Below are 59,677 nucleotides of genomic sequence, written 5' to 3'. Positions count from 1 at the left end.
TTTCAGGATCATGTTCACTTATGGCTGCTTCTTTGCATGATAGAGCTTTAATCTGCATTAGTGGATGGCACAATGAACCGTGTTCACAGACAGTGAATTCTGGAGGTGTTCCTGAGCCCACGCAGTGATTTCAATGACAGAATCATGCCCATTTTTAATGCAGTGCCTCCTGAGGGCTGGAAGATCACAAGCTTCCGGTACTGATTTTCAGCCTTGTCCCTTTGCACAGAGATTCTCCAGATCCCTGGAATGTTTTGATATTATGTACTGCCGATGATGAGCTATTCAAAAATCTTTGCAGTTTTACATTGAGGACCATTATTCTGAAATGGTTCCACAGTTTCTGGATGGTGAACTTCTGCCTCTCTAAGATGCTCTTTTTATACCCAGCCCTGTTACTGATCTGCTGCCAATTAACCTGATAAGTTGCTAAATGCTCGTTCAGCTGTTTCTTTTGAGTACCATCTATTTTTCCAGCCTTTTGTTATCCCCGGCCCAGCTTTTGAGACATATTGCTGCCATCAAATTCAAAATGAGACAGTATTTTTTCCTAAAATGGTACATTTTCTCAGTTTAAACAAATGTTTTCCATGTTATGTTGTGAATAAATTGTGGCTTTATGAGACTTGCAAATCACTGCAATGTTTTTAATTTACATTTTACACAGCATCCCAACTTTTCAGGGATTGGCGCTGCCGTTTGATTAAACATTTCTTCTGTTTTCTTTCTCTGTCGTATTTAAAACATGCGCCATCAGGCACATTTCATGTCAAACTGCCGTTCTTCATCGTGCTGTTCCTCTTTTGCCTCCGAGATTGTTTCCATCCATTGTTGGCATTAACCTTCAGCTCACCCTGGTGATGAAAGTAGTACTCGGGATGCTTTTCCTTGGCGCAGCGATGCCACAATTAGAAGTATTCTCAACAAAATACATTTCAAAAGTATTTGCTATACAGCAGAATGTCCTGTTATGCAGAATATTTTAGTTGATTATAATAACAGAAAAAAAAAAAAAATCATTCTCCTCCTGCACAACAACTGCAAGATTAGGAACAACGCAGTGCATTGGTAGAGCTTTATTCTGAAACAGGCACAATTACATTTCATTGAATGAATAAGAGCAAATAATGAAGAGAGCAGGGTTCCATCCCCCTTTTCAATGTGGGCACATCTGATTAAAAAGAATCTACATAAGAAGGAAAATCAATCAGCTTTTAGCTTTGCTGCTTCAACAGCCACTTACTGTAAATACCATAATGTGGCAGTGACATCTAGTGGACCCACAAGTTCCTGTAATACTGCACATACCCAAGCTGAATGATCCGTCTTAGGGTCTGCACGTCAGCTCCAGTAGAATGCAGATTGACAACACATGAAATATAAATAAGGATGTAGGGCTTTGTATTTTCAATAAGACATTAGAAAAATTCTCAGTGTTTAATATCTAGAATTCCAAATCCCATCTTGTATCTTACAGATTATCAGGCTGTGTTTTTTAACGTAACAATAAATGTGTTTTCTACAAGATAAAGAAAAAAAATGAGAGATTTAAAAAAAAGTGATCATTTCCAGTGATTCCACATTTCTTCCGCTGATGAATATCAGAGCCAGAAGCAGAAATGCACTGCAGATCAATTCCAAAAAGCACGAGGGCTGCAGTCACAGCCAGCTCAGTCCAGTTAAACAAACTGACCTGTCAGTAAAGACAGGAAAGGCTACAGAGCCGGGTTAGTGCCAGTGCAGGCAGGATTTGAGAGGGGTTATCTGTCATACTCCTGCAACAAATTGCTATCCTTACAGCTCAATATGAGCATGGCACTTTGATTTTGTCAAATACCATGTCCGATGTCACTTTGTCTCATAGATATTAAAATGAGACGATGGTGTGGGTCAAGTTTGAGAGAGCGAAAGAGAGCGAGAAAGACCAGAGAGGTCCAAAGCTAATGTGCGACCAGCTCCAGTATTTTCAAAATAAAATACATGATTGAAAATAAGGAGCGCATCTTCCCACCCCTGCAAAATCTTTCAGTTTTTCTCTTCAATTTTTCTCACTGCACGGCATCCTCTGACCACACAGAGTGCCCCAGACCCAACTGGACCTGCAAAATGTTGTGTCATGTACTACAACCCTGCTAAAGAGTACGCTAACACTTTGACGGAGAAGATGTTTATCAGGCTAACTAACAGCTGATAAAGACATAAAGCTCAGTCTCTTTACATAAAACATACTTTTCTTTTACAATAAATCAAAGCCCATGCACAGCATATTCAGAATATTTAAAGCCACAAAAAAAAAACAAAAAAAATTACAAATCTTAAACTCAGACTGAGCTGCAATTACAGATAAGATACTAAGAAAATGTGCATAGCAGAGGTTTCCACTAAGAATAAAGCACATATGGTGATCCATGTAATACAAAACAATGCATAAATTTGTGTAGGCACATTGGAGAAGTGCTGGAGGAAATGTGTCGGTATGACTGCATGGGTTAGGGCTTTAAAGCAACCCTCAGCATGGGTTTTGTGGTTTAAATTCAGTGTCTGTAGCCCTTTTTCCCCCTTTTTTTTTTCTCCTTTTCTATTTCCCATAAAATTTCTTGTTGAGAAGGAAAATGAGCAGGTTGACGTTGATGGTGGCCCGGTCAAAGAGCTTCATCACCGCCACGCCTTCATACTGCAGCTGGAGCAGATCCTGAAAGAAACAGAAGGAGGAAAAAAAAAAAAGCGCTCAACCAAAACACTCAGTACGCTTCACCGTTCACGCTGCTGCAAGAAAAGCTGAATAAACTGAAAAAGAAACAATACCTGATATTCTAACTGTACTGTCTCCAAGTGCACACCCATGAACTTGGCCTTCACTTCAAACACTCCAACAGTCTCTGATGGAGAAATCTCAAAAATAGCATTCTTGAACCTGCGATGGGAAAAGAGAAAGAAGAGTGGTAAAACAAATACCTTTATTAGTCCCACAATGGGGAAATTACAGTTAACAGAAAGGAGACAGAAAGGAGTGCAACGGCAAATAAGAACATTTGCAGATGCAGACTTAGAACCTCGGGTGTGCATTAAGCTAAATGTATTTATGATCAGCTGCACAACTCACTGGTTGGGCTGCAGGTCCTCTATGGAGATCAGCACACCCTTTTCGTGCAGCCGGGCGGCTGTGTATTTCTGAGAAACCTGTTTACTCTTTTTAGCCTTGTTGTCGCCTGGTTTCTTTGACAACCTGAGGAGAGAGGGGGGAAGACAAAGTGTATAACAGCAGAATGAAAGCAGTTCTCAGCACAGACTTCAAGGCTCACTGTTATATTCTGGGCTGTGCCATTCTGAATTTGATTCTTTGAAAGACTCAAAAACACTCAAGTGAATGATGCAGAGTCACCGGTGACATAAACCACCTGCATACATTTTACATGGCAGAAATGAACCCTTTATTATAACCTTAACTTTGCTTTGGTTTTATACCAGGAAATATATAATATATCTTTTTGACTGCCATTTCATCTAGCTTTGTGACTGACCATAAGACACATTTAAAAAAAAAAATAACGCGAACTTGATTTAAATTTGCCCGAGCAGCCACACACTCTTTCCAGTGTTTCTACTGTGGGTAGAAACCTTAGGTTTTTTCTTAAGGTTTTAGTAGATGCCAGGGTAGGCCAAGAACTGACTGAAGAGTTTATATTTCACCAGGCCTGGGAGTGTCTCGGGATGCCCCAGGAAATTCTGGAGAATCCTGCAGGAGAAAAGGATGCCGAGAATACCCAGCTTAGACATTCTTGATCCCTCGCTGGCAACAGAGATTTAAAACTAAAACCAGAAGGAGTCTGAGGACCAACGGATCCAAGTTTGGGTTTTGACACAAATCAGACATGAAATCATCAGTGGAAGAAAAGGATGTATGACGTGCAAAGGTGGGACTTAAGTAGATTAAGTAGTACTGTACTTAAGTAGATTTTTTTAGGTATCTGTACTTTACTTGAGTATTTGAGAGGAAGAAGAGAAGTTAGATTTAAAGGTAAGGACTGCAAAACAAACTGAGGTATGCTAACTTTGTATTGTTCAAAATACTGCAGTTTAGTGCATGATAAACAGATCAGTTTGCTGTCCTGTATTTACAGTAAAGCTCTGTGTTGGACTGGTGCACAGAGGCTGTGTTCATGGTCAGAGTTACAGGTTACATGAAGTGTAGCAGAGATGAGATGTGTTTAAATGCCCTGTTACAGTTTGTGTCCTACATAACAGCTGAGTGCATTCATTAGAATTAAAATTTAGATTGGAATAACATTTGCATTCTCATTATTTTATATTATTACAATATATAATGAGGTTTAGTTAGCTTTACACAAAAATAGCAGGTAGAAACGTCCTCCAAAGAACTACTTTTACTTTCTTATTTTGAGTACATTTCAGAGCCTGTACTTTATTACTTTTACTTAAGTAAAGAAGTTGAACCAGTACTTTGACTTTTACCAGAGTAATTTTTAACACAAGTACTTGTACTTCTACTTAAGTACAGAATGTCAGTACTTTTGCAACCTCCGATGACGTGACATTTTCAGTTCACTTTTGGAGCATATTTATACTTGAACTGACAGGATGTGCTGGTTTCAATCATACATCATACTGTGACAAACTGACAAACCAACAGCTTTTCCAAATTTAAGGTGGCAGCCAAAATCTGACACTGGTGACAAATTTTTATCCGCAGCAGCATGACTGTGATGCCTGTTACACAGGAGTGAACTACAGGTGTGAAATGGGAGATGTTTCAACAGTAAAGGTCACTCACTTGCCCTTGCTGGCTAGGTTGTCCATGCAGGTCTTGATATACTGATTGTAAGAATCAATCTGCACATTGTAAAACTTGGTCTTTGAATTCAGGGCGGCGTTGGTCTGCTGAAGCTTCACCAGCTCGGCTTTCCTACGCTGCCGATACCGTCTCTGATTTCTGATGTCCTGCAGACATATCGCATTGAAATGAAACCGTGAGGCAGCCTGTCTTTTATTCGTCCACTTCGAGAGATACTGTGTTTATTTTACCTTGGCTATGTCGTTGATGAGGTCCTGATAACGGTTCTCCGGGTGAACCTTGCCCAGCTCTGCCAGCCTCTGCAGATTACTCTTGATCTTGTCCTTCTTGCCTTGCAGGGTCAGGCTGTCGTCCACCACAGGTTTGACCTGCTTCATCTTTTCTGGCGTCTTAGCATCTCTGATTGCTCTCCTCTGCATGGCTCGCTGGTACTCTGCCTCCTGCAGATTATGTTCAGAATCTTTAAAACTATCATTCATTTGGTGTTCATCTGTTGCACACACTGTAGTAAACATAACTGTGATTAATCAAAATGCCAGCAGTGGGGTTTTTTTCTCCCTACAAACTCCTCTTGTTGGAAAGAGGATGTTACCAAACAGATGGATAGTCCAGTTGTGTTAATAATTCATCACTAACAGGATAAAGAGTCACGGTTAAAAAGTCAGTTCCTGTTTTGTGCCATAAGGCAGCTCAGTAGTTTTCCACTCAGATAAAGCATGCAGTCTAGCTAAGTCTCAAGGCCAGCTGTCTTCTGGTGAGATAGTGAGCCTTGGTTACAGTAATTACTGATTCAGATTACTGATAGTCAGTGCATAAACATGGTCCTCTTAGTCCACAACGTCATGCATGTCCCTCCTGACCTGCTCTGGGGTGGCTGTTGAGTCCAGGATCTCGGTCAGAGTGTCCCCGGGCTGGAATCGAATCACATCCACAATGAGCCTCTTGGTGCTGGAGGGAGAAACACAAACACGGAGATGTGAGAAAAGAAAGAAATCTGTCAAACTTGTTGAATCTACAGCACAAACTCACTTTAGCAGGAGCGTCTTTGCGTCCATCTCAGCATTGGCCTCGCCGGGGACGTCAAATTTATTGGTGAGAGTGAGCGAAACTTCAGTCTTGCCCATCAGTTCTTTGTTGGGGTCATCAGCGGGAAGAGGATTTTCACCTGAGCGTAACAGAGAGAAATAACAGGCAGCTCAAAGAATCGTAGCATCTTGGAGTTTCTAATTGTGCTCATGTCAGTTTGTGTTTTCACAAGTTTCCTGCCAGCATACTTTGGGCCAGAACTAGTCAAAAAGTTTGGATACCTCAACAAGTTTGTGGAAAATGCTCTGTGACTACATTTGAAGGACACTGAACACTGTGTTCAGCAGTTTATGCATAGAGTCCACACTACCCCAACATTTTAGCACCCTTAAACTGAAGCATTTTGGAATTTTGGTGATAGCCCAAGTTCACTTTGAAAACTTGATGCAGAGACACATGGCTGCTTCCTGATAGGGACATAGGGAAAAATCATAAAAAACTAAGTATTTTTGATAGTTTTATTTTGGTTTTATCTTGTTTTTAAATAAATCCCTTTCTTTCTTTCGTCACCTGCCTTATTTATTTATATGTTTTTTTAACTGTTTCTTGAATTTTTAATATTTCTATAGCTCTCTTTCTGTGAAGCACCTTCTAATCTTGTTAAGAAAAGTATTTATTAAAAATTACAGCTGGTCATAGACTTCTTGTTGTGATTTCACCCTCCTTTCTGCCACCATGACCACACTGTATTTCTGTGGTACTTTCACCAACAGCTCAGCTTCATCTCTGCTCTTACTTCTCGTCACTGCCCAAATTCTTCTGTAGTATTTTTAATAAGGACACAGCCCTCTGATTCCTGTTTACGCTGGCACAAGCGTGCACACGGTATGTGCACTGTCAATGTGACATAAGATAAATAAGATAAAAATGAGAAATACTTTCTTTATCCCAAAAGTTTGGAAACAACTGTGTTGTAGCAGACAAGAATGAAAACATTTTAGCTCAGTAAAACAATATCATGGAACAAAGTAACACAGAGTGGCTTAAAAAAAAAAAGTTTGAGGATATTATATTATATATATATATATATAATTAATATGGGGACGTGGATCTGACAGAACGTCTTTCTCTTAGAAAGTGTAAAACAGGTGTTTTTTTTTTGGTACCATGACCATTTTTTATGTTGGTGGATAACAACCTTTTTTTGTACTATTTTTGTGAGAATGTGTTTTTTTTTTTATATTTAATGTATGGGTTGCTGTTTGGTTTATTTTTGTTCTGGTGGTTTGATTCTTTTTTATTATTTTCCCATTATTGTTAAAAATGAATAAATATCCATCCAGCTCACCAATGAGGGACTCCACAGTGGGAACCTCGCCTAGGTCCTCGAGGAGCTCATGGATGGGGTCATTGTGCTCCGGGGCGATGGCATCCTGATGGTCCAGCAGCAGCTAAACAACAACAGCAAAAAGAAGTAACAACACACTCAATCAGTATTTTTGGTGCCAGCTGATCAAACACATTTGGTAAGTCAGCACAGACTTGAAGTTTAAAAAAAAAAAGAAAAAAGAAAAAAAAGAGGTGGTTCAAACTCACTGTGTGAGTGTTAATAATTTCTCCGATGGAGATGTAGATGACGGGTTTGGTGACTGTGACCAAGTCTGAGTACTGATCCACGTTAAACTTGTCTTCAAGCGAGGGGACCTCACATGCTGTCAGGAAGAAGCGCCTGTGACAGAAGACAGAGGGATGATGTCATGAGACAAGTTTAAGTTATTATTCAGCTGTTCCACGTGTACATATGCAGTATCATATCAGACCTGAATTTCTGGTAGGAGGCACTGAGGTATTCATTGATGGGATTGAGGTGGGCGTTATCGCCCAGAAACATCTTATTGGAGGCGGCGTGCTGCAGCATCTTAGCCACGGAGCCCAGGTTCCGTCGCTGCTCAGTGGTTAGCTGACCACCAGCAGACACCTCGATTATGTCAAAGGCATCAGGAGCCACGATGGCCGGGTTCATGTAGCGGTAATACAAGAGGTTACCCACAATCTGAAAGTTTAAAATAAAACAAGTCACTCACCTAAAATAATCACAAGCAGAAAATGCAGCATCGTAGCTGCATTTCAATACTCTGAGTCTTAATTATGAGGAAAACTATTAGAAGAAGCATTAGTGTATAAAACCTTAAAACTGGAAGACACTAACTAATCAACATGTATCGACAGGTATGGCTTAACTGATCAAATGCTGCTTCTATAGAAATCAGGCATTAATCCAAGCCATTTTTTCTTTTTTAAAGCCTGGCTGCTGTTGTCTTTGGAATCTCTTTATTTTAGGACCATTAGTCATGAGGGTAATGAGGAGATTCACAGGTTTGGTAAGTGCTAGTGCAACATATGGAAAAGCTCTTGAAAGTAAGGAAAAAGCTCGAGCAGCAAGAGGAGAGCCAGAAGAGTGGCATAGCTCACCTTCATGTCAGCAGACAGAGAGGAGGAGGAGGAGGACACCCATAACTTGGAAAGAAAGGATGGGTCTGGTTGGTGAGGTGGAAGAATAAGAGCAACAGCAGAGTAAGAAAAAGAAAGGAAAGAGTGTGAAACAGGGAAAGTAGAGTAACAAAGATGGCTGATGAAGAGGGCTGGAGAAGAGAAGTAATGCTTTTGAGACATCAAGGTCAAAGGCCAGTTCAGAATGCAAATGTAAATCATCAGCCTAAATGTAGAAGGGTGCAACATCTTTCTATGGGCTCAGTCTAATATGGGCGTAAAACTAATGCTCTTAGTACCACACATCACTGCGGTTGTGGTTTAAGTGCAAATGTCATTTTTACACTGACATCATATGAAACAGTGATAACTGGATACCTAGATACCACTATGTTGGGGGAGGGGGACTTGAAAACTATGTTTATTCTTTGTGATTTGGGTGAACTGAAATATCAAAATCTCCGGTTTTTATTCGAGTCACAGTTCAAAATAACATGTTTTATACTGGGTGCTGGTAACAGCTCCTCAGTTCATCCTGCCTGAAACAAAGCATTTCAAAGTTAGGATAACTTTCTTCTGATTGGCTGGCCCTCATAAACAAAAGGTTTGAACAACAGTAGGGAGGGGCTGTTCTACTCATAGCCAAAGTTGTACGCAGAGATGACCATATTAGGGATATCACTACTCAGTGGCATCATGAAAAGCCTGCTTATTTCAAATTGTTGGCCATGTTTTTATACCTATACTCTATCCCTCTCTCTCCTCTATATATAAAAGAGATACATTCCAGGTTTCCTTGAAAAACTGAGGAGTCCAGCGTGCCCAGGATTAAGCTTACAAATGAAAGATCCAAACCTTGAGCAGCTCATCCTCTGTAGCATCTGGAAACTTTTCATGCAGAGTATCCTTCAGCACCTTGGAGATGAACCGCATCCCATATCTGAGAGACAAAAAACACACTGACGCTGTGATACAAACCAGGGTTGGGCTTTGAAAAAGAAGAAAGAGAAGTTCCAGCTGAATCAAGTGTGTAAAAATGTGATCTTGTGATCCACACAGACAGTGATAGTGGAAGTGAGTAACGTACGGAATCTTTTCCACAGAGACGATTATAGCAGACAGGAATTTGTCAGTGATTGTCTTCATGTTCTTGATGGAGGCTTCCAGTCTCGTCCTCACCTCCTCGTGAGCCATGGCCTGCTCTGGAGTGACGTCATAAGGCAGCTTACTGTTAACAAGAGGGAAGGGGGGGGAAGATAGATAAAACAAGTTTAATCATCTAAAGATGATGATGCTTTATAGGGGTGTTGTCTAAAGTCTTTTTTCATACAGTCATGCCAATATTTGCATTTTTCAATTCAACACACTCTTCAAAAATATCGCGCATCACCTAAAAATAGTGAGATATTATTTATGGTCCATATTATTCAGCCCTACTTGACGACGAAGATTCAAACATCCTAAGTAAGGTATTATTATTATTACTTTCTTAAATTGCCGTTACTCTGGTCACTCAGAGTTTTCAGGGAACGCTGTCACGACATAAGTTCAGGAAGACAACCTCATCTCCACCTCACCTGGCCTCTCCAGTCTGAGTCTCCATCTGGTTCACCCAGCCCTTGTAGATGTCTACTGGGTCAGTCTTGATGTTTAGCGTTTTGTCATCCATGATCTCCTTGACAACCGGTGCTAGGATCTGCCGCAGGGCATTCTGCCCCCGTGCACCTCTGTGGAAGCTCACTACCATCTTGATTACTGTAGGGTTTCCTGTAACAATCTCCTTCATCTGGTCCACTTTTGACCTGCAGACATTTGTTAAAGACAAGTCTGTTGGGTCTTTGTTGAATTTCAGACATTTCTTTGTGAATTATTAGGCTGACTGGGTTTCTCACTTGATTTCCTCCTGCAGGGCAGTTTTGAAGAGCTTGAGCAGCAGGTACTCCTCTCTCTGGTTTGATGCATAGTTATACAGAGTGAAGATTACAGAGTCCATGAACTTTGTGGATTTATTCTGTGGCATCTGGAAGATCAGCTTGGCAAGATATGTGGGGTTGGTCTAAAAGAAGCAGAAACATGTATAATTAGATAGTAGGGGGTGAGAATCAAAGAATAACTGACAATGTGTCCATGTAACATAATGTGAGATGATCACAAGGTATCGAGTACTGCAATGCCATGTTACACTCATTCATTTAAAGTAGTGACTCTGGGAAGTTAAACCGGTAAGGAATTCTGTTTGGAGCGCTTAAATGTTTGGATAAAAATCACTGACACCTGGCACTGGTGTTGGTGTATCACAAAATGAATCAATATTACTCTGGGGAAAAAAAAAAAAAACTATATTTTTTTTAGGCTGATTTGCCCTTCATCCTTAGGCAAAGTGCTCTTTAGCAACATGGTGTGAAATAAAGTACAAATTACCTTGCAACAAGGCAATCAAAGAACAGATGTCATGGATTCTTACTTGTAACAGGTAAAACAGATACTGGTAGGCTTCCAGTTTAACCCTCTTTTCCTTGCTCAGAGCTTTCAGGCCTCCTTTCTGCTTGGTCATCATCATCATGTCTGACAGCTGGCTCTTGTTCTTCTTGGTCAGTTTTTTACTGTGGGACACCACTTCCTGCAAAGTGATCTTGTTCTTCACCAACAGGCCGATTTTGATGTCCATCAGGTTCAGGTCGTTCTCCAGCTGCTGGTTGGAGCGAATGTTGGTGACCACCTCCTCACGGAGCCGCATCAGTTCCAACTCCTCCTGGAAGTCCTGGTCGCTGTGGTCCAACAGGTGGACGAACTTCCTCACCACCCCCATCGGAGGATTGTCTGCGCTGGCTGTAGAAAAATACGTAAAATATCACGCCACCCCTAAATTCTGAGACTGAAATGTTTGTTTGGTATTCCAGATTCTACTTACTCAGTGTCTTGTAGTCGTCCCTGGCCTTGTTGGCTCTAATGAAAGCCTGAATCTTCACCACATCATTGATCTGTAGTAGAAAACAGCAATCACTTGGTTGATCAATGGTCCTCATTACAAAAAGCACTGAAGGAACCCGCAGAGTGTCACATATATCAAAGTGCTGAATGAGCCATCACCTCAAACCCCACAGGGCCCAGAGGAAATGTCAGAGGACGTGTCAGAGGAGATTTATGTCCAGGTAACATGACTTAAAGCTTTCATTAAATAATGAGCTATTTGTTTACTTTAAATGTAAATTGTGGCAGAGATGTACAATGTCTCCTCTTGACTGTCCCTCTGCAGCTAATTTGACCTGTCAGGGTCTAAGGCAAATAATACTCACGTGATCTTGGAAGTACTTCAGACGATCCCTGTACTTCTTACGAGCTTGATGCATCCGAACCATCGACTGGATCTGAGAAAGCCAAAATGAATCTGTTAGTTTATTTATGCTATTAACTGTACACAGATTAGTGGAACTGTATAATGAGTTTACCTTGACAGCCTCAGCAGTGTGGTCTTCCAGATACTCCTTACGGTTTTTGAACGCCTTCCTCTGCTTGTAGCCTTTCCAGTGAGCCTGAGAAAAGAGGAGACTCAAAATTATAATAATGACATCTTCTATCAGACTGATGTTTCCATCCATGTATAAACTTGACGGGAGTAAACATGACTGTATCACCTGTATGCATGTAACAGCAGGGTCTTGGGATTTCAGGAACTCCATCCGCTCCTTTAGGTTTTTCCTCACCAGATAGCCACGGCAGCGAGCTTGTAACTTGGTTATTAGATTTTCATTGGCCAGCCACAGCTGCTCTCGATTGTAGGCTGTGGTTACCCCCGAAACCACTCCCTAAGCAGGAAGAAGAAAGCACCTAGTTAAAAGTTATGTTATGTTAAAGAGCATTGAAAGTGCAGCGGTGCACTGGGAGAGATACCGACCTGGATGTCCTCTTTGTTGAGCTGGGTGTTGTTCTGAATGAAGTTCTCTGGTTCCACCCAGGTGCCCTCCTCGGTTTTCAGGTTGTAGTAGTAGTTGTGTCCTCCCTTCACCCAGTGTTTCACCCAGTCACTGCCATTATCACCTGGACACAGAATGCACGGAAGCAGGATGAAAGTGCAGCTTGATCCAGTAAAGCGCAACATTTCCCATTAAATTCTGCTATGAAGTGTACTGTAGTAATAATTAAATGCAATTAATAATGGAATATATTCCTTTCTTTTTTTTTGCGCTTTATGTATTAACCCTTATTCAGTTCTTATTGCAAAGTCCCTGCTTCCTTTAATTGTAGCTTCTATTGCATTTACACGAAACCATTGAAATATTTTTTCCCTTTGGGATTGATAAAGTATCTTTCTATCCAATTATCTGTCTTCCTTCTAGCAGTAATTCCATTTCTATTTTTGCATCTTTCATCAGCAGGTATCTAAGTCTGTGCTCCTGCATAGTCTACGGGTGCAGCTCATTTTTAATCATTTAGCTGATAACGCTGTGCTGCACCCTCTTAACAATAAAGCTTCAATATGCAAAATCCAGAAAGTAATCTCCATCTTTTACATACTTGTAACTTATTTGAAGTGCTGCAAGTTTCATCAAAACTGGGCATCGTTAATCCGTTTCATGTTCTGACTTCAATTGTTTTTCCTCCCTCACCTTCTTCCTTTTTCTTCTCTTTAATCTTGGCCAGGTCATCCTGATAGGTCTGGGCACACTCAGAGGTGACACCATACAGTCCTGCTCCAGAATTACGCAAAGCAGCCAGTGTCTGAGCTGCATCTCCACTGTCCACTGCCCGATTAACAGCCTGGATGGCCTGAGAGACTGCAGACACAAAAGCAAATGTCGGGCTTAAGTCCACTTTAGACAACTGAAGACAAGTGTGGCATAAAGGTCTGTGTTCTTACACTGTAAAGCTTCTTTTGTGTCCTGGTTTGCCTTCAAAATGGCATCTTGGATCTCATCCAGCCACAGTACAGCAGAGGGATCCTGTGTCTCCTGGATGAAAACAGGAAAATATTTTCAGAAAAGCACAGCAATCACATGCACAGACATCTGTAGCATAAACTGCAGAATAATGCAAACTGGGCTGCCGCTCAGTTTGCATTTTTCAAACCTCAACATAATATTTATTTATCTTGAGGACCCTTAGTTTATCCACTGTGTGAAACAATTCATTTTTAGCTCCATTCTCCCTTTGAGCCAGTAAATGGAGGCTTCTGTGCTTACAGCAAGAGCTGCACACCTAACATGATCATGTTAGAGCTAAGAGCTAAGAGAACTGAGGAGAGCAGTCTGGTACATATGCTGACCTCACTATATGAAACTTTGGTTGTCTTTATAATATGAGCATCGACCATCAGAACAGTATACATGTGACAAAAATAAAGTACACTGAGGCTCCATCCATCCATCCACTTCTGCTCATCCTGTTCAGGGTTGCGGGGGGGCTGAAGTCTATCCCAGCTGACATAGGGCAAGAGGCAGGGTACACCCTGTACAGGTCGCCAGCCTGTCACAGAGCCAACACAGAGAGACAGACAACATCCACACTCACATTCATGCTCACATTCACACCTATGGGCAATTTAGAGTTTCCAATTAACCTAACACCAGTAAGTGCATGTCTTTGGATTGTGGGCGGAAACCGGAGTACCCGGAGGAAACCCACGCAGGCACGGGGAGAATATGCAAACTCCACAGAGAGAGAGAAGGAGGGGCCTGGACCAAGGCGGAATCGAACCCAGGCCTTCCAGACGGTATTCTAACTGTGAGGCAGCAGTGCTAACCACTGATTAAATCCAGGTTTTGCTCAAAGATAAAATTGGCTTTGTAGGTCAGCATGTTCACAGTAAAATGAAACACAAAAACAGAATTGCATTGACATCCTAAAAAAGAAGGCCGCTAATGAAAGCATAGAAAGATGTTTTTCACACACTTCATAACAGCTGGGCAGTGACCAGTTATGTATTAGGAAAAAAGGATTTTGCAGAAATGCTTTCTTAATTCCAGAGCCTGCTGTTATTTATGGATGATTTTTTTATGTTATATAACTCCAGTCATGCTCTTTTTTTTTTTTTTAACACAACACAACAGACTTTGTTAGAAATGGAACATTTACATAGTGAACTCATTCATAACTCTATCCCAAAATCACCCAGTATTCAAATTACATCATTTCTAACAGCCGCATAGTGATGTACCTTTTATGTGATGTCGCCTTTAACATTTGAGACTGAGAAGCTCTTTCATTAGAGACTAGGCAATTGCTGCTACACTTTAAAATTGTTGAACTGGTTTGTAGCTGCCAATAATATAAGGACAGGATTCAGCCCACTTACCCCCAAGGAAGGGAAAATGCACCATACTGCAAATTTGTAAGAGATGTCACCAAAAGCACATCCAGAAATGTAAAGTGTTTAATGTTGGATTCTTCTTCTACTTTTTTATATTCTGCATGCCATGGAATTCCACTTTTTTCCCCACCATACAAACCACTTCTATGATTAGACCTCAATGCAGATAACAGTGTTATAAGATGCAGTGGTGCAAAGCTGCATCCAGATGGCGTACTCTGCCACTGTGTAAGGAGTGTTGCAGCTGGTTGCTACTCGTTACTGCTGCTTTTCAGAGCCTGGTAAAGCAGGCCGCTCATTTGGCAACAACACCCCCACCTCCTTCATGTGTCCCGCCTCTTCATGTTTAGTGTCACGGAGTAAAGGAGGTGTGGGTGTGTGTGTGTGAGAGTGTGAGTGAGAGAGAGAAAGAGGAGCATGGATAAAATTTGATATCCCATCTTGTGCAGCATGGATACATGGGGATTCAAAGAGAGCCCTGTCGTTACAGTAAATAAAGCCGTACCTGGGCTGGTGCTGATTAGTGTTTGTTTGCATTTTCGTGCTGTAATTGGTATTTGCGGGCGATGAGTCACTGCAGTTGGCAGGCGGTGCTAGACAGGGTGTGGTGTCAGAATGGGCAGTGGACTGGATGGAGGAGGAGGAGGACTTGGGTGAAGCTTTATGCAGTTTGTCACACACTACAAGCACATTATGGAAAGGGAGGAAGTGAAAGCTGAGGGGGGCCGGTTAGTAAATTCATATCTATAATTCATCTATCTAGACTTTTCTCTGTACTTCCCTAGAAATCATGAGTTCGTTCATGTGTCTCTTAGCGTGAGAAACTTGAAAACGTGTACGGAGATCAGCATGTGCCTGCACAGACATTCATACAGTCTGTGTGTTGTGATTTTTGCAGCTACAAAGTGAAGCCACAATCATCTGAAGAGACACAGCAGAGAATATTCAGCTTGTTAAGTCAGTAGAGTCTGGGCAGGACTTCCTGCTGTTTATCTAGGCACAGCCTCAGCCCACAGTCAAAACCAGCTTCTGCCTGACTGTCTGCGACTAACTGTTCTAATATTGCAGAGTTTATGAAGCAACACTAAGAAGCCAGTCACAAATTGAACAGCAGGCAAAACAGCTTTGTTCATTTTTTCCTCCAAGCTTCCCTTGACTTCAGATTGCCTGGAAACAGCCACTTTACAATCCCACTATTCCCAACTCTTCTAAGATATCAACGACAGGGAAATATCTCATTGGCATCAACCCCCTGAAACCCAACAGGAAGCTTTAACCACTTCCTCTGTCTTCAGGTCATCACTTCAACCAGCCACACTCACCAGCTGACAACAAGAGGATCGCGAGTGTGCCCAGGGGTCTAAGCCCATTTAATACAGTGGTCAAACTTCTGCCCATTTATGGAAGCAAATGACTGAGACCCAGCTTGTTATTTCCTATGCCTGTGAAATCAGCAGGAAAATAGCTGGCTGTTTTTCCTATCCATGTTTTTCCCCTCTTTCTTTTTTTCGGTGACTATATTGAAAGTGAGTTCCCACATGATGTTTTTAAAGATTTTAGATTAACCTGATGATGTTGACTTTGAAAACATTGTGGGCAGTGGCATGATAAGAAACTTCCCGCATCAGTACTTATACTGGACAAAAACAGACTCAGTGCTAAAAGGAATACACCGAGTACACTCTTGAGAAATTAGGAGGAAACCTTTGAGTGCTGCGAGCGTCCCTTTGTGCACTGCAGTAAAGCTATAACCAGATCCTGCACTCTGACCTGAAGCTCGACTTCACCTTCAACAGGAAAACAGCACAAGTAAGGCACTTGTGACATCCTATGCAAAATGTGCTACACACACAGACAAACCTCCACAGACTCATCATCCATCAAGTAATGATAACACAGGCAAATGAGTCAAAGAGAGCAAGGGTGGCTCTTCATCAATGATCAACCAAGAAGGAGCAACAGAGAAGACCTTTCAGGCCTCAGAAATGTTACGGGAGTGAGAAAAAGGAGACACAGACAAGCATGTATGTCCCACACAGATGTGTGACAGGAAACAGGGGGGCGGGGGAGGAGGGGGGTGATCACATTATGACATCAGAGTCTACTCGAGTCATGCACAGCTCAGTGGCCTGAGTCACATGAAGCTATGTGTAACTTTAACACCTCCCTTTTACAGTTACAGGTTTAGTTACACTAAAATAAAATGTCCAGCACTGGACTATTACAGTTACTTAATGCACAAAACGCTGCTTTAAACTTCTGGGACTCTCAGATGATGATTACATCAGAAGAATGAATGTATGTGTGGAAAATGCTTCCCATGTATGTTTATTGATACTGTGCTTAGATTAGACATGATGTTGTTATATTAACAAACAACGTTTTAATTTTTTAAGTCCCAAATGAGAAAAAAAAAAAGAAGCCAATGTGGAAGTGCCAAAAAAAAACTAACTGAAGAGGTGGCTGGTTATTGCTCTGTTATTTAGTGTCACAAAGTATAAATTTAGGAAAGTGTAAATCTCTCTTCTTGAACGCAGAAAACCCCTGACCCACTACCACATTCTGAACCCTAAAAGAAAAGTGTAACAATAAATTACCGTTTGAGGACATGCAGTATTTGCAACAGCTATCAGTTTTAGTGTATGTATGAATGGCGCTATATATAATACATGAATTATCAAAAAAACTCCCCATGTATCCATACAGTAGTTGAGCCAAGAGGTGTGAGTAAGTTCATCCCATCTGAATAAGACCAAATATTGCACTTGATGACTTGCTTATAGTAACTTTATGACAGCTAAGATCATTAGAATCTTCTATGTGCATCCCATGTCAAGTCAAATATAAAACCCTTAACAACTTTTAACTGTCTAACCAATAATTAAAAAAAAAAAAAAAAGCCTGACAAATGGCTGGGTGTAACTGTAGCCATGCCCTCTTTGCATGTACTGTTTGCATAATCTTCACAGGAATACTAGATACACACGAAAAGCAAATAAAGAGACAATGCTGCAGTTATTGTCATCCAAACCCCATATGTATGAGCAGATAATAAGCCAAACATTTGTTTTCTTCCACTGTTTTTTAGTTTTCGACAGAAGCCAGAAAGATGAGGTCCTGTCTTACATGAGCCTTCTCTCTGCGGGCCTCCAAGAGTTTGTCATGGTAGTGCTGAGCAATAGATGGGTCCACATCTGTGAGCTTGGCTGAGGGACTCTGAAGCATGCTCAGTGTCTTCACTGGATCCCCCTCATCCAGGGCCTCATTGATCAGTCCAATGGCAGCAATTCCTACAAAAACACAAGCAGACATGCAAAAAAGTATTAACAATATGTGGGTCTATGCATAACATTCTAGGAGGATGAGGATGTAGAATGTCTCTTTTATGGATTATAAAGTTTGAAATCACAGTATTCTGCAACATTAGTATTTTTTAAGTGTGTTTTACCCATAAACTGTATATAAAAGATGTAACGCTATCCATTTGTTTGTAGACTAATCTTCACAAGCTTCAACTCTAGCATTTTGGCTATGACCATTTTTTTTTTTAAGTAGGGGGAGGAGAGCAGAAACTACCACACTGGAAGAAAGGCATGAGTGCTAAGTTTCCAGCTAATACCACCTGGCCAGACCTGCTCATATTTGGAAGAGAGGCTAGAGTTGGGGAGTTTCTCACTTTCTCACTCATTAGCCAGTTCACTGATATTCAACATGTTGCTAATCTTGGCTAGCAAAAAACAGCTAAAAGCAAAAAAGCATTTACTTTATTCCTTAATAAATTTAAATTCATCCATCGTTATCATGGATGGGGAATCTGGGACAAAGGCTTTTCTTATTTCAACTGTTGCAGGGTATTATAACAAGCTAGTTTATGGGGAGTGACTTGGTTTAATTAAACTGTCACAAGTAGCCATCTGAGAAATTGCAATGTTTGGCTGATGGTAGCGCTGTGCCATGTCATATCATCTCTTTCAATAGTTCATTTTGGCTTCTCTCAAAATGTAAATGAGCCCACCCACCACTTTAATTGCACTCCAGAAACTGAACATTTAACAGTATCATTTGAAAACCCTCTTTTGTCTGATCATTTCTTAACAACATTTAAATTTACAACAATGAATTACACAGCAGTGGGGAATAAATTTCATTACCGTAGAAGTCCTTCTGAAAGCGCTGTAACTAAGTTTAAGGATATAATTTCTCCATTATTTTCTTCTTCAATACCATGTGCCAACACAATGCAGAGCAACTACCTAAACTCTACTGCCACAGAGGTCGATTATCTATCTAAATATTGTGGTCAACAGTGTTCAATACTGTTGACCGCAATATTTTATTATAGGGATTAGAGCATCCCATAGGTATTAAAAGGTACTGCACTGCAGTGGTCTGAATAACATAATAGATTCCAATTTGTTCATGCAAATGGGGAGTCTTCTTCACACAGTGAACTCCATAGAACCCTATGGAGTTCCACAGGGTTCTATGCTAGGACCAATCCTATTTACATTATACATGCTTCCATTAGGCAGTATTATTAGAAGGCACAGCATACATTTTCATTATGCAGATTATACCCAACTTTATCTACCCATGAAGCAAGGAATGTCCTTAAAGTCATAAAGGCCTGGATGACCTTTAATTTCTTACTTCTACATCCAGATAAAACTGAGGATATTATACTGAAACCTAACAATCTTAGAAACATGGTGTCTAACCAAATATTTACTCTGGATAGCATTACCTTGGCCTCCAGTAGCACTGTAAGGAATTTTGGAGTCATTTTTGACCAGTATATGTCCTTCTATGCACATATTAAAAAAATATGTAGGGCAGCCTTCCTGAATTTGCACAATAGCTCTAAAATTACAAACATCCCATCTCAAATTGATGTTGAAAAGCTAATTCATGCATTCATGCATGTATTCATTATTCCAGGCTGCACTACTGTAATTCATTTCTAAGTTGATCCAATATGCTCCATTGGCTCCCTGTTAAATCCAAAATCAAATTTAAAATCTCTCCTCACATACAAAGTCTTAAATAATCAGGCCCCATCTTATCTTAAAGACCTTATAGTACCATATCACCCCAACAAAGCACTTTGCTCTCAGGCTGCTGGCTTATTTGTGGTTCCTAAGGTATTTAGGAGTAGAATGGGAGGCAGAGCCTTCAGCTTTCAGGCCCCTCTTCCATGGAACCAGCTCCCAGTGTCTCCCAGGGAGACAGACACCCTCTCTAATTTTCATCTTCACTCACCTCTTTTCACTCCCTCTGTTTATACCCCACTCCGCATTTAATCATTAGTTATTATTAATCTCTGGCTCTCTTCCACAGATTGCTTTTTGTCCCGCGCCCCCACCCCAACCAGTCGTGGCAGATGACTGCCCCTCCCTGATCCTGGTTCTGGTGGAGGTTTCTTCCTGTTAAAGGGAGTTTTTCCTTCCCACTGTGTTTGCTCATGCTTGAGGTGACTGTTGTTGTAATTTGGCGCTACATAAATAAAACTGAAGTGAAGTGAATTCTGTCAAAGCTGTAAATGGTCTGCCTCTTACGTTCATGCTCCTCCTGCACAGCCAGGTTGACTTGGTCGATGCAGGCCTGAATGTCGTTCCAGGTCAGATAGTCAGACCCTTCCTCTCTGGCTGCTGCTTTAAGACGCATCAGTTCATCCATATATCTGAGGAGCACACAGATATAGCACTGCGTTAACAGCCTGCCTCGGTTCATGCAGAAAAACTCAAGACTTCACAAAAAGACGTGTTGATGACTCCAGATGTGGGTGCTCACCTCTGAGCATACTCATCCTCAACATTACTGAGTCCAGTGACTGTGCTGGACAGTTGTTTCCAGAGAGCAGCTCGGTCTCCAACATCCATTGCCTCATTCATCAGCACCACCGACGACAGCATCTCCACGGCAACAAGCAGCTCGGGGTGGGTCAGGTTGCCCTGCGGGACAGAAGCCACATATATACAGTACTTTATATGTAAGTACCATTAAAAAAATACCAGAGGCAAGCCATAAAAAGTTAAATGATTGTGTCTTGCTTTGCTGTTCCACAATTATTGCTACTATAATAAACTACAATGTTTACTCAATCACGAAAGAGGTCATACAATATTAAAAGCTTCCAGCCCAGTAGATGACACATAAAAATTATTTTTAACTATAGACCAAGCATACTTTTATTTGCTTTATTTGATGTAAGTATAAAAACATGGAGCTAAAAATAAGAACAATAAGTCTCAACCTTTATATAAATGTGACAGAAGTACCCCATTTTAAAATCAAGTTATTTTGTTTGTTAATCATTATGTCTGTATGTTGGAAAGATTATAAATGAACTGGGCAAATAAAAATAGATAGGTGTGTAGTAAAGTACAGCCTACTTATGGATATGGCAGAATGTAATCACTGCTTTCAGGGTTTCTGAAGTTTCGCGCTCACTAAGCAAATCTGATGTTTGCAGGTTTAAACATGACATGAGCTCAGTGTACAGAAGGTTGTGCTTCAGTTTTGGTGACTGACATTAATCAGTATATTATATGCATTATCAGTTTGATAATTGGCATCTGTGTAATTAATTGGCATCTGTGTACTGTACCTGCAGAGTTTATGCTTCCAGACCAAACTAGCTAGTATTAGCTGTTAGGTTAGTGCTCAACCTTCTCATGTGGCCACTACTGGCTCCAAGAAACAAAACAATACAATGATGACCCTCTATGGTGGAGAAAAACAAAAAATAAAATAAATTTTTTAGAATGTTTATTTTTTCCCCTGATTTCCAAAAAAAATAAAATAAAATAAATAAATCACACAGGGCCACATTGGGGATAGGAGTACTCAGACCTCAGAGGGTTAATGCTGCATGATAGGGGATTAGCCTTTGCAGAGCATGCACTTGCCTAGTTCCCTTTTTAGTTTGTATATGTCTCAGTCCTATGGGTCAAATCTAAAATAAACTTTGTTATCATCTGAAAAGGCGAGATTACAACATCACACCTGTTGCAATATAAACTGTAAAAATGTCAGCTGCTCTTGTAATTTAGCCTTCAATGCCACATGTTTTCAGGTGAAAAACTGTCTGTGTAAGTTCAACATATTTCACAAGTTTAATGTTTTGTTCTGGGTACCTCTTGGCTCTGCTGCTGAAGGCTGGCTAGCTCTCTCTGGTAGAGGTCTGCAGCACTCGGGTAGACCTCAGGCAGCTGTGCGTCAGGGTTCATTAGCTCCTCCACCGTCTTTTCAGGCACGCCTTCTCTGATTGCATCATTGATGCGTTGTACTGCTTTCAACACTACACAAAGACAGAAGCCAAATTATAAAAACACAGATTATTTTGTTGCAATGCAAATGATAAATTCTTACGCTTTAGGTAGCTCTCTGCTATTCCGTTGGCCACATCCACGCCACTCTGCAGCTCATCCTTAGTCAGCGCTTCTCCTGGAGAGGTCTAATAAGAAGGAAATCAAGCTGATATTTTAATGTGGAGACAAAAAAAGCTGACTTTTTGCAGTAGTTCTTGTTAGACTCGTGGCCCTACCTGCTCTTTATTCTCTCGGTCACCCTGAAGCTGTTTAAGGTACCATGCTTTGTTCTGGGGCAGCAGGTTCTGAATACCCATGGCCTTCAGTGCCTCATACAACTTATCTTCATCTTCATTCTGTAAGGCCTGTTCAGCTGCACTCAAAGCATTGTTCACTGTTGGAGAAAGGTTGACATTTCACAAGTGCACAGTAGAATCCAATTAATACATTAGCACACGGGTGTGGGTGTGTGTGTGTGTGTGTGTGTGTGTGTGTGCTGATGAGACTTACGGTTGACCTTGTTGACGTTGCCTTGGATTTCAGCCTGGGTAAGAAGCTCATCGTAGATGTCTCGCTCTGCCTCGGCATTCTCCATTTGCTGTGTGAGCAGAGCGACAGGATTACACATTTGCACTACATGTCACTGAATTTTTCCTATAGGACACTAGAGGAAAATTTATGTCCATTTAAAGGGGATTTTTGGGCCACCACCAGTAATGCCAATTTTTTCTCGCGTCTTCAGGCTGAATATTCAATTATTTTTCTAATCAAAAAGTAGACACGGTTCCTACGAACTCCCTTCATTTTTAATTATAAAAGGGAATAATGTGCCCCAGGCTGTTATTCACTGTTGTCCCTGAGAAAGCGGTGCACAGCATTCACCACATGCAGTCTGTGATCCATCAGTGCTGAAGTTTACCCGCTTGCGTGAGCTGGCCACCTTCCCTCCTTTGGCCTGGTACAATGTGTCGTGGTACTGCCGAGCAGAGTTGGGATCCAAGTTGACCAGCATGGCATTGGGGTTCTGCATAGCAGCCAGTGTGCCCTCTGGTACACCGTGGTCAATAGCCTCATTTATGGCAATCACAGCAGCATGCACTGCGGAAGAAAAGGATTCATGTGATTTTTTTTTTTGTTTTTTTGTGGGGTGGTGTATTTGATACACAATATAAATTGTTGAACCCAAGAAGAAGATTGATAGCATTGCCATGTTTGTGTGTATGATTTGAGGCCACAGCTACTGCACTCATAGCTTAGAATAAATACTTGAAGAAAAGGGGAGCAACTAATGTGGCACCTTCAGAAAAGAGGTGCCACGTGAACTTCACTTACTTTTCAGAGATGGGATGTAAAATGATGGCAATCTGTCATTTTACTTAATGGAGCCACTATTTTCACCCAGTATTATACACTCTGTGGGAGACTTGGTGGCCATCCTTATTGAACATGTCACATTTGACCTCTGATCTCACTTTTACATTTCATATCTGCCTTTCTTTCAAGTTGAACCCAAAATGCCTAGCTGCCTATTTAGTTAGAAATATACAGTAGAATAATATTATATAATTAGGTAAAGTTATTCATGTCCAATTATTCACAAATCTCTACCTATTATCCAGCTATAATACACAGTTATAAGAGTCTGTCCTTTCCCCATAACATCTGAGCCCTCCTTACATGCAGCTTCATCCACTGAGAGCTCATTGGCCAGGATCCCGCCAATCTTGCTGAAGGCGGGCATCTGGATTCCATACTTTTCCAGCTCACTCTTCATGTTGTTGATCTCCTCCTCTGGGAGAGAGAAGACAGAGCAGATGGAACAGATCCATGGATTGCAGTGAAGAAAAAAATAAAAAGAGAGAAAGGAGTAGGGTCGGGTGGGGGGAGACTGTGGAGACAGACTGTTCCTGGCTCATGTGTGATAATCAGATTTCTGAGACTGGCTCTGGGACAGGGAACTGAGCAGGAACTCAACTGACAGGAAAACCTCTGACAATTACTAATGACTTTCACATTTCCAGCAGCTCCTCCACTTTGGGGCCTGCCAGTCTCTCTTTACTCTCAGCACTACCAGTGTGGCACTGGTTATGACAGTTTTGGAATATTTTAAACATTATGCTATATTGTTACAATGGTGGATGCTCATATCAAACATGACATTTAGCATCAAATGATGAAGTCAGAGTATGTACAAGTAATCCCTGAATAGCAGCTCCAAGCACCTGCTCTTTAAACCTTTCACTTACATGTGGAAGCCAATCAGGAGAAAATTGACTTGAAGTGAGGGCGAAAGTTAGGCCGAGTATGAGTTACATAAGGTTTATCTTGAACTGTAAATCATGCAAAGCTACTCTAGTAGAGTCCAACAATATAAAAACAGAGCTGGAAATGAGCACAATAGATCCCCAGTAAATGTCATGGTGACATTTACAGTGGTCTGGATTTAAGATGACATAATGAGGTTAACAGGGAGAGAATGAGGAAAACAGATGCACATGTTCAGGCTCGTGCTCTTACCAGTGAAATCTACTTTTCCATACAGATCCTGGATCTGAGGTGCCAGACCCAACTTGAACAAGTACAGACTGCAACAGAGGAAAAGAGCAAGTGAAATACAGACACACAGAAGAGGTGAACGTGACACAACATCACAGAATAGTAGAGCATTAACTGGTCTGGACCAATATACAGTAGATACCAGTATTTGGCTGACACCCAACTCCAATATTATACTGCTTGTTTTATTGTTGTTGCCAGTGCAAAAATAGTCTGACACAATTTGATAAATACTGGCTACTGACTTCAGTAAATGCCAATTTTCTTGCTGACATCATACAACACAGCCAGTATCAGCTGATACTGGTATTTGGCCAATGCATTGGTGCATCCCAAATGAAATACATGAAAGCCAATGTACAGTATGTGGCTTTGCAAAAGGCTGGAGATACTATTTTTGATTATTACTGTGAAACAATTTGAGGGGGAAAGATCAGTTCAAAGGTTGACCAGTCAGAATGCAACCATGTCATTTCGGGGGAAGGAGACAGATGAGTCAGCATGTGCTGCCGTTCACATCACTTTTCTGTGAAGCTGCCGCTGATGCTGCAAAATAAAGCTGTGAAGCTGCATCTGTTCACATACAGTGGTTTGCAAAAGTTTGGGAACCCCGGATAATTTTCATGATTTTCCTTTATAAATCATTGGTTGTTCGGATCAGCAATTTCAGTTAAATATATCATATAGCAGACGAACACAGTGATATTTGAGAAGTGAAACAAAGTTCATAGGATTTCCAGAAAGTGTGCAATAATTATTTAAACAAAATTAGGCAGGTGCATAAGTTTGGGCACCCCAATAGAAAAATGACATCAATATTTAGTAGATCCTCCTTTTGCAGAAATAACAGCCTCTAAATGCTTCCTGTAGCTTCCAATGAGAGTCTGGATTCTGGTTGAAGGTATTTTGGACCATTCTTCTTTCCAAAACATCTCCAGTTCAGTCAGGTTTGATGGTTTCCGAGCATGGACAGCCCACTTTAAATCACCACAGATTATCAGTAATATTCAGGTCTGGGGACTGAGATGGCCGTTCCAGAATGTTGTACTTGTTCCTCTGCATGAATGCCTTAGTAGATTTTGAGCAGGGTTTAGGGTCGTTGTCTTGTTGAAGTATCCAGCCCCGGTGCAACTTCAACTTTGTCACTGATTCTTGAACATTGTTCTCAAGAATCTGCTGAGATTGACTGGAATCCATGCGACCCTCAACTTTAACAAGATTCCCAGTACCTGCAGTGGCCACACAGCCCCACAGCATGATGGAACCATCACCAAATTTTACTGTGGGTAATGAGTGTTTGTCTTGGAATGCTGTGTTCTTTTTCCGCCATGCATACCACCCCTTGTTATGTCCAAATAATTCAATTTTAGTTTCATCAGTCCACAGCACCTTATTCCAAAATGAAGCTGGCTGTTTAACAATTGCTTTCAGCTCATATGAGAGTTGTTTTGAGGCTCCCATGTTGCCACTCTTCAGAGAAGATGCAAAGAGGAGAAACACTTGCAATTGGCCACCTTAACCCTTTCTCATAATTGGATTCACCTGTGTATGTAGGTCAAGGGTCAATGAGCTTACAAAACAAATTTCAAAACAATGTTCCAATAATTAGTGCTAAAGGTATTCAAATTAATAAAATGACAAGGGCGCCCAAACTTATGCACTTGCCTAATTTTGCTTAAATAATTATTGCACACTTTCCGTAAATCCTATAAACTTCATTTCACATCTCAAATATCACTGTGTTCGTCTGCTATATGATATACTTAACTGAACTTGCTGATCCAAACAACCAATGATTTATAAATGAAAATAATGAAAATTATCAGGGGGTGCTTAATCTTTTGCATACCACTGTAGTGACACAAACAAGGATCCTTAAGTAGAAAAATAACACCGTAAAAGTTAACTAACAACATTAGAGGTAGCAAAGTTAGTTTGGTGTGACATAAAGAGGCAGCACAAGAGGAGAGGACAAGGATTTAGAACGGAGCTCTCCTGTGTTTCTGTACTGGAGTTTTAACAGATGTAAACTAAGTATCACGCCTTATTCTGAAAATGTTTTAAAACTGCCTTAATATACAGACACAATAAATAAGAAGTTTGCATGCTGTTGCACAGCTGACCAAGAGAAACTGTTCATAGCAGGAGTTGGACAAACCACATACTTTGGTGTTTACAGCAGTCCTTTGAGCACATTTCTGTGGCAGTACTACAGCATGTGGGTGTCACTGTTTTCTTTTGGGAGGGTAATTATATGGCTTGGAGTACGGGTATATACAAGCACACAAACCCCAATGTCATGCATCTGCTCTGCTGGCTTCAAAGGCATGTAACATCCTTTTCACCTGAGTGCTTTATTAAAACAGACTGCCACATACTTTGCACCACTGGAAACAATTCTGCTGAAAAATGGCACCCTGCAGCTCGTAAAAGTGTCACAGACTAGAGGAACTGTGTAGGAACTGGTTCTCAGAGCATTTTCGTTTTAAACCTCACTATATGCTGACCCCCACAAACTTGAATGCTCTTAGAAGAAGAGCCTAAGCAGCAGTCTAAATGATTAAACTTTATTTCACTTCATGCTGCAGGGCTGCTAAAGCTGGGGCCTAGTTGTGAATCAAACTTAAAGGAACAGACACAAACCTGAGTGCATGTATGCAATAGATGCAGCGAGGCATGTTCTTCCGGTCATATATGTCTGTGGTTTCAGGATAGAAGATCTGAAACACAGACGATGGGTTCATCAGCACTTTCAACAGGAGCGAGACATCATGTCACAGCATGTGTGCAGGAGTGACTCAGTATATTAGCTCCATTAGGGGATTACTCAATGTAGATGTTGCATTCACATGCCCTGGCACTGCCTCTGTGGCGCAACTGCAACGGAACAGTTGAAGCAACAGCTATAGATGTGTTCTGCTGAAGCTGCCAACGGGTGATATTTTGGGCTGATAGTTTTATTCTCTTCCAACAAAATGACATGCTTTCCCGTTCCTCAGAGTTATGTGGAAATTTTTCAGAAAAGACCTTTTACTACAATAAGCCACTGTTTACTTCTTTTAGGCTGAGTAGCCTTTCAATGAAATTTATGGACTTGTTCAGCTAATTAACTAAATGGATGGTTTACAAACCTACTAACCTTTCTCCCAAAGCACTGAAAATGGATTTAATTTCCAGGGAGTTCATGAAACCAGAGTATAAAATTCAATTCCACTGAATGGAAAGCTTGTTTGAAGCAAGTAAACCATCACTCTGAACCGCACTGGTTGCATCAAACTTTAAAAAAGGGAAGCAATCAAGTCCTTCCTTCTCCGGTATTAAAGATTCTAGGCCTGGCTGTTCACTATCATTTTGTACAGAATAAATAAATAATCAAGTTCTTTTTTTACAATGTTGTTTAGCAATGTTTTTTCAGCCCCCCACTAACTCTTAAATGAAACTTTCATGTAAATGCTACATTTAGTGATTTATTTGAAGAATTTGAGACATCATTGTAAACCTTTTTTTGGCATGATGCAAAATGTTGTATGATTTAAGCTGCTGACTTAAATCCTGATTGCATTACAAAGAAGTCGTGTTAAAAAAAAAAAAAAAAAAATCACTGCCCACAGGAACAATACCTTGTGACATATGTAAACTTCCTCTCTAGCAAAATTCTTTACAAGTCCATTTTTATACCATGCTAAAATTACACGGCACCATCTGATGTCTTGAAGGTAAGAAATAAAATCTCAAACCAGATGGTGTGCTTTCACTGTTGAGCACTGACATTACATAACTGGCTGACGATATGCAAAAGCAGCATAGCCCTTTAATGCAGGGAGACCTGTAAACACTGGTCAGAACCTAACCTCAGTTCTAAGTACTTTAACAGGTAAATGATAATACTGTGCATGTCTGTCCATATGGACTTTGAGCCGGGCTAACCTTTGGCAGTCCCTTCTCCGACATGGCATTAAGCCACTGGATGACATTGTCTGTGTGTCTGAAATGGAGACCAGTCGCCTGTAAGAGAGAAGTACGACATCAGAGAAGAACCAAAGATGTTGCTCACTCTCACCTTAAAGGCCTCAGTCATTGCACAAACAAATAACAGTAAATAAGTGACAATGTTATTTTATATTTAAAATTTATTAAACACATAAACATCTGCATGTTTTCACCTTGTATCGTGTCTGCTCACGGTCATAGATCTTCTTGAGGGAAACTGTCTGCGGAGCAAAGAAGTTGCCCAGTTTAGCCAGATAGACACCATTCCTCAGCCCCTCCTCCAGCTCTGTTGTTGGTGGCAACTCCTCATCCAGGCAGGCCTCCATCCATCTGCAGGAAGAGCAGAGCAAACAGATCACATATTAGAGTAAACAACAAGCGCCAACGTCAGGTATTGAAAAAGAAAACCAACGAGGCAGTATCCAAAAACTGCAGTTCCTCTTAAGACCACTTAAGGCTGGCTCGAAAAGTGAGTCAATCCCCATAGACTTCCATGTTAAAAATGCCCAAATTTTCAGCATTAAAAAATACATACATTATAGATGAATACAAAAAACATATTTGGCTTCTATGGGTAGTAGGGGGTGTTAGAGGGGGTGACGTTCTGGTTTAGAAAACTGGTTTTGGTTTAAAAAAAACAAAAACAAAAACAAAAAAAACTGTATAAAACTGATAGATTGGCTTAACAAGCCAATCTATCCAAAAAAAAAAAAACCCATAAAAATACATTAAAAAAATATTTTTATGTACTATTTTTATGTAAAAGGACAGCTTGGGTAAATACGTGTTATTAAAATATGTCCATCAGATGTTACCAGAGAAACATCTTGCACTTTCTTAATGTAGCCTGATTTATTAGTTATTATAAATAAAGAGCCCCAGGGAAGAGTTCTCTGTGCTCAGATTTGATATGAACCATAAGGTCCAGCCTCACAGTAACTGGTACTGACACACAACTAACTTGATCTCAGGTATAAAAATGCAGCTTTCCTTCTTGTGTTTATCCAAGATAACAAATCCCTAACCTGGCTAGTGGTAACCTCCCAGAGTTCCCAGCATTCCTCATGTGTGACATTTTATTTCTTCTAGGTCACACGCTGGAGTCACATTCCTGCTGAGTGGCCGTGTCAGCCCTGGGCCACAGAGCAGACATGCTGAGCTCTCACACTGGGGCAGAAGTGGTGGACTAGATTCCACCATCAATGTTTCCACTAACAGTATTGGTTTGTAATTTAAAATCACCCTGGCATCTCTTTTCACTCTCTTAAGTATCAGTTTGCACTCCATTTAAGGATGAGGCATTGTCCCTGTAACAACACATCGTGGCTTCTTGTATTAACGATTAACAGTATTTCCAGCATTGTCTGTCCTGCTTCATGAATGCCACTTATGTGTCTCATATCTGCTTATGAAAACCTTGAGTTTATCACTGTTAGGAGCCTCACAGTGTGAAAGCAGACAGAGCAAAATCAAATGTGTCCTTCTAAAAAAAAGAAACAATCTTTCTGTTTTCATCAGCTAAGAAAATACTCCCACTCTTGAGAAACTGAGATCTTTGTCAAGCAGCAACAAGGTTAACTATATCCTAAGTGAGATTAAAAGATTCCTTTCCTCGTACAGACAGAGCTCCCCTCAACAAGCACACACACACACACACACACACACACACACACACACAGCTGAGAGAACAATTACTGACCTTTTTCAATCAAATATAACCTATAGAGGCTCATTTTCTAGGATTATCTAAGTTTAAGTTCTTGTTAAGACACTTGGTTGTCGCATAAATGCATGAAGATAAATTCACAGCAACATTTTTTCAAGGCAAAAAGCCAGTTACCCACCAGCTGAAACAACCTCCCTCTCAGGAAGTCGTGACACGGGGTCTCCAGACAGGCCTGCTATTGAGGCTGAGGTGACTGACCCACGGTGCAGGGCTTGGGCCTGCCAGGCAGGAACAAGCCCCCCCTTTCACTCCACATGTGAGCAGTGAAAGGCTCCATAAAGGCTGCTAAGTAATGGCTCATTTATCAGGGCTACACACATTCCCCTTTTTCTAAACACAGACACACCCTCCACTTCACAGGAAGAACTGCAGCTATGAATAGGATTTCTAAATAATTTGTGTCGTCAACTAAAGCAGAGAGCGGGCAAAAAATTATTTGCGTGGCATGTTTTAGAACATAACCATAAATATGAAAGTATTGTCTGGAGTCTCGAGAATTACTGTAAACACAGAGTCATATCAAAGATATGACGGTTTAAGAACATCCTCTGCGACAAGCTCGTTGAAGGCTAATGCTACATTCATGTCATACCAAAAAGATCAGAATTAGAAAAACCTCAGATTTTTTTTTATCCCACTTGACAAAATAGCTTAAACAGCAAAGCAGTGGACAAATGAAAAAACATTCACAAAGTGAAGTTCGAGACTCTCCAAGATGTGCTTAATGCCATATAAAATGCAGTTTCATTATATCATATTACTAAAAGTATGATGGAAAACCATTAGTGACAACTTATTTTTGTATGCATTTTTAATATTTCTTCTAAGATTAGCTTCCAATACATAGCTAGCAGCAGCAGCAGTTTACACTAGAAGTCAGATCCTTAATGAAATGGTCCTGTAACTGAATCCACCATCACAGAAAGGTATACCCATCACAAAACAGCTCACAACTGAGCTCAAAAACATGTCAAACTGTCAGGTCCTAACTTTAACTTTACACCTGTCTCCCCCTCATTCACACACATGTATTCTGTCTTGCTTCTACTGACTTTCATTCCTCTTCTCTGCAGTGCAAGCTCTCCAGGCTCTCTTCCACCTGCTCCCTACTCTCACTGCAGATCACACTGTCATCTGCAAACATCATAGTCCACGGAGAATCCTGATGACCTCAACTGTCAGCCTGTCCATCACCACTGCAAACAAGAAGGGGCTCAGAGCTGATCCCTGATGTAATCCCACCCCCACCTTGAACCCATCTGTCACTCCGCACACCACTGTCTCTGTCCTCACACGTCCTGCCCCACCCTCACATACTTCTCTCACTTCTGACTTCCTCATGCAGTACCACAGTTTCTATACATGTGATGTGTCTTCTCAGTGGTGATCGTCCTATTCATCCCTTGCATCTTGTAAATAAAGAAAAGGTCCATCTTAAACTAGTCAAAAGTTTATTTAGTTTATTTTGTACTGTGATGTAGGTGGTCAGCTTTATGTGAAATTTAGAAGTAGAATTTTTTTTAAGACAGCAATTCTAAAGTGGTTATTTAATTCTGTTAAGGATGTGCTGAAAATAAAAAGCTTGAGAACTTGAAAGTGATCTGCAGACTAAACTAAAAGATCACATCATTAGTCTCCAGCTGGACATCTGCTGCTGGATCATTAGCTCTTTATTATGAAGCTAACCTAACAGCACTAGACACACAGGGAAACATCAGGAATTATTATCTCATTCCTTCTCAGATCCTGTGCAATTTCAGGAAGCTGAAGTCAATGCTGAGGTCAGAGTTCAGTCTCATAGGAAGAGGTCTGCTACCGACCGCCATTTCTCCAGGAAGACACTGACTATGCCTCTGCCTGCTATCGAGGTACATCCTCCGTTTCCCACATGACTTAAACAGCCTTCTGATATGACTTGCCCTGCAGATTGTCTTTACTGGGATGATGATTTTGGGCGCAGGTGGAGCATTAATGATGTTTAGTCCATTGAGATGAAGAAACTTTGGACTTCAGCTGCATACATCTCCCTTTCCCAGGTTTCACTTTGTGCAGCAGTTAATGTTTGATAACAGCTGAATAATACAGCCTCAGCAGACCACAACCCTTGTTATTATACTGCCAAGAGGCACTGTTCTCTTGTCCCTGTCAGGGTGTGGCCTTATAGCTTTCAATGCCTCATTGTTTAGAAAAATTGAGTCAGTACTATAGAGAAAAAATGGCAACATACTTCACTGAGCTAACTGTGCAGTATGATTATATTTTAGCTCTTCATCTTTTGAGCAAAGGGGCCCTTTCTTTATCATCATGCCAAGTAAATTTGTATTATTTTAACATAATATAAAAATGCAATATTTCAGTGTGAGGCAGGTACTTATACAATGATGTACTGTAATTAAGAAAATGTTCTTCCAAAAACAGCTGTTTAGAAATTGGGTGTTTGGAAAAAAAAAAAAAAAGTTACTTTTTAATCAAGGAAACAATGGCTGCAGGGAAGTGAAGCACTAGTACTGGAAATGGCAATTCAGCATTTTAGTCAGATGACCAAACTAAGTGCATAAATGGCAATTTTATTTATGTAACACATTTCATTATTTGTAAAGTCATTGTGCTTAACACAGAAGTTAACATAAAAACCTTGGGTAGGTTTACAGTGCCTTAAGGCAGTGAAAACAATAAACAACAACAACAAAAAAACACAACCCCCCCACCCCCCAGCCAGGAAAAGGTCTTTAAATTAACTTTAAAATTTGAACTCTCGAGCATCACCACTTAAGTTTTCTCTTTATATATTTTGAAAGATCCAGGATAAACTGGGTAATCAAGGCTTGGCTAAACCTGGTACTGCTGATATAGTTTAATCAGTTCCTTAAAAAAAAAAAAAAAGAGAATTAGATTAGTCTCAGCTACTTGAGATGATTGAATAGTCTTGTGGTTAACAGTGCAGGGGAAACATGATCAGCAATCCTGTGACAAAAATAATGAGGAATGGAAGTGCACAAAGTTATGCCCCAATAGTTATATTCCCTCATAGCTTGAAGGTTATGAGAAATTTTACTGAAATGAAAGCAAAAATGAGGAAGAATGGTTGGCAAAAAAGGCTATCGTGGTAATCATAATTAAAACAAACCTCCAGAATATTCCAATAGCAGTAAATAACAAAAAGTGTCTTTTTTAGTTGTTAACCACAACAACCTTTGTTTGTCCACTGCAATAGTTACTTAATATTTCAGGGCGATTAATGTTCTCTAGGGTGGCACGGTTATCGTGCTGCCTCACAGAAAGAAGTTCCTGCGTTCGAATCCAGACGGCTGGGGCCTTTCTGTGTTTGCCTGTGTGGGTTCTTTCCAGATACTCCGGCTTCCTCCCACAGGCCAAAGACATGGATGTTAGGTTAATTGGTGATTTTAAATTTGTTGTAGGTCTGAATGTTAATGTGATTGGTTGTCTGTCTCTCTGTGTTGGCCCCGAGATAGACCGGCAGTGTACCCTGCCTCAGTGGACAGGGCTGGAGTCATAGCACTCTGTGACAACTGGGACAGGCTCCAGTCCTGTCCAGTGATACCCATCCATTTGAGTTAACCAACTGAGTGTAATAACTGACACAGAGGTACTTCTTCTCTTGCATCATTGTCAGGGGATCCTGACATGATGTGTTTTTCTCGTCACTTGAAATGTCGTTTGCATCATCAATGCAACATTCAACTGAAACTTTAATGCTATATTACTGCGACAACCAATCCAACAGGACTGAAATATCTGGGATCTCATCAAATCATCTGCAATTTGAACTACTTAACATGTATAGAGAACAGGCAACTGTGACAGCCTTACTCAATGGTGCGATGATCAGATAAACAATAAACATGCCTTACAAGGCCAAACATTATGCTACTTTTAGCCCACAGATGGACTGGAGTGTAACGGAAAACAGGAAAATGTGACGACAACCCCGAGCTTCAGCACATTTCAATAGTGCGCGATCCTGAATTGTTCCTGGCATCATATACACATTTGTGTTTCTGTGTGTGCCTCAAAAGGAAAGAGAAGGAAGTGGCGTTTATATAATAGCTGGAAAGGCAAATCGTGTGGTGAGCCTTATCTAGCAGCATCACAATGTCAAGGTACATGCGCCCTTTCACTGTCCTGCTTTGTTTTCTTTGCTTACTGCTACCATCCTCTGCCTCTGTGAAGGTGATCTAGTGAATAAGTTTCAAGAAGAGTGCGTGTGCTCAGTCAGAACTTTGCAGCTACAGGTAATCCAAATCGGAGTTTCTCTTCTGGTGGGAAACTGACTGTGAACCAGCGTTTCATGAACACAAGGCTGTGAGTGATGGAGGCAGAGCAGGAGGAAAATGACAGGAGGGAATAGAAAAAAAGACGAATGAAAGCCAAGTTGTCCATTACATGCTTTGCTGCAGCACTGGAATCTGTGCACCAAGTGACCTCGTGTTTTCACCGCTCACAGCCCGATAACAGATGGACTCACACGGTCATGTCTCTGGTTAATGTGAATGAAAAAAAAAAAAAACACCATATTATCTGATACGGCAACAAATCTTACAGATACTGAGTCAAAGCATGTGAGAAATGACTAACTCACATCTGTGCTTTAGACGCCTTTCCTGTCCTCATCCAGTCTGTTCACAGAAAAATGTTGTGATATCTTATAATTTTCAAAATATCTGTTATTTGGTTTTATTCAAGATAGGCTTTTATTTTAAAGGGGACCTATTATAGTTATTCTCATTTCCTGTTATGTATATCCTGTTACAGTAGTGAATTCATGGATGGATGGATGGATGAATGTTTGGACGGATGGATGGATTAAACCTTATTTTTATGAAGGGCAGCCAATCAGAAGAAAGTTGGCATAATGCGAGGGGGAAGAAAACTGAAACAGCTTGTTTAAGACAGAAGATGAACTGACAGGCTGGAACAATAAATAAGGATTATTTCAAACTATGAAGCATGGAAAGTTTCTCTTGTATGGTCCAAGAATAAAAGTGTGGAACTGGAAAGATTTTTTAAAAATGGCTGAAATCCTTGGCCCTTCATGGTGCTGAAAGACAATCACATCCGAACTGCTGAGTTCCAGCCGCTGTTGCCCGCAGACGAGGTCATCCGAGTGTAAATACCAGCTGATGGCTGATGTACAAAGTAGGCAGACCTACTCATCAGACGGACCGAGTTAAGGGGGGTGGGGGGGGTGCAAAGGCATGAAACTATTGTGTGGACTCAGTCAGAAATCCAAACTGGAAGGGTAACTTGTAGTCTCAGGTTTCACATGGCCAGGTGAGACGCTGTAGAGGAGGGGTGGGACCTTTCTTGCAAGGCCTTTGTGGAGCACTAATCCCTCTCCCTTTCATTCCTTCATTCTCAACTGTTTACTGCCAGGCTGAGTGACTCAGGGCTGTTTTCTGGGAGGTCGCCTCGTCTCAGGTAGCATTTACCCAAATACCCAAAATACAATGTTCAGTGGTGAAGACTCACATCTCAAAGGCAAAAAGAGCAGAGTAACACTGGATTAAAAGAACTAGTTTGTGTAGTTCCCTGTTAGCACAAACAAAGAAGAAGAAAAAAAAAAAAAGAGTTAATCTGTTTTTATGGGATAGAGAAAGCAACACATTCGGAAGCAGAATGAAAGGCATTTATTAAACTTATTACAAATTAACTTATTAATGAGCAATCATTTTGCCCTGAATGAAAATTTAAAAAATGAAATGCTCATAAGCTTTTTTGTTTATATGGAATCAGGACATCAGTTGAGCCTTTAGGTTTAATCACCTGAGGACTGATAGTATCACTTTGAGGAGGCCATTTTTCACCAAGGGGGTGATATTATGTAATATTCATTGCAGCAGCAGCAGCAGCTGCTGCTGCTGCTACACACAAGAGTGTTGGGAAACGTTTTGAAAACAGGAAATTACAGGCAGCTGGCCAAAGCTTAAGGGGGAACTGGGCTGGTCTTGAAGGGTGAGAACACTGAAGTTCTCTGAAGTTTTATATTGCAAAATAATACATAGCATGAGGACAATCTTAATCTTGAATTTCAAGTTGAGGAGATGGATTTAGAGTTTAAAGACTTTTATTGCTACTTCGATTGTCTTCAACCATTTTGCAATGCAGGCATGTTTTTTGCTTTTTAAGCATAAACTTCTTAAAATCTTCTTTACAATACTGTGGGGGTGAGATGACAGGCAAGGAAGGAAGAGGGCAAACTACAATATGATAAACGCTTAACTGATGGATTAAAGATAAAACGGAGATTATCTTTCCGTTTACTGTGATGGATTATCTCGCTCTGTCAGAGAGATTGGTTTATACAAATGGCTTCTCTGGAGGCAAGATTAAAATACAGAGCGGGTTCCCACATACAAAGAAAGAGAAACTTTATCATGTCACACTTTAATAAATGAGGAGAAATTCTGCACTCCACCGCTATCTGTCTGATATCATATCTTTAAGTTGGGCATTAAGGTAAGAGCAGATTTGTTTCACCTTAAATCATTTATTGATTTAAAGCTTGAAACTCTGGATCTTCAGGGTTCTTTTTTTTGTTACATGCACATTAGTGTAATAACAGAGAGAGAGAGATGAAACAAAACACCAGTGAAAACAAAGTATAGCAGCCTGGAGTCTCTTACCCTTATTTATGATATATAAAATGATATATGATATAAAAAAGACAAAAGAATATAAAGTTTCAGAGGGTTGGAGCAGAAAAACAGCTTCCAGTAATGATTTGAAGACAGTTTCTTTTTTTTAAAGATATCTTAATCTGATGTCAGACAGATTCTGACTCAAAAAGCTCGACAGCAAGCCAATTCATGACATCGATCTATTTAACTCAACTATACATTGTTCTGTGTTTACTGAACCACATCAGCAGCAGGAGACCATAGGGTCAGGAGTTTAGAGGTCACATACCATCATAATGTAACATAATTAGTTGTTTTGCGTTGATTCAATATAACTCAGCTTTAGTTCAGCTGTCTCTTGTCAGCTCACATAGTGTGTGTGTGTGTGTGTGTGTGTGTGTGTGTGTGTGTGTGTGTGTGTGTGTGTGTGTGTGTGTGTGTGTGTGTGTGTGTGTGTGTGTGTGTAGGTGCATTCAATGAGACAGAAAAGGGAAAGGAAAAACTGGCATGACTGTAAATGTCAGCAGTGTGCAATAAAGACTCTGACACAGAGCTAAAATCAAACTTGCGCAAATAAATAATGCAAACAACTTTTTTCCCTTTGATTTATTTTGGTCCTGTTTTTGTTTTTTTTTTAATAACTAATAAATACCAGTTCAGCAGGCACACAGGCCTTGCCCTCACTAACAGCTGAACAGTAGCTGATGTTCACACCACTGAAAAACACAGGAATTTTGAGCTCCCATTTCAACAGTATTGAAGTATTAAACAGTTGTTATAGATGTTAACCTGACCAGTGCACACATTAACATTAGCTATTTAGCTATTATCAATTACCTAAAAGCTACATTAGCCATCTATTATTATTATTATTATTATTATTATTATTATTATTATTATTATTATTATTATGTAGCAGCTAGTGGCTATAGCTTATAATAAAATGATAATGTTAAGTGGAACCTAGGCAGTAACTTATCAGTCCTGCCCGTCTGCACCATAAATAGTGTTAATTTAACAGGATAACACAATATTTTATCATCTTTAATGAGGCAAACAATAAAGAATACTTGGCTAAACCTTCATGAATAAAGGGTCCAGGACCAACTGCAGTGGCTTAGCCACACAATGCACATCTCCGATTAACGGAAATTAACGGAACATCTAGCGTTAGCTTAGAGCACTCTGAAAACAGAGAGAAACAGATAAGCTGCATTAACAGCATGTAAACAAATTAAGCAAATGAAGGCAAGTGCAGCTTAACTGCACCTGTGTGAGTGGCTCAGTCTGACTTGGCAGGTTTGCTGTGGGAAGTGAGCTTCTCAGTGTGAGAGAGAAGTAGCTGCAGCCACAAAGAAAAAAAAAAAGAAAAAAAAGAGGATGCCATTCGCAGTAGTCACCTCATTTTATTGCAGCCTCAACTCATCTCTACTCTTTGAGGCTGACTAAAGTAGTTACTTCTGTTACTGAAAGGGGACAGGGCAGTCTGATCTTCAAGGACTGCAATTCAAATGCAATTTGGAGTTATTAATGTCGACTTCTGAATGAAGTCAAAGAATTTAAGGAGATTAGAAAAATATTTCCACTCAAAGGTCAAAAGCATGACAAGAGCTCACCATCAGCTGTCAGAGGTGTAAACCAACAACCAAGTCACTGTGCTATTTATGACAGCAACAACACCGTGAAGAAATTCTGATCATTGTTAAATGATGGGCGAAACCACCTTTGCATTTCACATGCCATTACTGTCAAACCTGGCTGCTGCTCGCACTCTCACTCTCTCTCACACTCACACACACAGCATTAATATGACCTAACCAGAATGGACTGCATCAGAGCAAGAACCAAAAAAAAAAAAGCTGCATATCAGTGAGGATGAAACCACTCTGAACTCTGCTGTCACCATAGCAACAAGCTTTATCAACATGACAAATATCCTGAAACTACTTTGTAAACAGTACTGAGATGTCTCAGTCTCATTTGCTATGGAGCCAAATATTAAAAAAAAAAATAAAAAGCTAACCTGGTAAATAACTTGCAAAAGGTTCCTTATTTTTTTTTTTTGATGTGCTATCAGAAAATAAACTATTGCACGGATATTAGCACGCCAAACGAGTTTTGAAACTTTGTGCTTTGAAACAGTGTACATCTGTCACAGCCAACTGAAGATTCAGCTGGATTTCATCCCAAATGACAGAGCAAATCCATCTCCCCGGGCCATATTTTCCTGTTAGGTATTTAATCGGTCCACAATATCCATCCATCCATCCATCCATCCATCCATCCATCCATCTTCTTCCGCTTATCCTTTCGATGGTTGCTGGGGGTGGGGTTATGGGGAAAGAAGCAGGGTCCACCCTGGACAGGTCGCCAGGGCTAACACACAGAGACAGACAACCATGACTCACACTCACATTCACACCTATGGGCAATTTAGAATCTCCAATTAACCTGACCCCACTAAGTGCATGTCTTTGGACTGTGGGAGGAAGTGTGGGAGGAAACCCACACAAACATGGGGAGAACATGCAAACACACAGAGAGGTCCCGGCCATGGTGGAATCGACCTTCTTGCTGTGAGGCAGCAGTGCTAATCACTGCACCACCGTGCAGTTTGCATGTCGTCTCAGTTCTATTGACCAATCATATTTGGATGCCAGCAGGTACACAGTGTGAGAAAACAGGCACTGCATTGGATCAAATGCAGGCAATGATTTATCAAAATCCTGGCTCAGAAAAAAAAATTGCAAATATGCAACATTTTGTAGCACAAAGTCAAAGAATTACTTTTAAAACTCTGGCACACAAATATCCACAAGGATACCACAATTACATCACAGCAGTGCGGCTGGGTTTGAGACTGAATACTAGAAGGAAACTTGTTTGCAGTTACGTATCAGAATAGGTTACATTATATTAAGAACCTCACATTATCAGCATCATTTTCAACACCTTGACCTTTGTGCTGTCTCATTCAGACTAAAGGTTTAGCTCTCATGCAAAGCATACCCATGTTCGCTCTGTGGGGCGTGGGTGGTAGGAAAAAGATCAGAGGAGGGGATTAAATAAAAAATAATGACTGAGTTCAGTTACTAATTGTATTGCTTGCAATGAGCTTAAACGTAATGGACACAATAAATGATCTTAGAGCGGTTTTGTGGGCTACACATGACAAGTGGCTGTTATGAGAAGTAAGCAGTAAGTTAGATTAGACAAAGAGCTTCATGAAAAAAGAAAACAGAAAAAAAAGTTCAGTATTTTGGGAGATTCTCATGTTCAGTTTCTAGTTGAGTTCCACTCTTGTTTCTGTGTGCTGAACACAACCAGCAGCCACCTAGTTTAGCTTAGTACTGAGGCAATAAATTAACTACTCTGCCAAAAAAAACCAGAGTGAGAACAATCATCATTTCACTGCCTATCGGCATCCAAATCCAAGCTGGACATAAATCTCAAGCAACAGTTTAATGTCATCTTCCACTTACTTTATTACGGAAAGTTCCAGCACTGAGTCACTGCAACACATTTCAGTTATTTACATGAAAGCACTGCCAAGAGCATTCCTTTCCATCTTTTCCAAATCATTCCTAAAATTTGGCACTTAGAAACAACACTACCATTTAAATACACCAAACACTAATTAGACACCCTTCTAACTCTGATTTCTGTGAGCTGTTAATAGACCTGAAAGTGAACCACAGTCTTCTCTGTTTGTATTCTCAGCAGCTCAGCGTGCTGTCAGCGGGTGGACGAATACCACAGATGGCAGCTGGATGACCAGCAGTGGTATACAGTGACATGGTAACTGAGGTGCTTCTGGGACATAAACAGACTCTGATGTTATCAATTCATAAAATGATGGTGGTGAGTGAGGTTTCACTTTTGACAAGCACCAGAAAAACAGCTTTGAGTTTATTTCAAAGATCGTCCTTTATACAAGGAGCAGACCGTCACTCTGAACAGCTGTCAACCCTGCAACCTATTTCACTCACGGTGCCACAAACACAGCCTACGCAATGTAAACATAAAAGCACAGGTGACCTCGAATTTGCTGCTGCAAATGCGGAACCTTCCAGACACGCCCACTCGTGATGCCACACTATTAATGGACAAGCACAGAGCATAACTGATGCACACAACAAAAACCTCATACAGTCAAGTCATATCATATTTTAAGTAGTGTATATTTAATTTGGGAGCATTTAGATTTATAGCAGCTTGTTGGTTTTGTGTAGGTTACTGTCATTTTTAAAAGTTCTTTTTAGCAACAGGTGAGTGCAATCGCCGACCCTATCCTAAAAGTCAACGTCCTTCCTAAACCTGGACAGTAATTTTATCATTGATTTTGATCAATGTCCCAAAACAAGAATAAATTTCAGTTAAATGGACCAATTAAAAATAAGTTAAATGCATCGCAGCTTTGGAGAAGCCAGAGTGGGTTTTTTTTTTCCTCAAAGTGAAAGAAGTCTTTGTCAGAGCCTATATTTACAAAATGAAACCAGTTGGGATTTCACTTTCTCAGATACTTTTTTAATACATTTATTGTGTTTTAAATGTCATTTTTTAAAAACTGCTACAGCAAAAGAATTTTCCAAATCTGAGATAAATCAAGTATATCTCATTGATAGAGAGATTTGTTTTCTTTTTAACAAATGGCCAGGAATAACAGGAAGACACATTTTTGTCCACAAATGCCTTATTTTTACTATATGCAGACTGAACTTGCTTACCCACACAAAAAAATAAATAAATAAAAATCACTCCTCCAAAGACCCATTCTGAACCAGGAAAATCCCTGGCTATGACAACTCAATATCAGCCTGAAATATCAGCCTAACCCTAACACAAATCCTCCTCTCCTGCTTTTATTTTGCCGTGTTTCGCGATATGCGCTTTGGGAGGAATCATAACCTTTCCTCACACCCCAAAACAATTACGTAATCTGCAGAAAACATTCGCTGACTGAGTGACTTGTACACAGCTTGACTCCGCTGCAAGCAGCACATACAGACAGGAAATGATAAAGAGAAAAAAAAAAATGTAGATAATGCAGCATTGTGTCTTCAGACTTTATGTGAGACTACCTGAAATTGTTTGCCGTACGTACCAGTGAGAGAATGTGCAGTTAGGATCACACATGGACCAATAAACATAGTATCATGGTGAAAACATGTCTGACTGCATTCCCAGTTTGACTGAAGGAGCGGAGAATGAAATTAAGATTGAAGTGAAGCAAGGACGCTTCAGAAACAGAAGAACTTTTTTGGGGGAAATTCAAAATGGCACATTTCTGAAGATACATTTCTCATTATGTAAATGGTATCCAAAAAAACAGGCTCTCAATTATTGGATGGCTCCACCAAACAGAGCTCAGCAACCACCTCCTTGCTAACAGAGCTGAACAGATCATTGAGCATTCAAATACGGTGCGATAAAGAGCACGGCAGGCTGCCTGAGCCTCAGACAGCATTTAATGGCAACATGAAAATAAGAATGATAAAACATGCTGTAGTTTGCATCTCTCTGCTGGGAGAGCAGGTATCAAACGGGCACTTTGTTTCCATATAGGTACTCAAATACACATCTGACTGGAGTAGGGTTAGAACAGCAACAGCGCACACACACCCTGCTGTGCACCTGTCACATGCATTCATATCATACCACACACAACAACACACTCCCAGCATTCCTGACCCCCCGCCAGACATTCCCTGTAGGTGTTCCCGCCATAGAGTAGCTTCATTACCTGAAACTCTGATGTAACAGATGTAACAGCCACCTTGCTACAGACAGCTTGTCAGCCAATCAGGAGGCTCATTCCTTTAGACAAGAACAAATATTGTGCTGCTTCTGGCAACATGTTTTGAGAATATTTCAATCAATCGATAAGGTGTGCTTTCATTAGAGACCACAAACTTCCCTTGGAAACAAATCCTTGATCAGCTGCTGGGGTTAGCAGCATGAACTCTGGCAGGAAATCATTTGAAAAAAATGATTCCAGATTGGTGCAAATTGCTTTAAATGGGAGCGCACACTGTTGCTGAAACTTTTCCTGGCAAGTTCCTCTGGAAAAATATTTTGAAAACCACCGAAGCAGCACATTTTTTTTATTTTATTTTTTTTTTAAAAAAGAGGACATGCTATCCCATCCCACCTGCAGGCCTGAGAATTGAAGCTAACACAGAAAAGTGCCAAAAGCTGTAGTTCCTGTAATGGCCACTTGAGGCTGATTTTGGAACAGCTGATTTTGGAACAGCCTCAAATTCAATACAACAAAAATGTATTGAATTTTAGAAGAAAATTCAATTGAATTCTCCCGCTCATAGCCCAGTCTTGGTTTGTTGCAATGCAGTCTGGGTAATGATGTCAAATGTTGGATAACCCCCCCAAAGGTGAGATAAAAATGTGCTCTTAACTTTTTCTATTTGAGCCGAAGGTGATGTAACCACTACTCAAACTGTACATAAACAAAAAACAAATCACAGCCAAAAGCAGCTGAGTGTGCAGCACCTGCTCCTCTGTGCTAACTGAGAGGGAGACTGTTAAAGAGGCCCTCCAGTCACCAGCTGGCAAAAGTCAGTTTGTGGATGAAAAGTCTGTCACTGACAGTAATTTCAGAGATTAGCGACTACTGCCATCATATAATCCTCTGCTTTTATATCCAAGTTTCATGTTGACACACATAAACATAATTACTGGCTCACGTACTTCTGCTGGCCATTGTACATCTGCATCACACTGAGCTCTGATTGTGCACTTCCTCTATGATCAGGGTACTGACCGTTGGTTACCTTTCAGAGCAGATCATTTACCACCCAGCAGAAGAGCATCTAATATTTTCCGTCATTTACATTCTGACAGTGATTTTCACTCATTTTCCCGAGGGACTTTGGACTCCTTATGGGAGAAAATTGTAGTCACAGCTTTTGGTTTTTAGTCATCACTTATAACCAGCAGCATTTGTGAGCTCTTTCAGCCGACTACATACATGAAATGCATCTGGAGAGAAGGGTAGCTGCAGGCCTTTTAGGGGGCATCTTCGTCCAAAATTATTAACACTGATATTACTTTTTTAATTCCTTTAGACCAGAAATTATGACCAAAAGCAGCACGTGGTGGCATTTTTAAATTCTTTGTATATTCTGGGCCATTAGAAACTTTATAACAATAGATTGGAGTACAGCCAGTTCATGTGATCAACAGAGAAAAGTAATGGCTGCCTTTTTAGTTGATAATATGCAGCAAACATTTAGGATTTTAAAAAAAGTGTTGCTTGTGTGTCTTTTGTATTATTGGCATATTAAGGCCGACATGTTGAAGTAATCCAGGTTCCTTCTAAATCATGTCTTCTGAGGCAAGAACTTAGTTAAACACAGAATTGTCTGATATGGTATCACATATACTTTCTACGTGAAAAGCAGTGTGCAAGGCAGATGAAACTTTAATGCAACCACTGACACTGACTTGAATCAAATACCATGTCTGGTTAGTAAGCACACCAAAAAAACCCCCAAACTCTTGTACTCATCACTTCCACCTTGACATGCTAATTTCCTGCAGGAGTCACCCAGTCACAGCATCATCTGACACCGGCACTGTGGTGAGCTGAGCAAGGGCGCTGATGAACATGGCAGAAGAAGAACAAAAACCAGCGAGTGAAATTTCACACTGTACTTGCTGATATATTTACAACTACAAGAAGCTGAAAATGGACCATAATGCAATGCAGCCACAGATTAATATTTAGCTTTTAATGAGGGAGTGCAATTGTTGCTTTTTGCTCATTTAAAAATGTATTTTTTTTTCCTTCAAGTGTCCTAATCTAGAAAATTTACAGATCCTTGAAAGAATTCGGGGTTCAGCACCGACTCAAGCAGAAGTGTCAGATGAGCAAAAATCATTCCAAGAACATCACAGGTGAACAATATCAACAGAGCACGAAGGGGACGTGGGGTAACAAACGTCCTCACTGCAGACATACAATCACTCAGAATCAGAGCATACAGCCTCGCAGCTAACCGGCTCCACTCTCACCGGAACCTGTTGCTATGACAACTGTGGGTTTCTGTGGCAACAGTGGGAGATACTAAACTCAACAGGGACTGAGTCACTTCCTGTCTAACACAATCCTTCCTCTTTTGAACCTTTGAGCCCGCACTGGGGTTAACTCCAGAGAGTTAAAAAAAGCATTAAAAGAAAACGTACGTGGCTGCTAAAAAGCTTGCCCCCCCCCCCCCCCCCCCCCCCCCCCCACACACACACACACACACACACACGTGTGTCTGAGAAAGAACAGACTCACATACTGCTTCATAAATTCTTACTAACAAAATCACCCCCAAAACAAAAAGCTGACCTGTGTGCTGAGCATAAAGTTATGAGGTACAATTGTTTTAACCTTTGCATGTGTGTTGATCTGAGCTCAGCAGTTAATGTTCAAATACATCCAACCTAACCCTCTAAGTATGCAGTCACACTGGAAATGTCTTTATAGCATCTAGATGTTGATGTCACAGGGTGCTGCACAAACACGGAGCTAAGAAAACAGAAGGGGTTTTTTTTAAAGGACGTGGGTTTTGCTTCACTGAAACCACAGACCTCCAGGATCATTACATGAGAAAACGGTTGAAATTGGCCAAATTATGATTTCAGATGATTGAATCTGGACCTGTCAGATCTGAGAGTCACTGAAAGGATCATATTCAGATTTCTGATCCACTGTTACGCAGTCAGCACAAAGAACCACTGAGGCTCAAAAAAAAAAGTCACTGCAGAGGTGCATATTATCTCCAAACTGTAACCTAAGCACGAGCTGAGATTAAATGATGACAGATCTCCACTGCACTCAGAGCAGTTATTCTGTGACTCGTTTCCATTAATAATCAGATGCCTGTACTCTGGGTGTCGGTCTGCAGCTATGGAGCACACAGCAGATCCTGCTTTCTTTTCCCCAGATTTAACATCTGTACATCTCACTACTCAGTGGAATAATTTTCATGAAAGGATACATGAGGTCAGGCATACTGCTGAATTAGAAACCAAATCAGTGACCTGCTACAGATGTCTTTCTGTAGAGGAAAATGATTTTCTTAAATAAATAGCTATCCTTGGCCTTCAGGTTTATATGTTGATAGTTTTCAGACAACCTGTTGATTCGCTGGAAGCTGGCAGATGTGCCAGAAGTGAAAATGAAGGTTAACTGCAGCCCTGACCCCTCAGGGCTGCTTAGATTGTGTGTAAAATGTCAATAAAAACAAAAATGCATGACTCAGAAGTTTAAAACTAAACACTGACAACAGTTTAAATGTTGAATTGAGAATTTTTTTTTTTTTTTTTTAAGATATATGGTTGCACAAAGGACAGGCATGATGTTTCTCTGAAAGTTCTCAGGGAGTCTGGGAAGGGAGGAGACCAACTGCTGCATTTTAGCTATTCAGCTCAGTTTAGTTATAATTTATTTTGTATTAAATTGAGCTAAATGTTTTCAGTGACTGATGGGTCTGGGCTGCAGGCAGACCAGTTTAATACCCAGTCTGTTTCACTACAGAGCCTGAAATCCTTGATATGCATAAAAACCTTATATATTACCGGTGCCTTCACAGATAAGAATGCTACTCATGCCACATGCACTAATGTACCCTGATAGTATCATGGATGCCAGCATTTAAAGCATGCACTGATAACAAGCTGGACAGTCCCTCTCTCTTGCAGCCCAGAGAGCACACTATCTGTGATTTCCACAAAGTATTTCAGATTCTTTGGGGGGTGGGGGGGGTGGGGGGGGGTTAGCTCACAGGGCAGTTTGCCATTCTGCCTCAGTCCACCTTAAAAGGTTTCTGGATCTTGTTTATATCCGATTTTCATGGTAGAGTTTTAACTTATTTTTAATGGAGGCAGCAATGAACGGTGTTCACTGAAAGTGGTTTTCACATGTGGTCTTGAGCCCAGCCAATGATTTCCCCTGTCTTTTTCTTCAGTGCAGAACAGGCTGAGGGGCTGAGGATCATAGCCATTCATGTCCTTAGTTTAAGAGATTTTTCTGAATTCTCAAACCTTTTTCATGATATTATGGGCCATAGATGATTAAAGGCCCAAAATGTTTCACATTTTACATTGATGAACTTTATTTACCAAATATTGCGCTGTTTGCCATCACAGTATTTCACAAAGGGGTGAAGGGCACCCCATCCTTTCCTTCTGAAATACTCAGCCTCTCTGGGTCGCTCTTTATTAACCTGATTAGTCATGGGATGTTGTCCCAGGTGTTTTTGTTAGGACTTAACTTTTCCAGTCTTTTGTTGCCTCTTCCTAACAAGTTCAAATTAGGCATACATACATTCTTAAAAAAAACATTTCTCAGTTTTAACATTTGGTGTGTTGTCTCTGCACTGTTTTCTGTACCTCTTTTAATGATTTGCAAGTCATTGCACTCAGTCAGAGCCAACTTTTTGGAAACGGGCAGTACTCGACATAATCCTTTCTTTGTATAATCCAATATCCGTATAAATGCAGAGATCCAATGTGGGATGATTCTCAGCTCATATTCCTCATCTTTGCAGCTGTTCAGCTGGCTTGCCGATGAAATGCCTTTCAGCCTCTTACCTTTTGGCTTCCTCCAGGTGACACAGGTACTCATAGGCCATGTTCTGCTGGCGCTGCTCATCCATCTCCTCGGCCGTGAGTCTCTCCACGCCATCCAGTACAGCTGGAAACCCAAGAAACATTTATTTATTTCAAACAGGAGCACCAGCGGGAATAAATGGAAAATAAGAAACTCACATTTTGGTTATTCATATATAGCTGTTCACTTTTTTCTGCTTGCATAACTATGGAACTATTTCCAACCAGCAGCGTGGCCTCCAATGTCCCCCAACTGAGGAGTCTTACCAAAGAAACCAAGGTTGTTTATTAGTCATCTGTGTAGCCCCTTCACACATGAGCCCATGTGGCTCAGGGCTGTTGGGACTGCACAATAAGGGCATGCCTTTGTCTGGAAATGGCAGGCTTATTCATACACTAAGAAAAAAAAAAACCACACCCACGCAAAGCAGAGGGAGCTATAGGGTGATTCCTCATGAGATTACATAGAGTGGAGCTGGCAGAGTTTTTCCCAAAATTATGGGAAGGGGGATGGGGACGGGAGGCAAAACAATGCGTCCTGTAACATCTGAGGTGGGAGGGGGACGCTTTTCAGTAGGTAAAACGAGCTTTTAACAGAAACTGAACAAATGGGGCATTAACGACTTCAGAAAGGCCTCTTTGGTTTTGATATTCATGAATGACATATTGAAAAATGTCTGCTAAGCAAACTCCTTCTTGTTCCCCATGTTTCATGCATAAAGTTTTACTGTGCAATCACCAGACTTTGCCCTGAAAGGACTCAGTTTATGGGCGGTGGTTGTTAAATTGTATGAGAACGCAGAACTTTTATTTTATCTGAATCTCCTGTTTTTTTGTCTGTTTGTGTTTTTTACAAGTTTCATATGATTCCGTGGGCGCATTAAGTCATACTCTATAAACTAACCTGTACGCAAAGCTGCATAAAAAGTTGAGCAAAGTGTAAAAACAGGCCGCCCTCCTTCTCCACTCTGCGATGCATTACTATAAAAACGCGGAAGTCATAATTAGGCTGTAACCATGCTGTCAGAAAGAAAACCCAGGGCTCACTTTGAGCGCTTCCTACTAACGTACGAGTCTGTTTCTGAACTTTTGGAGGAGTTTGCATGAGCAGAACCTCTGCTGTGATCCGTCGCTGTGTAGCGTAAAAGGAAAGCTTCCTGCCTGGCATCTCAAGGTGAGCAGAAAAAAAAACCGCATAACTTACAGCCGTATCTGGGCCGGGGCCCGTCTGCCTCCTCTGAAGTTGACATCCTCCTCTCTTGAGAAACGCGACTCTCTGCGCTCCGCTGCAGTAAAAAGAAAAGTTTAAGCGCACTCGAATCCCCAAACTTCCAGGAGCTTAAACAGCAACACACAGAAAGAATCAAAAGAAACGCGGGCAGGACCTTTCGGCCCTCTTGTTCCTCTGCACAGTTTGAGTTGAGACCTTTTTTTCTTCTTCTTCTTCAAACCTCACTGATGTCACTGGGTGTGTTCTTCATAATCCTGAAGTATGCGTTTCAGGAAACACGGTTTAGCAGCCTCCAGGCGGCCAAACTGCAGGCGCAGCGCCCCCTGCTGTTCACATGAAGGCAGGAAAGTGCAGGAGGTTTCCAAGCTGAGGTACGGGGACCCTCTGGGCCGTCAAAAATCGCAACGAAATGCCAGATATCCATCCATCCATCCATCCATCCTCCTCCGCCTCTGACAAAGAGTGGTGTTGGGGACCAAGAACACAAACACTGTATTTACAGTAGAAAACTGAAAACTCTATCAGTATTATCAGTACAACAATGTAAAAAACAAAACAAAACAACAACCTTTTTCTACAAGGTGAAATTTTGTATCAAAAAAGTTATTTAGAGATCTCCAACCAGCGTTTGTTTCAGCTGTAGCAGACTTCATTTTTTCTCCCAGGGTTACCCTTAGTGATGGAGCCTGTGCATAACCACTGTAATAATTTCTCTTTTCTTTCACTAAAAGAGGAAACACGTCATAGGAGTGAAATAGCAGGTTTGTAAAGAAAATGTATTTGCTTTCAATTTCAATTATTTCATGTATATGTAATGTTAGGAATATTTCTTTCTCTATGTTGGGTATTATTTTCAGGCTCCTGCACAGTACTGCTCACATACCCACGATTGCATGAACAGTGGAAGTTTTTTTTTTTTTTTTTTTTTAATATTTGTTTTGAGATCTCATTGTTTCGCAAGGTGGTAAAACAAGTACTTGAACCCTTAATTAAAGTGCAAAAAAATTATGCTTCAAAATATATTTAAGGTTCCTCATCCATACTAGTCATGTATTAGTAAATTTATATTTCAAAATCTGCAAAGAAGTAGAAAGCAGCATAACATGGAAATACTTAAAGTACAAGTACATTAAAACTGTACTTCACCAAAGCACTTGAGTAGATGTGGACTAGATGACAATCCACTCAGGTCTCATGTTCTTATTTAGTAGGGGTAGCAAGATTATACAGTACTCTAGCCCCCGACTATGTTTTATTTCTTTCTTTGTTTAGTAATGGTCCCAGGCAATCCACTGATGATTTTAAATGTCAAAGTCTACTTTTTTGTTTGTTTGCTTGTTTGTTTGTTTGTTTTTTTAGGTAGATCATCTGTCTATAAATCTAAACTGCACAAAAAATAAGGACATTTGTGGTTGATTATTTGTTGTAATAGTGCTTCTTGCCAATAAACCTTATACCACTGGAAAGTCTGTTTATTTCCCTTAAATGGAGCCACATTTGTAAGAAAAATGAATTTGTGGGTTGAGAAGCAGAGTCGAGTATGTGGGTTGCACCCATGAAAAGCTTCCCCAATCTTCTCTGTCAGTGCCAATCAGCTACTGACTCTTATTAGGGGTTGTTTATTGGATTGGATGATTGAGGTCTGGAGAACTGAGACATGTGGGCAATTTAACAATTTATTCATTTAACAAATAAGGGCCTCAGCAGCATGTGGAAGAACCATACACAACCACAACAGCCTGGCATCTCCTCTTAATGCTGGTCACGCACTGCTGTGGGATGACATCCCATTCTTCAACAAGCATTTGTTGCTAGTCAGCCAGTGTGGTTGTGTTGGTCACTCTGGCACAAACAGTACACCCAGGCTGATCCCACAAGTGTTCGGTGAGTTTGAGGTCAGGACTTCAGGCAGGTCGTTCTATCCTCTCCCCTCCCAAATTCTGGAGGTAATCTCTGATAAACCCCGCTCTGTGGGGCGTTGCCATCTTGGAGGCTAGAGTTCTGTCTGTAGAGATATGAGATTGCCACTGGCTGCAGAATCTCATCTTGATATGTCTCTGCACTGAGATTGTCTCCAATGATGACAAGTCTGATTGTCGGTACCTGGGGTACCAGAAGACGGCTAGCTAGTTAATATAATAAAATGCATAAATTCTTGCAGGCTAATTGACTTAAAAAATTACCAGATTTTTTTGTGATCAACTCACAGTCTTACTGCTTCTTCACAGACCCAAGTCTTTTTAATGGCTGCAAGCTGGCTATTAAAGTAAAACAACAACAACAAAGATCCTCCCATAGGAGCAAATTTAGTTAAATGTGTCTCACTGTAACCAAACAGAACAGGAGTGCTGCATTAGTGCAGGGCAGAGCACTGCAACTCATATTAATAAACCACAGAAGACGAGACCATTGAATAGTTCCTCTTTTGTGCATAACTGAAATGTCAGCTGCTGTCTCATTTTTAATATTTCTGAATTAAAGAGGTTTTCCAACAGTGTGGTAAGCATTTCATGAGAGAGCATTCTCAGCAGCAGACTTCTGGGTGTTGGTTGCCAATATGATAGTTGAATAAGCCTGTCTCTGGTGCACACACACACAACTCTTTGGAGCTCAGATGTTTTGTTGGTTTACAGTTACAATAAAATGATGGTGAAAAGCAAATAACAGTTGAAATCTGCAGACTCCAAAACTCCAAATAAATCATCTTGTTTAGAAGGCTGTACTGCAATGAAAGATGGTTCATTCTGAAAGTTTTCTGATTAAAATATGTTTAGTAATTTTTAAAAAATATTTCAGAAAACTATATTTATTATTTATCATTCTGATCAGTGCCATTAAGAACAGATTTTGATATGTGGATAACAATGCCAATAATAATAAAACATGTTGAATCAAGAATTTTGTCAATTCAACTTCCTCATGTCACTTGATTGCCATCAGTATTAAAACCACTGTTAGTTTTATCAGTTCTGCTGCTGCATTTCCTGCTATGATGTGTCAAAAGGTCTCTTGAAATCATCCATTATGGTGCAATTTTAGCCAGGGCAAATACATTTTAAAAATACATCTATTGTCCCATCTTCCGTTTCGAAACAGTTACATGTTCCTAATACTACTTTAAAGACATTTGGAAATCCCGCGCAGTTGTGTTTGCTTCGTTGAAATCAATAAGGACAGTAACGATATGTTTCCTTGGAGAAAGAGGACCTGGAGAAACCAAAGAATAAACAAACAAGCTCATTTGTTTATGTTTAAAGTAGCTTTTTTCATAAAGATGTCAAACAAAAAAAACCTTCCAACAAGCCCTTATTTTGCTTAAAAAACACAATCAAACCAGTAACCAAAGATGATGAAGCACTAAATAAAAATGAATAAATCACACTGCCTTCAAGGCAATTCATAACCTATGAGCTCAATTTACTATGAGACACAGCTCTGATGCTGCCCAAAGGCCCACTAACACTGGATGAGCTGTTTCTCCAAGTTTTTACCAGGTCCAGGTGATGAGCAAGCTGAGCTTGCATTCAGTCACCTGCTGCATAGAGAGTGAAAGCTGGTGCCTGCAGGAAAACTGCACACATCTACACACACACTCACTCAGCTGAAATGTAAATCAATAAGTTGAAGGTGTGAGACTGATGGGTGTTGTTTTTCTCTTTGCTTGGACAAATCTGTCCTGTTGGACCAACAGCCTGAGTAACGGCTTCATTTACAGTGTTCAGAGCTAACAGGCTGCGGCTGCAGCACAATGACTTGCAGTTATTTGTGGAGTGGTGATACTCACTGGTCTGTATCATCAGTATAAAGACCCAGACTTTGTTTTGTCTGCGTAATGTAAAATGATCATTCAATAATATTGATGCCCCACCCCAGCACACATAGATACAAAATCCATCAATGTGGTACAGCCGTGTATGTTACAGTTATTTAGACTTCATTGTCTGCTCACAGAACTCACAGGTGGATGAGACTGTCAGTGCCACAATGCATCAAAAAAAAAGTGCTTAGGCTGTCCTAGTGTTATCCTTTTATTTTCATTTAATAATATCCAGTCTGCGCAACCACAAGCAATCAAGTATAATTCTCTTTAATTCTCACTTTTATCTTTCTTAAAAAGAGAAAAGAACTTTTACTCATAAGAGTAAAATACTATTTTTGTTTAAAAAAAATGCTTTTCATTTCATGTAATGTTAAAATGCTTCTTGCCCTATGTTTAGATACAAGTTAAAAGCTCTTATTTTTGCTCCTGGTTCAGGTGCCAGCTGCTTCAACCCTAAAATGAGTTTATTTGGTCACCACATACACAGCTGCACTGAAATATTAATTTTCTGACATCTCCTACCTAAAAAGATTATGTATGCAGAAGATCATTTTTTTCCCCCACCAAAATTCCTGTAAACTGCCCAAAGGGTTGTGATGTTTTTGTATTCTAGTCCTGTTACTGCTCTGTTTGCTGGCATTAAGGTTGGTAGACAGGCAGGTAAGATGAGCAAATAGGAACCAGGATAAAACATGTTTGAGAGCAAGACTGAGATACTGGGAGTAGGTGGAGAAGGTGTGGTAGACAGGTGACTAGGAGCAGACAAATCCTTGCCTGAATGGAGTAGTGATTTATGGTGAGCTGTAATACTGCAACCTCCATGAAAATACTTGGACCTGCTGTTCTCACTGAGGGAGAGCTTTGCTCTTACATGTGTTTGTAAGACTTCTGCACATGAACAAAGAACACAGTAACTATAAATGAGGGTTTAGTGTTGTTGAAAGTAATTATCTCACCTGTGTGTGATGTGTTCTGATGTAATCTTTAAAAAAAAGAAAATCATATTTTTTATATTTTATAACTACCTACCCTAAAATGCCATCAATCATGTGTAAATAATATTTTATTTAAGGTGAAATTTGAGTGGATAATTAATGCATTACTGTGATACATGATGGTGTTTCAAAACAATAAGTTATTTTAACGGGTAAAGACGTTTCAAACGACCACATTGCTTGAAAATTCCTCCCTACTTTGTCTGACAGGTAACGAAGTTTACCTGTGTGCTGACTGCTGCAGAGATGGGGTGTCTTGCAGGTTTGAGATTTCTGAACATTTAAACTTTTTTGTATGTATTTACGAGTGATGTGCGAGTTCAAGTGGATTCATTCCAGTGGTCAAACTAAAAAAGGGAGGAGAGTAGGTTTCCAGGATCCAGCCCTGCCTGCCCTCATTCATACTTTCCTGCATGGTAATCTCGCAGCGGCCTCTCGGGCGGGGCTATGTGAACCGGTATAAGAAACGACAAGGGCCGGTGGGAAGAGGGAGGATCACCTGTGGACCTGCTGCGACCCTCTGCTCGTCAACTTCTGATCTGCCGCCTCCCGCTGGGACCTCCGCCCTCCTCCTTCGCCGGCACCAGTACCATGGATAGCTCCGGGATGCTCCGCGGACTGCTGCTCGCCGGCCTGCTGTCCGTCCTGTGTCACGGCCAGGCATCACGGGAAGTCTCCGCCGAAGATTTTGGAGAGGAGAAACAAGAGGCAGCAGCAGACAGAGACCTGGTCAGTATCTGAGCTGTGAGTTTATGGAGGAATGAAACTTGGGATCAAAGTGAACTAAGACAGGACTGATTCTGGATAGTTGCAACAAAATAAATGTGAGGCAAAAACTATGTTTGTGTGGGACATTTTTCACGCAGTTATCCCAACTTAATCGCTACTTAAATGAAATCAGACTAATAGAAACTAAACTTTGTTTTAATGCTCTTATACAATAATCTGTGTACATTCCCGTATTTCTTATTTCCTTTCACAGCAACTGTTAAAACTGTTACTGTTCCTGTCATATCAGCTGCGTTTCCGTGTGGTAATCCTTGGGCTTCAGTAGGGATGCAGCTGTACATTTTTTTGTGTGACTTAAATGTGTTGACTTACTAGAACCAACCAAATATTAGCTGTTAGTCATCATCTGTATGTGAAACTGGCGGCCAAAATGCTGTGCAGTCCCACATAAAATATCCTGGTTTTTGTTTAGCCTTTAAATACTGATTGTTTTGTAATGGAAAGAAAATAATTACATTAAATTATACAACATCATTATTATGCTACACAGTAGTCATGCTGTAAACAATGTCAAAATGAGGGATGATTATAACTGTGTATGAAATTATTCTGTCAGTTTAATCTATCTTGCCTATGTTTGTCATCATAGCTTTTTGCTTTGGTTAAATCTTGTTATGGAAGTTCTGCCATTGTGCATATGCATGTAATTTGTTAAGTGTAATAAGCTAAAGATTCAGCCTTTCAGCTTTTCAGTCAATATTTTGTGTTCTTTCCATTTAATTGCGTTCTTTCTGCTTTTTCATATGTCTAGTTTTTGTTAAAAACCACAAATAAAAAAACATCCATTATCATAAACTCAACGAGTCACTGATCAATGTTCAAATGTTATCTGAACTCCTTGTCGGGATTTCAAAGTTTCCATATATGTCAACATTCATATGAAATGATTTAAAAGACATAATTTCATATGAATGTTGACATCTTTTAGTTTGGTGGAAAAGTGCAACCCCAAAAAGTTATAGTATTGTAGTGATATCTTAGTATCTTCCAGCTTCAGTAAAGAGTTTAAACAAGAAAACGTGTGTTTGAATGAATGTTTTCTAACTTATTTTGTTCTTTTTTATTGAGCAGCTAGAGGCACTGGATGTTCTGCTGGGCAGAATACATAATCAAGTCTCCTCCCCTGAGAAAAGAGGAAGCATCCCACTGGTAACTTCACTTTTTTCAGTTTAAACATTAATGCACTGCCGCTCTAAGAGCATAATTTAGTCTTGACTTGTAAGATGAGTCGTTAACATGTATTGCGTACATCACTGTGCTGCTGTTTAATTAAAGCTGTTTGTAAAAAGATACCTGCCACTAATTAAAAGATAACAAGGGAATGCCAACAACACTCTTTCATTCAGTGCAATTACAGACTAATCAAGGCTGCTGCCCGACTCCAATTAGCTCAGAGAGGAAAACTAAAAAGCTGCAAAAAAGCTTTCAATCCTCCTGTCTCCTCACAGAAAATAAGCCCGCCAGTTTTTTACAGGTCCATTTGGAGCTAATGGATGTGATTTAATTACTGCGCTAAGAACGATTCATCTTACTCTTTCTCTTAAATACATCTTATTCATTTTATTCTATAAATTTTAAAACTGATCAAGAAGTCATGACATTTTTTGCTCCTGAATAACAATTAAAAAAAAAAAAATTCTCCATGACAGATTTTTTTTTCAACTGTAGTGAAATAAATAGACTTCCTTAGAATAACATGTCTGTGCCATCCTCCTCTTCTCAGTGCGGGTTGGGGAACCGGTGTGCCATGAAGTACGGGCCTCGCATTGGGAAGCTCTGTGACTGTGGAAGAGCCAACTGCAACTCGTACCTCCTAAAGTGCATCTGAGGGCTTTTCTTTTGTTTCTCATTTCTGCAGACCAAAACATATTCTTCAGCACAGCTTTCATAAACCAGCGCAAGCCTATCTCTCAACTATTCCACACCTAATGTCCTCATTTATATTCATAGATGTTGTTTAGACAGTTGTTGCCTGAGGATAAGCATGGATTTTGTGTTGCTGACAGTCCTGAATATGTTGTGTAGTATGTAAATGTTTCATCTTCAATAAAAAAAACGTCAACATAAATTCCATTATTTTCTTTTTGTTTGTTTGTTTTTACTCCCAGTTCACTCACACGTATATAGGATTTCTTGGTCCATATTGTTCATTCTTTATTATTGTACTGTTTTTACATTGGAAATGAGACCGCTTTGACTCCATGCACTCTCACATGTGAAAGCTTATTTGCATTATTTTTTAATACATTACACAGGAAGTTTACTCAGCTGGAAGCACAGCACTGTGCAAATTCAGGCTCTTCATTGTAACTGGAGTGTGTCCAACAAAAAGACCTTCAAACAAATTCAGCTGGGGTGGTTTCACATGACTTTCAGGCCAGTGGAGACTGGCTGCTGTCACTGAGAGTAAATACATTTTGAAGGTCTGCACCTCAGTTTCGTGTTTTATGAGGATACAATCCTTTTCAAATGAAGCAGGGTTTAAAAAACCAGCCTGAATATAAAGTATAATGTGCTGACTCTTTCTTTAAGACATTGTTCTAGAAGCACACTGAGAATTCTAATATCAAAGCTAGTATTAAAGAAAGATCAAATTAAGAATTGTCAGAGTGCTTCTAGAATTAAGACATTGTTCTCACAATTCTGAATATGATCTTTGAATACTGGCTTTGAGCTTAGAATTCTCAATGTGTTGGTAGAATTCTGACTTTGTTCTCACAGTTCTATTTCTTTGTCATTTTAGAAAACTGGTTGTCTCATCAGAATTCTGATTTTAACCTCTGAATTCTTAGTTTAATTTTAGAACTAACTTTCATTGAATTTTTATTCTTAAAATGTTTACTGTCTCATTAGAATTCTCAATGTGTTGGTTGAATACTGCCTTTGTTGTCAATATACTGAAATTGATTTTGGAATACCAGCCTTGATCGTACAATATAGTCACTTATAATGACATCATGTAGTTATATATACTGACATCATATAGTTATATATAATGACATCATAATGACATCATACAGTTATATATAATTAAATCATACAGTTATATATAAAGACATCATATAGTTATATATAATGACATATAATCACATAAAATGACATCATATAGTTATATATAATGACAATGTCATGGCCCCTCCTCTGACCTTGAGTAATTGGAGCCACCTGGGCTAATTTAAGCAGGGCTCTACTAATCATTCTCCCCTCTCTGCTCCTCCAGGTAACCTTGATTTATCTTTTGTTCTGGTTTGGTTTTGGGTTGCAATATTCATTCAGATTTCCACATACATGTCCAATCACTCATACACTGCATACACAGGACATACTGACATATTCACATCCCATATTTATCTTTCTTTTTGATTTGTTTACTTTTCAATAAAACTAATCTGATTGGCCTATACCTTTGCCTCCCCTCATTTGTTGTTACGGTCCTTGAGCCAGCCTGTGACAACGTCATATAGTTATATATAATCACACATAATGACATCAAATGGTCACATATAATCATATTATAATGACATCATTTAGTCACATGTAATGACATCATATAGTCATTTATAACGTCACCATAAAGTCACATATAATGACAGCATATAGTCACTTATAATGACACCATACAGTCACATAATGAAATCATATAGTTATATCTGGCTTGATCTACCAATTCTCAATGTGTTGGTAGAATTCTTTGTTCTCACAATTCTGAATTTGATCTTTGTATACTGGCTTTCATTTGAAAATTCTCAATGTGTTGCTAGAATTCTGACTGTAATGTCAATATACTGAATTGGATCTTTGAATACTGGCTTTGATCTTTGAAATCTCAATGTGTTGCTAGACTTCTGACTTTATTCTCACAATTTTAGAACTCTCAGTTTCTTAGAATTTTTACTCTTAAAATGTTCACTGTCTCATTAGAATTCTCAATGTGTTGGTAGAATTCTTGCTTTGTTCTAACAATTCTTAATTTGATCTTTCTTTAATACTAGCTTTGATATTAGAATTCTCAGTGTGCTTCTAGAATTAAGACATTGTTCTCACAGTTCTGAATATGATCTTTGAATACTGGCTTTGAGCTTAGAATTCTCAATGTGTTGGTAGAATTCTGACTTTGTTCTCACAGTTCTATTTCTTTGTCATTTAAGAAAACTGGTTGTGTCATCACAATTCTGATTTTGACCTCTGAATTCTTAGTTTAAGAAGAAGAAGAAGAAGAAGAAACAGCCTTTATTGTCCCACAGAGGGCAAATTTAGGTGTAACAGCAGCCACAGATATAAAAAATTTACCTTGATATATATATATATATATTAGGGGTGGGACTCGATTAAAAAAATTAATCGAATTAATTACAAGCTTTGTAATTAATTAATCGAAATTAATCGCATTTTAATCGCATTTCAATATTTGACATGAGAAATATTAATTTAAGTTTAGTTGATGAATGAATCAATATACATAAGCTTAAACTTCAAAATTTTGTTCATTTTCCCACCAGTCTACTACACAGACCAACGAAGGGTGGAAGTGCTCCTGTGATAAGCAAACTCCTGAAATTAAAGTTAAGCATCATAACTGGATAGTTTTATTCAACATTAATGTCTCACTTGTTATAGTTGGAAATTAATCATTCTCTCAGCTGTATTCCTTGATGTTGAAATGTGTTATGCTTGTTTTAACAGCTTATTTTGAATTAAAGATTTAAAATTAAACCACAAAAAGGAGAAAAAGTTTGTTCTCCGTTTAACAGCTGCTTTTACACAGCTGTGCTTCACACTCACGGTTGCTAGGCGACATGAGCTACGCAGAGGTGACGGCAGCTGATATGAAGGCTAGCTGCTCACTTCCGGCCTTTGTGGTGTTCGTGGGCTGCGAAAGACGTGGGCCGGGTCCTTCGCAGGATTCGGCCCCTAATTTGGACATTGTGCGTCGATATAATCTGTATGCCGGGAACTCGTGCACTGAGAAACGTTCCACGGTGCAAAGTGCGATTAAAATGCGTTAAAATTTTTAACGCGTTAATTTCCCCGTAATTAATTAATCGAAATTAACGCGTTAAAGTCCCACCCCTAATATATATATATATATATATATATATATATATATATATATATATATATATGAGAAATAGGACAATATTAACAATAATAATAATGATAATAATAATAATAATATATACTGTACAGAAATATACCAGTTTTGGGTTCACTTGAAAAATGTGCATGGTGTGCCTGTGTGTTGAACCTTGAACAAGACAGGCTATTTACAATATACTTTATGTTATCATGCAATATGTGCATGCCATTGATTGTGGTTTTGTTGGGAGCAGTGATGGTTATAAAGTCTTACAGCTGCTGGGAGGAAGGAT

The 59,677-nt window shown here is 40.0% G+C and overlaps 2 protein-coding genes across 3 annotated transcripts; one reads left to right on the top strand and one right to left on the bottom strand.

Moving 5' to 3' along the window:
• Positions 1-1,061: 1,061 nt before the first annotated feature.
• iqgap1 (IQ motif containing GTPase activating protein 1) lies at positions 1,062-48,928 on the bottom strand. 2 transcript variants are annotated; one of them, XM_030719486.1, is made up of 38 exons: positions 48,859-48,928; positions 48,678-48,759; positions 47,456-47,558; positions 28,666-28,822; positions 28,430-28,507; positions 27,146-27,222; positions 24,464-24,531; positions 23,624-23,737; positions 22,866-23,044; positions 22,457-22,544; positions 22,183-22,340; positions 22,008-22,092; positions 21,773-21,936; positions 20,427-20,587; positions 20,192-20,316; positions 17,763-17,926; positions 13,188-13,278; positions 12,937-13,104; positions 12,225-12,367; positions 11,965-12,135; positions 11,779-11,862; positions 11,626-11,697; positions 11,241-11,310; positions 10,794-11,158; positions 10,222-10,385; positions 9,907-10,131; positions 9,417-9,557; positions 9,185-9,269; positions 7,660-7,892; positions 7,436-7,568; positions 7,188-7,290; positions 5,843-5,978; positions 5,674-5,761; positions 5,044-5,253; positions 4,793-4,959; positions 3,104-3,226; positions 2,806-2,914; positions 2,579-2,692 (listed from the first exon to the last, which is right to left on the bottom strand). In XM_030719486.1, the coding sequence occupies exons 2-38, from the start codon at positions 48,721-48,723 to the stop codon at positions 2,579-2,581; spliced, it is 4,962 nt and encodes a 1,653-aa protein (XP_030575346.1). In that variant the 5' UTR covers positions 48,724-48,759; positions 48,859-48,928. The 2 variants fall into 2 exon arrangements, with proteins under 2 accessions (XP_030575337.1, XP_030575346.1); XM_030719477.1 differs by lacking the exon at positions 48,859-48,928 and having other exon boundaries at positions 1,062-2,692; positions 48,678-48,723.
• A 4,288-nt stretch (positions 48,929-53,216) lies between these two features.
• On the top strand, positions 53,217-56,350 carry cartl (cocaine- and amphetamine-regulated transcript-like). Its single transcript, XM_030726206.1, has 4 exons — positions 53,217-53,272; positions 53,984-54,248; positions 55,380-55,457; positions 56,032-56,350. Exons 1-4 carry the CDS (start codon positions 53,217-53,219, stop codon positions 56,134-56,136), a joined length of 504 nt encoding a protein of 167 aa, XP_030582066.1. The 3' UTR covers positions 56,137-56,350.
• The last annotated feature ends 3,327 nt before the right edge of the window (positions 56,351-59,677 follow it).

This window comes from Archocentrus centrarchus, chromosome 3, assembly GCF_007364275.1.
Source record: "Archocentrus centrarchus isolate MPI-CPG fArcCen1 chromosome 3, fArcCen1, whole genome shotgun sequence".
Taxonomy (NCBI): Eukaryota; Metazoa; Chordata; class Actinopteri; order Cichliformes; family Cichlidae; genus Archocentrus; species Archocentrus centrarchus.
Note: the sequence above shows the minus strand (reverse complement) of the source record. Positions and strands in the feature narration are given on the sequence as shown.

Bases quoted from the DNA above. Each gene is read 5' to 3' on its own strand.
- cartl (XM_030726206.1), top strand. From the start codon at position 53,217: ATGTTTGAGAGCAAGACTGAGATACTGGGAGTAGGTGGAGAAGGTGTG. The intron at 54,249-55,379 runs GTCAGTATCTGA...TTTATTGAGCAG, and splicing joins CAGCAGCAGACAGAGACCTG to CTAGAGGCACTGGATGTTCT. The intron at 55,458-56,031 runs GTAACTTCACTT...TCCTCTTCTCAG, and splicing joins AAAGAGGAAGCATCCCACTG to TGCGGGTTGGGGAACCGGTG.
- iqgap1 (XM_030719486.1), bottom strand. From the start codon at position 48,723: ATGTCAACTTCAGAGGAGGCAGACGGGCCCCGGCCCAGATACGGCT. The intron at 10,132-10,221 runs GTGAGAAACCCA...AAATGTCTGCAG, and splicing joins GCCCTGCAGGAGGAAATCAA to GTCAAAAGTGGACCAGATGA. The intron at 5,762-5,842 runs GTGAGTTTGTGC...TTCTCCCTCCAG, and splicing joins GCAAAGACGCTCCTGCTAAA to CACCAAGAGGCTCATTGTGG.